At 42.3% G+C, this 72,089-nt stretch overlaps 2 protein-coding genes across 4 annotated transcripts; one reads left to right on the top strand and one right to left on the bottom strand.

Annotated features, from left to right (window-relative positions):
• Positions 1-31,221: 31,221 nt before the first annotated feature.
• On the bottom strand, positions 31,222-46,981 carry LOC127294016 (serine carboxypeptidase-like 19). 3 transcript variants are annotated; one of them, XM_051323749.2, is made up of 13 exons: positions 46,659-46,981; positions 34,854-34,999; positions 34,556-34,761; positions 34,311-34,413; positions 34,139-34,176; positions 33,939-34,040; positions 33,749-33,832; positions 33,399-33,551; positions 32,318-32,389; positions 32,098-32,219; positions 31,780-31,893; positions 31,615-31,660; positions 31,222-31,399 (listed from the first exon to the last, which is right to left on the bottom strand). In XM_051323749.2, the coding sequence occupies exons 1-13, from the start codon at positions 46,796-46,798 to the stop codon at positions 31,316-31,318; spliced, it is 1,410 nt and encodes a 469-aa protein (XP_051179709.1). In that variant the 5' UTR covers positions 46,799-46,981; the 3' UTR covers positions 31,222-31,315. The 3 variants fall into 3 exon arrangements, with proteins under 3 accessions (XP_051179709.1, XP_051179707.1, XP_051179708.1); XM_051323747.2 differs by lacking the exon at positions 46,659-46,981 and adding an exon at positions 35,101-35,378; XM_051323748.2 differs by lacking the exons at positions 31,222-31,399; positions 31,615-31,660; positions 31,780-31,893; ... (7 more) ...; positions 34,556-34,761; positions 34,854-34,999 and adding exons at positions 41,928-42,215; positions 42,425-42,470; positions 42,589-42,702; ... (7 more) ...; positions 46,109-46,314; positions 46,422-46,567 and having other exon boundaries at positions 46,659-46,921.
• Positions 46,982-68,557: 21,576 nt separating this feature from the next.
• Positions 68,558-69,112, top strand: LOC127348654 (uncharacterized). The gene has a single exon (XM_051374602.2). The coding sequence runs from the start codon at positions 68,558-68,560 to the stop codon at positions 69,029-69,031; it is 474 nt and encodes a 157-aa protein (XP_051230562.2). The 3' UTR covers positions 69,032-69,112.
• Positions 69,113-72,089: the final 2,977 nt, after the last annotated feature.

The following is a 72,089-nucleotide window of genomic DNA, read 5'->3' as shown; positions in this document are numbered from 1 at the left end:
AGTTTATTTACTTGTGTGCATAGAGTAGTTTGTGTGTTCTATGTGATGTATGGAATAGCCATTGAATTAGTGAGTAATTATACTCGTATTCAAATTTAGACGGTAGCACCGGAGAGTACGCCGAAGAAGAAGGTTGCTACCAAGAGGAGGAGGAGGAACAGTTTGAGAACTACCAAGGCAAGCTAATATTCTTGCAAAGTGCAAAGCCCCTTGGGGCAAGGCACCATGTTTCTTATCTTTTCTTATATGAACCCATCCCAAGTTTTTACTTTACAAGTTTTTTACTTGTTTTCTAAATGAGTTACTTTTATAGTTAACTTTGGTCCAAGTACAAGTTGATTACTAGAGTAGTGAGTTAGTCTTCTCCAAGAAAAGCAAGTTAGCACCCCTCATGAATTAGAGCTAGTGCTAATGAATTAAAACTTGACTACTCTAGATGGGAACAATGTGATTTTGAAATGATTTTGAAACCTTGGAATGATGATGCATTCCATTGAATGATTTATGAAGGTGAATGTGAACAAGAGAAGAGGGTGATTTTTGATAAAACAATGATGTTGGTTTGAATGCGATACCTTTCCAATTATTAAGTACCCCCACAATACCTGATTATGGGTAGGGCTTAACTGGAAGTTTATGCGTCTTAGTATGGGTTCCCTCTAAACAAGCGTCATCGGGGTTATGCCGAAAGCTGCCTCTACAACAAAAGAAACGATATGATATGATGCGAAATGAGGTGAATGTCCGGCCCAAGCCCTGTGCAGTTCCCAGGCTGACTGTCTGTCTTCACTGGGAGGCCAAGCTCATGGGGAGAGGTGCTCATACTAGGATTCGTAAGTGAAAGGTTATGGTTGATGATCCGCGTACTGGGTTACGATGATTCGGGGAAATCCCGACGGATGAAATCAAATGTTGTGGCACAAGTGTGCAACCTCTGCAGAGTGTAAACCTATTCGAATAGCCGCGTCCACGGTTACGGACGGTTGGAAAGGCCATACAGTTTCCGATGTCATATCTTTGAAAATGATGTTGAAAAGGATGATGGTGAAATGACTTGTGGTGGATTGAATTGAAATCACCACTTGAATGGTGGGAATGACACTAATGTTCCCACTTGAGTTAGTTAGCACTTGAATAAGCTTTTCTCAAACTTTGTGAACTAAAACTAGCTTTATGCAAATAAACTAGAGCTTAGCAAATCATACTAGAATGTCTAGCACTTACATTAGTATTAGTTTGCGAGTACTCAATGTACTCACGGCTTTGTCCCTGGCTATTCAAATGGCCAGAGTATGAAGATGACCAAGGAGATGACCAGCAGGATGCCTACGACAACTAAGCGCCTTCCGACGTCAAGCGTTGGCCTGTGGACTAGAGAGTCCTTGTATCTTACGCTTCCGCTATGTTGAACTATGAACTTGTGTTTGTTCGTTGATCACTAGATCAACTATTCGTGTAATATGGATCATGTGATTCCAATTTGTAAGACTTATGGTTTGTAATGAATGATGACTGTGATACTTAACTATTATGCCTCGCAACAACAATATTCCTGGGATTGCGATGTATGACATAATAGGCATTCGGACTTAAAAATCCGGGTGTTGACAGCGCAACACCAGGGATTCCGGCGCCAACGTGGAACCTGCACAACACAAACCAAGTACTTTGCCCCAACGAAACAGCGAGGTTGTCAATCTCACCGGCTTGCTGTAACAAAGGATTAGATGTATAGTGTGGATGATGATTGTTTGCAGAAAACAGTAGAACAGTATTGCAGTAGATTGTATTTCAGTGTAGAGAATTGGACCGGGGTCCATAGTTCACTAGAGGTGTCTCTCCCATAAGATAAACAGCATGTTGGGTGAACAAATTACAGTTGGGCAATTGACAAATAAAGAGGGCATGACCATGCACATACATATTATGATGAGTATAGTGAGATTTAATTGGGCATTACGACAAAGTACATAGACCGCTATCCAACATGCATCTATGCCTAAAAAGTCCACCTTCAGATTATCATCCGAACCCCTTCCAGTATTAAGTTGCTAACAACAGACAATTGCTTTAAGTATTGCGCGTAATGTAATCATTAACTACATCCTCGAACATAGCACCAATGTTTTATCCCTAGTGGCAACAGCACATCCATAATCTTAGAGATTTCTGTCACTTCCCCAGATTCACGGAGACATGAACCCACTATCGAGCATAAATACTCCCTCTTGGAGTTACAAGCATCTACTTGGCCAGAGCATCTACTAGTAACGGAGAGCATGCAAGATCATAAACAACACATAGATATAAATTGATAATCAACATAACATAGTATTCTCTATTCATCGGATCCCAACAAACGCAACATATAGAATTACAGATAGATGATCTTGATCATGTTCGGCAGCTCACAAGACCCGACAATTAAGCACAATGGGGAGAAGACAACCATCTAGCTACTGCTATGGACCCATAGTCCAGGGGTAGACTACTCACTCATCACTCCGGAGGCGACCATGGCGGCGTAGAGTCCTCCGGGAGATGATTCCCCTCTCCGGCAGGGTGCCGAAGGCGATCTCCTGAATCCCCCGAGATGGGATTGGCGGCGGCGGCGTCTCTGGAAGGTTTTCCGTATCGTGGCTCTCGGTACTGGGGGTTTCACGACGAAGGCTATTTGTAGGCGGAAGGGCAGGTCAGGGGGCCAGACGAGGGGCCCACACTACAGGTCGGCGCGGCCAGGGCTTGGGCCGCGCCGCCCTATGGTGTGGCCACCTCGTGGCCCCACTTCGTCTCCTCTTCGGTCTTCTGGAAGCTTCGTGGCAAAATAGGACCCTGGGCGTTGATTTCGTCCAATTCCGAGAATATTTCTTTACTAGGATTTCTGAAACCAAAAACAGCAGAAAATAGCAACTGGCACTTCGGCATCTTGTTAATAGGTTAGTTCCAGAAAATGCACGAATATGACATAAAGTGTGCATAAAACATGTAGATATCATCAATAATGTGGCATGGAACATAAGAAATTATCGATACGTCGGAGACGTATCAGCATCCCCAAGCTTAGTTCCTGCTCGTCCCGAGCAGGTAAATGATAAACAAAGATAATTTCTGGAGTGACATGCCTTCATAATCTTGATCATACTATTTGTAAAGCATATGTAGTGAATGCAGCGATCAAAACAATGTATATGACATGAGTAAACAAGTGAATCATATAGCAAAGACTTTTCATGAATAGTACTTCAAGACAAGCATCAATAAGTCTTGCATAAGAGTTAAGTCATAAAGCAATAATTCATAGTAAAAGCATTGAAGCAACACAAAGGAAGATTAAGTTTCAGCGGTTGCTTTCAACTTGTAACATGTATATCTCATGGATATTGTCAACATAGAATAATATAATAAGTGCAATATGCAAGTATGTAGGAATCAATGCACAGTTCACACAAGTGTTTGCTTCTTGAGGTGGAGAGAAATAGGTGAACTGACTCAACAATAAAAGTAGAAGAATGGTCCTTCAAAGAGGAAAGCATCGATTGCTATATTTGTGCTAGAGCTTTGATTTTGAAAACAAGAAACAATTTTGTCAACGGTAGTAATAAAGCATATGTATCATGTAAATTATATCTTACAAGTTGCAAGCCTCATGCATAGTATACTAATAGTGCCCGCACCTTGTCCTAATTAGCTTAGACTACCGGGATCATCGCAATGCACATGTTTTAACCAAGTGTCACAAAGGGCTACCTCTATGCCGCCTGTACAAAGGTCTAAGGAGAAAGCTCGCATCGGATTTCTCGCTATTGATTATTCTCAACTTAGACATCCATACCGGGACAACATAGACAACAGATAATGGACTCCTCTTTTATGCATAAGCATGTAACAACAATTAATTTTCTCATATGAGATTGAGGATGTTGTCCAAAACTGAAACTTCCACCATGGATCATGGCTTTAGTTAGCGGCCCAATGTTCTTCTCTAACAATATGCATGCTCTAACCATAAGGTGGTAGATCGCTCTTACTTCAGACAAGACGAACATGCATAGCAACTCACATGAAATTCAACAAAGAGTAGTTGATGGCGTCCCCAGTGAACATGGTTATCGCACAACGAGCAACTTAATAAGAGATAAAGTGCATAAGTACATATTCAATACCACAATAGTTTTTAGGCTATTTGTCCCATGAGCTATATATTGTAAAGGTGGAGAATGGAAATTTAAAGGTAGCACTCAAGAAATTTACTTTGGAATGGCGGAGAAATACCATGTAGTAGGTAGGTATGGTGGACACAAATGGCATAGTGGTTGGCTCAAGTATTTTGGATGCATGAGAGGTATTCCCTCTCGATACAAGGTTTAGGCTAGCAAGGCTATTTGAAACAAACACAAGGATGAACCGGTGCAGCAAGACTCACATAAAAGACACATTGAAAACATTATAAGACTCTACACCGTCTTCCTTGTTGTTCAAACTCAATACTAGAAATTATCTAGACCTTAGAGAAACCAAATATGCAAACCAAATTTTAGCATGCTCTATGTATTTCTTCATTAATAGGTGCAAAGCATATGATGCAAGAGCTTAAACATGAGCACAACAATTTCCAAGTATCACATTATCCAAGACATTTTAGCAATTACTACATGTATCATTTTCCAATTCCAACCATATAACAATTTAACGAAGAAGAAACTTCACCATGAATACTATGAGTAGAGCCTAAGGACATACTTGTCCATATACTACAGCGGAGCGTGTCTCTCCCCCACAAAGTGAATGCTAGGATCCATTTTATTCAAACAAAACAAAAACAAAAACAAACTGACGCTCAAAGCAAAGCACATAAGCTGTGATGGAATAAAAATATAGTTTCAGGGGAGGAACCTGATAATGTTGTCGATGAAGAAGGGGATGCCTTGGGCATCCCCAAGCTTAGACGCTTGAGTCTTCTTGTTATGTGCAGGGGTGAACCACCGGGGCATCCCCAAGCTTAGAGCTTTCACTCTCCTTGATCTTGTTGTATCATCTCCCTCTCTTGATCCTTGAAAACTTCCTCCACACCAAACTTAGAACAACTCATTAGAGGGTTAGTGCACAATCAAAATATACATGTTCAGAGGTGACATAATCTTTCTTAACACTTCTGGACATTGCACAAAGCTACTGAAAGTCAATGGAATCGAAATATCCATCGAACATAACAAAACTGGCAATGCGAAATAAAAGGCAGAATCTGTCAAAACAGAACAGTTCGTATTGACGAATTTTATCGAGGCACCAGACTTGCTCAAATGAAAATGCTCAAATTGAATGAAAGTTGCGTACATATCTGAGGATCACTCACGTAAATTGGCATAATTTTCTGAGTTACCTACAGAGAAAACAGCCCAGATTCGTGACAGCAAAGAAATCTGTTTCTGCGCAGTAATCCAAATCTAGTATGAACTTTACTATCAACGACTTTACTTGGCACAACAAAACACTAAACTAAGATAAGGAGAGGTTTCTACAGTAGTAAACAACTTCCAAGACACAAAATAACAGCAAAGTACTGTAGTAAAAACCATGGGTTGTCTCCCATAAGCATTTTTCTTTAACGTCTTTCAGCTAGGCGCAGAAAGTGTGTATCAAGTATTATCAAGAGACGAAGTGTCAACATTATAATTTGTTCTAATAATAGAATCAAAAGGTAACTTCATTCTCTTTCTAGGGAAGTGTTCCATACCTTTCTTGAGAGGAAATTGATATTTTATATTACCTTCCTTCATATCAATGATAGCACCAACAGTTCGAAGAAAAGGTCTTCCCAATATAATGGGACAAGATGCATTGCATTCAATATCCAAGACAACAAAATCAACGGGGACAAGGTTATTGTTAACGGTAATGCGAACATTATCAACTTTCCCCAAAGGTTTCTTTGTAGAATGATCAGCAAGATTAACATCCAAATAACAATTTTTCAGCGGTGGCAAGTCAAGCATATTATAAATTTTCTTAGGCATAACAGAAATACTTGCACCAAGATCACATAAGGCATTACAATCAAAATCTTAACCTTCATCTTAATGACGGGCTCCCAACCATCCTCTAGCTTTCTATGAATAGAGGCTTCGCGCTCTAATTTCTCTTCTCTAGCTTTTATGAGAGCATTTGTAATATGTTGCGTGAAAGCCAAATTTATAGCACTAGCATTAGGACTTTTAGCAAGTTTTTGTAAGAACTTTATAACTTCAGAGATGTGGCAATCATCAAAATTCAAACCATTATAATCTAAAGCAATGGGATCATCATCCCCAATGTCAGAAAAAATTTCAGCAGTTTTATCACAGGCAGTTTCAGCAGTTTTAGCAGTTTCAGGCAGTTTCTCGCGCTTTGCATTAGAAGTGGAAACATTGCTAACACCAATTATTTTATTAGTAATAGTAGGAGGTGCAGGAACTTGTGTAGCATTAGCATTACTAGTGGTGGTAATAGTCCAAACTTTAGCTATATTATCTTCTTTTTCATTTTCTTCTCTTTCCCACCTAGCACGCAATTCGGCCATCAATCTTATATTCTCATTAATTCTAACTTGGATGGCATTTGCTGTAGTAAAATTTTTATTATGATGATTTTCATTAGGCATAACTTTCGATTTCAAAAGATCAACATCAGCAACAAGACTATCGACTTTAGAAGCAAGTATATCAATTTTCCCAAGCTTTTCTTCAACAGATTTATTAAAAGCGGTTTGTGTACTAATAAATTCTTTAAGAATGGCTTCAAGTCCAGGGGGGTGAATTCCTCTTATTGTTGTAAGGATTCCCATAAGAATTACCATAGCCGTTGCCATTATTATAAGGATATGGCCTATAGTTGTTACTAGAATTGTTCCGGTAAGCATTGTTGTTGAAATTATTATTTTTAATGAAGTTCACATCAACATGTTCTTCTTGTGCAACCAATGAAGCTAACGGAACATTATTAGGATCAACATTTATCCTATCATTCACAAGCATAGACATAATAGCATCAATCTTATCACTCAAGGAAGAGGTTTCTTCGACAGAATTTACCTTCTTACCTTGTGGAGCTCTTTCCGTGTGCCATTCAGAGTAATTGATCATCATATTATCAAGAAGCTTTGTTGCTTCACCAAGAGTGATGGACATAAAGGTACCTCCAGCAGCTGAATCCAATAGGTTCCGCGAAGAAAAATTCAGTCCTGCATAAAAGGTTTGGATGATCATCCAAGTAGTCAGTCCATGGGTTGGGCAATTTTTAACCAAAGATTTCATTCTTTCCCATGCTTGTGCAACATGTTCAGTATCTAATTGTTTAAAATTCATTATGCTACTCCTCAAAGATATAATTTTAGCAGGGGGATAATATCTACCAATAAAGCATCCTTGCATTTAGTCCATGAATCAATACTATTCTTAGGCAGAGATAGCAACCAGTCTTTAGCTCTTCCTCTTAATGAGAAAGGGAACAATTTTAATTTTATAATGTCACCATCTACATCTTTATACTTTTGCATTTCACATAGTTCAACAAAATTATTGAGATGGGTAGCAGCATCATCAGAACTAACACCAGAAAATTGCTCTTGCATAACAAGATTTAGTAAAGCAGGTTTAATTTCAAAGAATTCTGCTGTAGTAGCAGGTGGAGCAATAGGTGTGCATAAGAAATCATTATTATTTGGGGTTGTGAAGTCACACAACTTAGTATTTTCAGGAGTACCCATTTTAGCAGTAGTAAATAAAGCAAACTAGATAAAGTAAATGCAAGTAACTAATTTTTTTTTTGTGTTTTTGATATAGCAAACAAGATAGCAAATAAAGTAAAACTAGCAACTAATTTTTTTGTATTTTTATTTAGTGCAGCAAACAAAGTAGTAAATAAAACTAAGCAAGACAAAAACAAAGTAAAGAGATTGGGATGTGGAGACTCCCCTTGCAGCGTGTCTTGATCTCCCCGGCAACGGCGCCAGAAATTTAGCTTGACACGCGTACAGCACGCGACCGTTGGGAACCCGAAGTGGAAGGTGTGATGCGTACAGCGGTAAGTTTCCCTCAGTTAGAAACCAAGGTTTATCGAACCAGTAGGAGTCAAGAAGCACGTTGAAGGTTGATGGCGGCGAGATGTAGTGCGGCGCAACACCAGGGATTCCGGCGCCAACGTGGAACCTGCACAACACAAACCAAGTACTTTGCCCCAACGAAACAGCGAGGTTGTCAATCTCACCGGCTTGCTGTAACAAAGGATTAGATGTATAGTGTGGATGATGATTGTTTGCAGAAAACAGTAGAACAGTATTGCAGTAGATTGTATTTCAGTGTAGAGAATTGGACCGGGGTCCACAGTTCACTAGAGGTATCTCTCCCATAAGATAAACAGCATGTTGGGTGAACAAATTACAGTTGGGCAATTGACAAATAAAGAGGGCATGACCATGCACATACATATTATGATGAGTATAGTGAGATTTAATTGGGCATTACGACAAAGTACATAGACCGCTACCCAGCATGCATCTATGCCTAAAAAGTCCACCTTCAGGTTATCATCCGAACCCCTTCCAGTATTAAGTTGCTAACAACAGACAATTGCATTAAGTATTGCGCGTAATGTAATCAGTAACTACATCCTCGAACATAGCACCAATGTTTTATCCCTAGTGGCAACAGCACATCCATAATCTTAGAGATTTCTGTCACTTTCCCAGATTCACGGAGACATGAACCCACTATCGAGCATAAATACTCCCTCTTGGAGTTACAAGCATCTACTTGGCCAGAGCATCTACTAGTAACGGAGAGCATGCAAGATCAGAAACAACACATAGATATAAATTGATAATCAACATAACATAGTATTCTCTATTCATCGGATCCCAACAAACGCAACATATAGAATTACAGATAGATGATCTTGATCATGTTCGGCAGCTCACAAGACCCGACAATTAAGCACAATGGGGAGAAGACAACCATCTAGCTACTGCTATGGACCCATAGTCCAGGGGTAGACTACTCACTCATCACTCCGGAGGCGACCATGGCGGCGTAGAGTCCTCCGGGAGATGATTCCCCTCTCCGGCAGGGTGCCGGAGGCGATCTCCTGAATCCCCCGAGATGGGATTGGCGGCGGCGGCGTCTCTGGAAGGTTTTCCGTATCGTGGCTCTCAGTACTGGGGGTTTCGTGACGAAGGCTATTTGTAGGCGGAAGGGCAGGTCAGGGGGCCACACGAGGGGCCCACACTACAGGTCGGCGCGGCCAGGGCTTGGGCCGCGCCGCCCTATGGTGTGGCCACCTCGTGGCCCCACTTCGTCTCCTCTTCGGTCTTCTGGAAGCTTCGTGGCAAAATAGGACCCTGGGCGTTGATTTCGTCCAATTCCGAGAATATTTCTTTACTAGGATTTCTGAAACCAAAAACAGCAAGAAAACAGAATCGGCACTTCGGCATCTTGTTAATAGGTTAGTTCCAGAAAATGCACGAATATGACATAAAGTGTGCATAAAACATGTAGATATCATCAATAATGTGGCATGGAACATAAGAAATTATCGATACGTCGGAGACGTATCAGTGTCACCCTACGGTTCGCGAATTATGTGGACATGGGTGAGAGCTCTCTCTGACCAATAACCAATAGCGGGATCTGGAGATCCATAATGGCTCCCACATATTCAACGATGACTTAGTGATCGAATGAACCATTCATATACGATACCAATTCCCTTTGTCACGCGATATTTTACTTGTCCGAGGTTTGATCATTGGTATCACTCTATACCTTGTTCAACCTCGTCTCCTGACAAGTACTCTTTACTCGTACCGTGGTATGTGGTCTCTTATGAACTTATTCATATGCTTGCAAGACATTAGACGACATTCCACCGAGAGGGCCCAGAGTATATCTATCCGTCATCGGGATGGACAAATCCCACTGTTGATCCATATGCCTCAACTCATACTTTCCGGATACTTAATCCCACCTTTATAACCACCCATTTATGCAGTGGCGTTTGATGTAATCAAAGTGCCTTTCCGGTATAAGTGATTTATATGATCTCATGGTCGAAAGGACTAGGTAACTATGTATCGAAAGCTTATAGCAAATAACTTAATGACGTGATCTTATGCTACGCTTAATTGGGTGTGTCTATTACATCATTCATACAATGATATAACCTTGTTATTAATCTATACCTAATAATAAAAGCAAAAGGGTTTCTCCCTCGGTCGTCGTCCAACTTAAAAGTACCCTAACAATTGAAGAAAATTACCCACCATGCCACCCATAAGTGAAAAAAACGTTTAGACTATTTTTTCTGCCCGGATCCGTTCCGTCCCGACTGCCACACGTTCCTCCTATTCCCCGATTTTTCTTAGCCCTGATTTTTGTTCAAATTACATGGACTTACCACCGCTTAGTCAAAAGAACGGTTCGTTCTGATTCTATCGTAGTTCTATGTGGTTTCTAATTGTTGCCTTCCCTGGAGCTGGCCGACTTGCATCGCTCCCCATCCTTACCGGATCCATCATGAAGTCAATCCCCGATTCTCCAACGATTCCATAAAATCGTGTGGACTCACGTTCCTCTCGCCTCCGCCATGGCGCTCCTCCGCTTGATTTCTCGCGATACGTCCACTGCCACCGCCAAGGGGAAAAACAGACCCACACACGATTCAAAATTCCTCACGGTCCAACCGGTTGACCCACGCACACACCGGCTCGCGGCGTAGATGGTGTTGAAATATTGGGCCCACTTTTAGTGGCCCAAATTAGATTTCAGTTTTTCCTATAAATCTCAAAGCCCACATAGTGGCAGCCTTGTGAGTTTGAGCCCGAGTTGGTGGCAGCTCACTAGGGAGTGGCAAGAGGTGGGAAGTTTAGTCCCACATGGAAAGTTGGGAGGAAGTTAGACCACCTTATAAGGTGGGTTGTTCCACCACTAGTAAGTGAGTGAGAATAGGAGTGCTACACGCGCGCTCCTCCTCCTCCTCGCTCGTCTCGTCTCGACTCGACTCGACTCGACTCGACTCGACACGACACGTCACGTCACGACGCGCGCCGCGCTCGTGGTGAGTGGATTGAGCCTCGAGCCGAGACTTTCCTTACTTTTTGCAGCTCAGGAAAACGAACAGAGTCCTAGACGGACGCGTCGCAGTTAGTCGGTTCGGGTCGCTCCCGGATCGTGGGCTATCTGTAACCGACTCGAAACGTTCGTGCGCCGTGGGCGTGGCCCACGTTGCCTAGGGTTTCCCGAGCCTATATAATCTCCTGCCCGGCTACCGCAGAAACATCATCCAATACACGAGTTAGGGTTTCCACCTCTCTCTGCTTGCGCCGCCATCGTAACCTACTCCATCCCGCGAGCCGACGTGCATCGGCGAACGGGAGAGCAGGTCTCCGGAACCACTCGTCCTTGCGATCCTGTACGGGAGAGGGCGAATTAGGTTTTTGGGAAGCGCTCTGCGCGACTGCTCAAGTTCTTCATCACGGGTCGCCTTCCGTCCAAGTCGGGCGGTGCTGCCTACCGTCGTCTTCAACGCCATCTACTTCGACCCGTCTTCCCCGTCGTCAACAACGTTGTCATCAACAACGTTACTGCAGCGACATCATCTGCTACACCTCCACCGCCACCTCCACCAGATCGGTACGTGCGACATATCTCGATCTGTTTAGCGATGGATGTTGTACTGTTTGCTATGCTACTGTTCATGTTGATCACTACATCTAGTATGTTCGAGTTTCACATGTTAGTAGTTACTGTCGTCATGCTTAATATTCTGGAATTAATCATGGAAATTGTGCCTAATTATCCAACAATCCAAAAACCTAATTGTAGGCAATTTCCTGAGTTAACAATGGCTGGTTTTTCCGATGCACTGAGGCCGGATAAGTTTACCGGTGTGCACTTTAAGAGGTGGCAGTATAAGGCCATGCTCTGGCTTACTCATCTGAAAGTGTTCGAAGTTACTGATGGTTTACCTGAAGGAACTATATCTGATCAAGATCAGAACAAGTTCAAGGAAAACAATACTCTCTTTGTCGGATGCGTTCTGAGTATTCTTGCTGATCGTCTGTGTGATGTGTACATGCACATAACAGATGGTAAAGAGCTCTGGGAGGCACTGAATGCTAAGTTCGGTGCAACCGATGCAGGCAGTGAACTGTACATCATGGAGAACTTCCATGACATCAGGATGGTTAACAACCGTTCTGTAGTCGAACAAGCTCATGAGATACAGTGCATTGCGAAAGAGCTTGAACTCCTTAAGTGTGCCTTACCTGACAAGTTTGTGGCTGGATGCATCATCGCTAAGTTGCCCCCTTCATGGAGGAACTTTGCCACAACTCTCAAACACAAGAGACAGGAGATATCAGTTGAAAATCTGATAGCATCTCTTGATGTTGAGGAGAAAGCTCGGGCTAAGGATAATACTGAGAAAGGAGAGGGTCAGTCTAGCGCCAACATGGTGCAGAAGAAACCCTACAGCAAGAACAAAGGGAATAACAAGCCCTCCTTCAATAAGCCTATGAAGACTACAACCTTCAAGAAGAAGAAGATGATAAACAAAGCAGATCTGAGCTGCTTTACATGTGGAGAGACTGGCCACTTTTCTAAGGACTGTCCAGAGAGGGCAGACCGCAAGAAAAAGGCGAGGCAAGTCAACACGGTGACCGCTAGCAATGCTGATGGGTACGGTAATCTCTTTACTGTTCTTTCGGTATTTCAATCTCCATGTTGGTGGATTGATACAGGTGCTAATGTTCATGTGTGTGCTGACATATCCATGTTCACTTCTTACCAGGTCGCCCGGGATTCTTCCGTCTTGATGGGGAATGGGTCACATGCTTCTGTTCGTGGTGTTGGCACGGTAGATCTGAAGTTCACTTCGGGGAAGATCGTGCAGCTGAGGAACGTGCAGCATGTCCCTACTATGAACAAGAATCTCGTTAGCGGCTCCCTTCTATGCAGAGATGGGTTTAAGGTTGTTTTAGAGTCGAATAAAGTAGTTGTTTCCAAGTTTGGACAATTTATTGGTAAAGGCTATGAGTGCGGAGGCTTGTTCCGCTTTTCGCTTTCTGATTTCAGTAATAAGTCTGTGAACCATATATGTGGCAATGTTAGTGATGATACCAGTGTTTGGCATTCTCGCTTATGTCACATTAATTTTGGTTTAATGTCTCGGCTATCCAGTTTAAGTTTAATTCCGAATTTCACCATTGCCAAAGGTTCTAAGTGCCATAGTTGTGTGCAATCAAAGCAACCTCGGAAGCCTCACAAGGCGGCCGAGGAGAGAAACTGCACCTCTAGAACTCATACATTCTGATCTTTGCGAGATGAATGGTGTGTTGACAAAAGGTGGAAAGAGATATTTCATGACATTGATTGATGATGCGACTAGATTTTGCTATGTTTATTTGTTGCGAACTAAAGATGAAGCTTTAGACTACTTTAAAATTTATAAGGCTGAAGTTGAAAATCAACTAGAGAGAAAGATCAAGCGTCTTAGGTCGGATCGTGGTGGCGAATATTTTCCTAAAATCTTTGATGAATTCTGTGAGGAACATGGCATTATTCATGAGAGGACGCCTCCCTATTCACCCCAATCAAACGGGGTTGCCGAGAGGAAAAATCGCACGCTGACTGACTTGGTGAATTCCATGTTAGCCACTGCTGGTTTATCAAAGGCATGGTGGGGGGAGGCTTTGTTGACTTCATGTCATGTCCTGAATAGAGTTCCTAACAAGAATAAAGATAAAACCCCTTACGAGGAGTGGACTGGGAGAAAACCATCACTTTCGTATTTGCGCACATGGGGATGTTTGGCGAAAGTCAATATTCCAATTACTAAGAAGCGCAAACTTGGACCAAAGACAGTGGATTGTATCTTTCTAGGTTATGCTCCGCGGAGTGTAGGATATAGATTTTTAGTAGTTCAATCCGAGGTACCTGATATGCATGTTGATACTATTATGGAATCTCGTGATGCAACATTCTTTGAGAATATGTTTCCTATGAAAGATATGCATAGCATTGCTAGAATTTCTACTGAGATAGTTCCTGAATCTAGTACATCTAATGAGTATTTTGAACAATCACATGAGATTGTCATTGAGAAGGATGACAATGAAGCTCCTAAACGGAGCAAGAGACGGAGGATTGAAAAATCCTTTGGTGATGATTTCATTGTGTACCTTGTGGATGATACTCCCACGTCCATTGCAGAGGCATATGCATCTCCAGATGCAGATGACTGGAAAGAAGCTGTCCATAATGAGATGGACTCGATTCTTTCTAATGGAACTTGGGAGTTGTCAGAACGACCCCATGGATGCAAGCCTGTGGGCTGCAAATGGGTGTTCAAGAAGAAGCTAAGACCTGATGGTACTATTGAAAAGTACAAGGCGCGGCTTGTAGCGAAAGGCTACACACAGAGAGAAGGCGAAGATTACTTCGACACCTATTCACACAATAAGCTAGACTTACCACCATTCGAGTACTACTATCCATGGCTGCTTCCTATGGTCTTATCGTTCATCAAATGGATGTAAAGACAGCTTTCCTTAATGGAGAGTTGGAAGAGGAAATCTATATGGATCAGCCTGATGGGTTTGTAGTAAAAGGTGAAGAAACAAAGGTGTGCAAGTTGCTGAAATCCTTATATGGCCTGAAACAAGCACCTAAGCAATGGCATGAGAAGTTTGACAGAACTTTAACTTCTGTAGGCTTTGTTGTCAATGAGGCTGACAAGTGTGTTTACTATCGCTATGGTGGGGGCGAAGGTGTTATACTATGTTTGTATGTGGATGATATTCTGATCTTTGGTACAAACATGAGAGTAATACACGAGGTCAAGTCTTTCTTGTCAAAGAGTTTTGATATGAAAGATCTGGGAGAAGCTGATGTGATTCTGAATATCAAGCTGATTAAGAACGAGAGTGGGATTACTCTAACGCAATCCCATTATGTTGAGAAGATCTTGAGCCGGTTCGGCTATATTGATAGCAAGCCTTCTTCAACACCTTATGATCCCAGTGTGACACTACGCAAGAACCGGAGGATTGCCATAGATCAATTGAGATATTCTCAGATCGTTGGCTCACTCATGTACTTAGCGAGCGCGACTAGACCCGACATCTCTTTTGCTGTTAGCAAGTTGAGTAGGTTCATGCCAAACCCGGGTACTGATCATTGGCATGCACTTGATAGGGTCATGCGCTACCTATGTGGTACAATGAGTTATGGGATTCACTATTCAGGACACCCAGCTGTGCTTGAAGGATATAGTGATTCGAATTGGATCTCAGATGTAGCTGATCTGTACGCCACAAGTGGGTATGTATTTACCTTTGGAGGTGGGGCAGTATCATGGAGATCTTGCAAGCAAACCATATTGACGAGGTCAACTATGGAAGCAGAACTTACTGCTTTAGACACAACCACTGTTGAATCAGAATGGTTGCGTGAGCTCTTGATGGACTTGCCCGTGGTTGAAAAACCTGTTCCGGCAATCCTTTTGAATTGTGACAATCAAACTGTAATTGTCAAAGTGAACAATTCTAAGGATAACGCGAAGTCATCAAGACACGTCAAGAGACGTTTGAAGTCTGTCAGGAAATTGCGAAACTCCGGAGTAATAACTGTTACATATATTCAAACAGACAAAAACACTGCAGATCCCTTTACAAAGGGACTATCACGTAATGTGATAGAAAGTGCATCGAGGAGATGGGTTTGAGACCCGTTGATGTTACGCCATAGTGGTAACCCAACCTTTGTGATCGGAGATCCCGTGAATTAGGACACAGGAAGAACAAACTAGTGGTTTAATTGAGGAGAGTATTATGTAACCCTCTCTATGTGAAGATGCACAACTCTCAGTTGCTGTAAGGCAGGTTGGCAACAAGCCTTAATGTGTTTATGTTGGCTATTTTAGCAAAGATGTTGTCCTACAGAGCATTCTTGAAATAACACACCTATATGAGTCCGATTGTTAAACGTCGCAATCTATGAGATTTGGGTGATCTCTAGTAAACTCATGAAGAGACCACGAAGTATGACGCATATGCTTCACCCGCGGGGTAGGCTACTGGCAGCCATGTACTGGTCATGACTTTGAGTGAAACCCTGTTCACGCAAAACTTGTAATTCAAGGCTTAGTCCATTGTTCAAGTGTGAGTGGATGTAGCTTAAAGTTCTAGGCGGAAGTTCAACTTAACAGTCTCCGCTGAAACACTGGTATATAAACAAGCAGCGAGTATTGGTAAATCTCTAAATGGGGATTTGAGATCTGGTGGGGGATTGTTGAAATATTGGGCCCACTTTTAGTGGCCCAAATTAGATTTCAGTTTTTCCTATAAATCTCAAAGCCCACATAGTGGCAGCCTTGTGAGTTTGAGCCCAAGTTGGTGGCAGCTCACTAGGGAGTGGCAAGAGGTGGGAAGTTTAGTCCCACATGGAAAGTTGGGAGGAAGTTAGACCACCTTATAAGGTGGGTTGTTCCACCACTAGTAAGTGAGTGAGAATAGGAGTGCTACACGCGCGCTCCTCCTCCTCCTCGCTCGTCTCGTCTCGACTCGACTCGACTCGACACGTCACGACGCGCGCCGCGCTCGTGGTGAGTGGATTGAGCCTCGAGCCGAGACTTTCCTTACTTTTTGCAGCTCAGGAAAACGAACAGAGTCCTAGACGGACGCGTCGCAGTTAGTCGGTTCGGGTCGCTCCCGGATCGTGGGCTATCTGTAACCGACTCGAAACGTTCGTGCGCCGTGGGCGTGGCCCACGTTGCCTAGGGTTTCCCGAGCCTATATAATCTCCTGCCCGGCTACCGCAGAAACATCATCCAATACACGAGTTAGGGTTTCCACCTCTCTCTGCTTGCGCCGCCATCGTAACCTACTCCATCCCGCGAGCCGACGTGCATCGGCGAACGGGAGAGCAGGTCTCCGGAACCACTCGTCCTTGCGATCCTGTACGGGAGAGGGCGAATTAGGTTTTTGGGAAGCGCTCTGCGCGACTGCTCAAGTTCTTCATCACGGGTCGCCTTCCGTCCAAGTCGGGCGGTGCTGCCTACCGTCGTCTTCAACGCCATCTACTTCGACCCGTCTTCCCCGTCGTCAACAACGTTGTCATCAACAACGTTACTGCAGCGACATCATCTGCTACACCTCCACCGCCACCTCCACCAGATCGGTACGTGCGACATATCTCGATCTGTTTAGCGATGGATGTTGTACTGTTTGCTATGCTACTGTTCATGTTGATCACTACATCTAGTATGTTCGAGTTTCACATGTTAGTAGTTACTGTCGTCATGCTTAATATTCTGGAATTAATCATGGAAATTGTGCCTAATTATCCAACAGATGGCCGCCAGAAGGAGGATTTCCATCTATTCAAACGAGAGAGGACTTCTTAAGGATTCAGATCGATTTGCCTACATATAAGCAGCAGCAGCAACGCGTAAGGTGAGGACGACGATCTTGCCCAGGAGCAATGTGCGAGACGCTACAGCAGCGGCAACGAATCGACACCACCGCCGTCCGTAGGCACGCCGATGGCTCTGGATCCAACGAAATTGAGATGTTGATTCAGTTTCTTCGGGAGAAGTAGGGATTTGAAGAAGCAATTGGGAATTTTTTCAGAGCAACATCGCGCGATGGAAGATTGGATAGGTCGAGGGAAAAATCCGACGAACTTTTCTTCCTACGGACATCTCCGTCCATGTTATTCTTCCTACAACGTCCACTGCGGCGAGCCATCTAGCGATCTGACAAACAATTTCCGCAAAAATCTGGTTCGTATTTTAGCGATTGCTGCTGCTGGAAGGAAGGCCACAACAGAGTTGGTTGTATTGCCATTGACCTGTGGCTTCCTCCGGAGGCGATGGATGCTCAAGCCTCCGGCGTCAAGGCCCGCGTGTAGGCGGTGGTAGCGGCCCTGAGGCGCTCAAGGTTGAGGCTGGCGCAGCCGCGAGCAATCGGCTGTGAACCGTCGGGTACGGTGGGCGGCAGGCGAGGTGAACACTTTCGAGCCTACGCTGTTCTACATAACGCGGCGTCCCCGGCAAGTACGACAACGGGCCGCTTGGGTGCGCGGTAAGTCTAGCCAGTCCTGAGTCTAGCATCATTGCGGTTCAGCCGTTCAGCACTCCTTGGTTCAACATTGCGGTTACCCTTTGTTCAGTTTAGACTCAGGACTCCCGCTCAGATGGGCTAGCTTGCTGTTTGTAGTGTTTGCTGGACTTCTGGCAATGCAACCTTTTGCATAGCTCATATATATTCTTAACTTGGAGGATTTCTTAATAGAGCCCTAGGCAATTATGCGGAACTTATTCAATCAAATTCGGCCTGATGGTTATTTCTTGTTTTCCATATTTGGAAACGCATGGAAGCACTGCAAACAACTTGCGAGTGCTGTACAGAATAAATAATGCTTACCAATTACCAATATGGTTAAAACCTCAGGTGGAAATTTTGTCCTGAATTATTCAGGGTTAAAGAAATTTTGTGTTTCAGATGTGGGCTACAGCTACTACAGCTGTCCATAGTGATTATACTTTACAACTGATCAGCGGGCAGTTGCTATGGAGCTTAACCTACCTGTGCCACTCGTAATGAAAAAGAAAACTCAGTTTGGTTTCCAGCTGTTTTGGTTTTGTTCCGTGCGCGTTCCGGACTCGATCGTCCAGCCTACATATACACACGTATGTGGATCATTTGCGACTGCACTTTTTAATGGAGTGGACTGTGATCTGGTTTTAATCTCTTCAGTTTACATTGTCAACCACGCTGCATTGCAGCATCATTTTTCATGTCAATTCGTGAATCGACCTCACCATTGCTGCTCTCGATTGGAAGGGGTTTCCGCGTCAGGGGGAGGATTGCAGCGTCCATTCTCTTATGTTAAATCCATGAACTAGGTTACCATCTTGATCCGATCCATGTCCCTTAATCAAGAATATATGGGCACTATACAAATGTACAAATGTGTATCTCTAACTCGATTATCTATTTTAGAGAGAGGGAGAAGGCAAGCCAGTTGCGGTGGTCCGCAATATTTTGGACAAAACAAGGTTTTGGATCAAGAGCCGGATTTCAATTCATTAAAATGCAACCACCCAGTGCAACGCACGGGCATTTTTCCTAGTAACATCCAATGTTCATGATTATGAAACTAATCATCCATTAATCAACAAGCTAGTTAAGAGGCATACTAGGGACTCATTGTTGTTTACATATCACACATGTATTAATGTTTCGGTTAATACAATTATAGCATGGTATATAAACATTTATCATAAACACAAAGATATATAATAACCACTTTTATTATTGCCTCTTGGGCATATCTCCAACAAGTTATAGAGGCACTTTCCATATTGTCTCAAAACTGTCACTACGGGCGGTGTCTCTACGTGGTAAGGACAATAGTAATAATGTCTCTACATTTTAGAAGACATAAAAGAGGCATTATATTTTGTCTCTAGAGTAAATAAATGAAAAGAAACCATGTGAAAAGTGACACTTGAACTCATGACCTTAGTGATTAAGACTTATTCCATTAACCATCTCACCCTTTCACAAGTATATGTTGATACTTGGAACAAATTTCTAATTAGTATTATCAACCATGACCCAAACATAGAACAAATGTCTCTAGAGAACAAGCAAAATGCTTCAAACATTGACTCTAGATAAAAAATTAAAGACATAGAACGAAGTGTCTCACGGGTTGCCTCTTGATAACTTATTTGTGACACTTTGGAGTGTCTCATTAGTTGTCTACAGAATGAAAAATGCAACCCCTTACAGAAATGTCTCAACTAACGTCTCTACATATCTGGAGTGTCTCAAAAAGTGCCACTACAACATGTAAAGTGTCTTAATGCGATTTTTAAAGAGGCAAAGTAGGAAGTGTCTCTAGTAAAATGTCTCTATGGAAGGTTTTTCTTGTAGTGCTAGCAGCATCCCATAGTGTGGTTCTTCCTTGTACAGTGCCTTGAATGGTGAACATCCAATTGTTGTGTTGTGAGAGGTGTTATACCAAAACTCCGCAAGAGCTAACCAATTGAACCATTTGGTTGGCTGCCCATTCGCAGCACATCTGAGATACATTTCTAAGGACTGGTTGACGCGCTCGGTCGAGCCATCTGGCTGAGGGTGATACGCACTGCTCATCTGTAGCTTGGTGTCGAACATAGCAAATAGATCTTTCCAGAAATGACTTGTGAAAACAGGATCTCTGTCCGAGACAATTGATATGGGCATGCTATGCAGTTTCACGACATTATTGAAGACAGCCTTTGCAATCGAGTGAGCAGAATATGGATGTTTCAGAGGTACAAAATGAGCATATTTCGTGTACCTGTCCACAATGACCAATATGACATCATACCTAGCCGACTTTGGAAGCCCTTCAACAAAATCCATAGATATTTCTTGCCAAGCTCCCTGTGGAATCCTTAATGGCTGTAAGAGACCTGGAGGCTTGCAGTATTCATGTTTTGCCTGTTGACAAATAGTGCATTGCTGAACAAATTCTTGCACTGCGGCTTTCATGCCAGCCAAGGCAAACAGTTTGTTTACCCTCTGGTAAGTTGCCTGGATGCCAGAATGTCCTCCTGTTGCACTCGCATGAAAATCCTGGATCAACTTAGTTTGTAATCCTGTGTTGGCCCCAATCCAAATCTTCCCATGGAGTTTGATTAACCCATGTTGTATCTCATATCCATCACTGTTAGTGCCTGTAACAGCTAGCTCCTGAAGTAGAGCCTGTGCCTTGTTATCCACTGCATAGGAATTTACTACTTCTTGAATCCATACTGGAACACGAGCTGATACTGCATACAGGGAAAAAGCATGGCCAACTCTTGACAGTGCATCTGCCACTTTGTTCTCCTCACCTTTCTTGTACTGGAAAGAAAAATTTAAACCTACTAATCTTGTCATTCCTTTCTTTTTTAAATCAGTATGTAGTACTTGATCCTCCAAGTTGCAGAGACTTTTGTGGTCTGTTTTGATGACTAAAGGCCCACGACACAAGTATTGTCTCCACCTGTCCACTGCCATCATGATGGCCAGCAACTCTTTCTCATATATAGACAGTTTCTTGTTGTTGACACTGAGCGCCTTGTTGTAGTAAGTGACATGATGGCCTTCTTGTACCACCACAGCACCAATCCCTGTATCGCATGCGTCCATTTCAATCTAGAAGGACTTGGTGAAATCTGGCAATGCCAATACAGGTGTATTGCTCATGGCCTGTTTGAGAAGATCAAACACTTGTTGTGCCTCCGCATTCCAGTGAAATCCTTGTTTCTGCAGTAGGACTGTTAACGGCTTGGCTAGCTATCCATATCCTTTTACACATTTTCTGTAATAACCAGTGAGGCCCAAGAAACCCCTTAACTCAGTGACATTAGGAGGCACATGCCAATGAAGCATAGCTTGGGTCTTGGAAGGGTCAGTTGCTACTCCTTTGTCTGAGATTATGTGCCCTAGATACTCCAGCTGAGCTTGTGCAAAGGAACACTTGCTCTTTTTTTGCATACAACTTGTTGTTTTGGAGTACCTGAAACACTTGGTGCAGCTGTTTTAGGTGCTCCTCGAGAGACTTGATGTACACAAGAATATCGTCCATGAAAACTAGCACAAACTTGCGAACAAATGGTGCAAACAGAGAGTTCATAACACATTGAAATGTAGCCAGTGTATTTGTGAGCCCAAACGGCATAACCCTGAATTTGTATTGGCCATTATGGGTTTTGAACGCAGTCTTCAACTCGTCAACCGGTAGCATTCTGATGTGATGGTACCCTGACCTCAAGTCCAACTTTGAAAAGATTTTTGTTCCAGCGAATTCATCCAATAACTCATCCACGATGGGTATGGGAAACTTGCTTTTTATGGTGGCTGCATTTAACCGGCGATAATCAATGCAAAACCTCCAAGTGCCATCTTTCTTTTTCACCAATAGGACAGGAGAGGCATAAGGGCTAATGGTAGGAGTGATGGTGCCATCTAGCAACATTTGTTTGACTTTCCTCTCAATCTCGTCCTTCTGAAGGGGAGAGTACCTGTATGGCCGACAATTGACTGATGATGTGCCTGGTAACAGGTGAATGGAGTGATCAAATTCTTTGTGTGGAGGTAATTCATGATGCTCCTGAAATACATCAGAGAATTGCTGCAAAAATGCTTGCACTTTGTGTTGGAACATTTGTGGCAACTTGTGCTTCACAATCTACCCAAATTACTTCAGCAATTTCCCAACAATCATTTCCCTTCACAGCCTTATACAATTGTTCCACTGTGAGGGCTTGAAGCTCTTGTGAAGACACTGATGGAAGTCCTGTGAGTTTCACCTTTTTGTTTTGATGATCAAATTCAATCCATTTGTGTTCCCAGTTGACATTCATTAATCCTTGTTTCTCCAGCCAATCCATGCCAAGAATATCGTCATAACCACCCAGAGGTAATAGTCTCATGTCAGTCTCAAAAGTGTGTCCCTGTAGCATCCATTGCATTTTAGGCACCATTTTATTGCAGTACATATAGTCACCGCTGGCCACCTTGACTCTAAGTGTCTGAATGTCTACCACCAGACATCTAAGCTTATCAATCAATGAATGATCCACAAAACTATGCGAGCTTCCTGAGTCCAACAACAACATCATCACTTGATCGCCCAACAATGTTTTAAACTATATTGTACCAGACTTAGAAGTGCCTGACGTAGCATTAAGGGAGACATGACAGTCATAATCCTCTCCATGAGTTACCAGCATATCTAGAATTTCATCCGAAAGAATTTCATTTTCTTGCATAGTTTTCAACTGGCCTGCCGTTGGTACTGCACACACATGGCCAGGAGCAAAATTTTCTCCACATTTGAAGCACAAGTTATTTGCTCTGCGATAATCCTTCAATTGTTTAGCCTTCCTGATTTCCCCCTTTTCGAATTTGTGAGCAGGTGTATAACTTTGGTATCCTTCTTCCTTGTACGTCTTCTTGTGATATGACCGTGCAAATCCAGACTTCGATCTTGCCAACACTGACTCCTGGATCTGCGCAAACATAGCAGCTTCAGCTACTGTATTTGGCAACTGAACTTCCACTGCAGCTCTCAACTCCTATTTGAGTCCCAAAATGAATTGCTGAACTAACATTAGTCCACCAATGTTTGGGTCATATAGTTTGATCTGATATACCACACCTTGTACCACAATTTCACACATATCATAAGTCCACATGCAAGATTTGGTGGGGTTCCGGTGCTCCGGCGGTCGTTCTCCCCCTCCTCCCCCCCAAAACAGCGGAACGTGTGCCCCGGCGGGTCTACCCCCTAGATTTCTCCGCGCGAGGGTGCACCAATGTACCTTTTTATTCTTTTAGGTTTGTTTAGGACATATACACATGGAGAACCAAGATTGGGACCCTTTGGCACATACACCCGCAACTAGATCCATTATCACACGATCGAGGGTGTGCCTGATCTACTGGTTAGGGTTAGGTGTAAGGTTAGGGCTAGGGTTTAGGGTTTAGGGGAGCAACTTTTGCAGCATTACACCTTGCACCACACTTTCACACATATCATATGTCCATATGCAAGATTTGGTGGGGTTCCGGTGCTCCGGCGGTCGTTCTCCCCCTCCTCCCCCCCAAAACAACGGAATGTGTGCCCCGGCGGGTCTACCCACCTAGATTTCTCCGCGCGGGGGTGCACCAATGTACTTTTTCATTCTTTTAGGTTTATTTAGGACATATACACATGGAGAACCAAGATTGGGACCCTTTGGCACATACACCCGTGATACGTCCATTTTGCATCACTATTTTATATCATAATTTACTATTATTCATTGATATATTTCATATTTAGAGATGATACTTATGTTATTTCACCTATTTTGCATGTTTCGTGATTATTGGAGAATTACTCACCGGAGTCAGGATTCTGCTGGAAAAAGCACCGTCAGGATACAATATTTCTGAAGATCAACAATTGACGGAAAATATACCGAAGTTCTTATTTTTCCAGAAGAGGGAGCCAGCCAAAAGGGGAGGCCGAGGAGGGCCACCGTGGGCCCTCCCCATAGGCCGGCGTGGCCACCAGGCAAGGCGCGCCGCCACGTGGGTAGGGGGCCCACGACCCCCCTCGGCCATCTCCCTTTCGCGTACTTCATCTACCCGAAACCCTGAGGTGCAGGGGACGATCGAGAATAGACACAGCCGCCTCTGCAGGGCGGAAAACACCAGAGAGAAAAGAGCTCTCCGGCAGGCTGAAATCCGCTGGGGAAATTCCCTCCCGGAGGGGGAAATCGTCGCCATCGTCACCTAAATCGAGCTGGACTTCATTGGGATCATCATCATCTCCACCACCGACACCGTCATCTCCACCGCTGCACCTCGTCTCCGCTGTAACATCTAGGTTGAATCTTGATTATTTCATAGGGGAAACTCTCCCGGTGTTGATTACTCCTTGTTATTGATGCTATTGAGTGAAACCATTGAATCAAGGTTTATGTTCAGATTGTTATTCTTCATCATATCATCTCTGATCATGTTCCATATGATGTCTTGTGAGTAGTTCATTTAGTTCTTGAGGACATGGGTGAAGTCTAAATGTTAGTAGTGAACTATGTTGAGTAATATTTAATGGTTTGATATTTAAGTTGTGGTGTTATTCTTCTAGTGGTGTCATGTGAACGTCGACTACATGATACTTCACCTTTATGGGCCTAGGAGAATGCATCTTGTATTCGTTTGCTAATTGTGGGGTTGCTGGAGTGACAGCAACCTGAACCCCCGTTGGTATATCGATGCATGAGGGATAGCAGGATCTCAGAGTTTAAGGATGTGGTTAGATTTATCTTAATTACTTTCTTGTATTTGCGGATGCTTGCAAGGGGTTTAATCACAAGTATGTATTAGTCCTAGGAAGGGGAGTGCATTAGCATAGGTTCACCCACACAACACTTATCAAAACAATGAAGATTAATCAACTATATGAAGCGAAAGCACTAGACTAAATTCACGTGTGTCCTCAAGAACGTTTGGTCATCATAAGTAAACAAACCGGCTTGTCCTTTGTGCTAAAAAGGATTGGGCCACTCGCTGCAATTATTACTCTCGCATTTTACTTACTTGTATTTTATTTATCTGCTATATCGAAACCCCCTGAATACTTGTCTGTGAGCATTTACAGTGAATCATTCATCGAAACTGCTTGTCAACACCTTCTGCTCCTCGTTGGGTTCGACACTCTAATTTATCGAAAGTACTACGATATACCCCCTATACTTGTGGGTCATCAAGCACTATCTCTCATATACATTGTGGCAGCAGAGACTTTGAACCCCCCCCCCCCCCCCCCGCAATGTTATATAACAGGAAAAAAGTGTTGCATGTATCAATCTAAATTCTGACATCAGTACCATCGAATTTCGGAAAATCCATTTTGGGCAACCTCGAGTGTCGTCCCTCATCACCTCTACTGGATCCTACACCATTTGCCTCCTCATATACATACGCAGTGTGGGTTGGGGGAATTATTACCCTTGGGGCCGCGCCGCTAGCTGGAAGAGTTAGTTGTCGTGGATGAACACGCTCCGACGGTGCTGGAGGTGGTATGTCCTATGGCATTCCCAGCTGGCGTGCTGGTGGTGCCCCGAGGATGGTGTTGACGTCCCACTCTGGTATGACCAACGGCGTCACACCTGTTGCGCTCAGCGAACTGGTGACGCGATTCTTATCCTCCTGGACCTTGCCAAGCGTCTCCATGGTCAAATTAACCTTGACATACATCTGCTCCACGGTCTGTGCATGCTTGCCCATCTTCAGATCCATCTCCGCGAGTTGAGTCTGCAACCTTCCCACAGCCTTGAACTTGGAGTCCATGTAGTTGAAGAGCTACTTCATCATCTCCTTGAGCTCCTTCATCTTCTCGAGCAAAAAGCGAGTCTGCGCCGCCGGCTTTGAGACCTGAGGCGTCGTCGCAGCTTCCTCTGCTTGTTCCAAACGCTAATCTCGGATTTACAGCAGATCCCGAAGGAGATCAACAACCGATTGGTCGATGTTACTGGATCAAGTCGAGTTGTGAAGCGCGCCCAGGCGTCGTTGGCTCTGATACCAAGGTGTTATGTCCTGCCCCGCGGTATGATGGCCACCGGTAGGGTTCTGGTGAGAGAAGGGGATTTGGGGAGAAAAAGAACTTGGGGAGGAAGGAAAGACACGGTTCACTAATTCAATTCATCGATAACCAGATCCTTAAAGCACGTAGGATTATAACACGCCTGGACCAACACACGCACCCAGCGACACCCTGACTTCATCCTAGCCACAACTACACTTCACCTGAACCGTCCGAAAGCTGAATCATTATCTCTCCAACACTTGAGCCTGACCCCAGTACACCCAGGTGATCACACCGGTGCCTCCTCAGCAGTTGTTACATTCGCCGCGCCGCTGGCCTTCGGCCGAGGCTGGCGCGGGGTGCTGGCCGATCTAGGCCTAGGGGCCTAGGTCAAGGCCAAGCATGCCTGACCAGGATCTGCAAGATCCTCCTTGGTTATTATGTTGGTGTGGTTCGCTGCTCCCGCTACTGGACCCCCGACACCACCGTGCCGCCATCCATCCCTGCGATCGATCTCAATCTGGGCTTGGTAGGCTTGAATCTAGCATCTTGTCTTTTCAGGGGGCTTAGGACACTCCGACGTTGTAGTGGACGATGTCCTGGCCAGCTCTCCGGAATTATGTCCCTGGGTTGGTGTGGGGGGTTGCTTTACACCGATCTGGTCGGTGGCGAGCGAGGAGCCGCACACCCCCCCCCCCCCCCCGGCGTTGTTGGGCCCGGCCCACCATCCTGACCAGCTGTTTTCAGTTCCGCTGGTTCGACGTGGCTTGCTGGGCCCGGCCCAACATCATCAGATAAACATTTTTCTTTTTTCGTTTCTTTTCTTTTTGTTAATTTTTTTATAATTTGAATATTTTTAAATATTGAAAATTATCAAAATCTAAACTTTTAAATTTGAAAATCGAGCATTTCTGATAAAAAAAAATTATTAAGTTTTTATCTTTTCTAAAAAAATCGAACAATTTTCAAATTTAAACAAATTTTAAATTTGAACAATTATAAGTTTGAACAAATTTCTAATCTGGACTATTTTTAAGTTTAAATAATTTTCAAATTTGAATTTTTTAAATTTTGAACAATTTTCAAATTTGAACATTTTTTCAAATTTGAACATTTTTCAAATTTGAACATTTTTCAAATTTGAACATTTTTAAAATTTAAACAATTTTTTAATTTAAATTTTCAGAATTTGGAAAAATAAAGAAAAGAAAAATAAACAAAAACAGAAATGAAAAGGAAAAAAAGAAAAAAAATAAACAAAAAAGAAAGAAAACGAATAAACAGAAAACGAAAATGGGTCGGGCCCTATACCCGACCAGGGTGTGCGGTGCTTGGTAAGCACCGACCTGGTCGGTGTATAGGATTCATTGTTGGTGTGTGCTCACCGCGTAGGCAGCATGCTTCGTTCGGGTGTCTCCATGGCCCATGGGCTGGAGAGCTAGATCTCCCCGAGCGTGCATGTTCTCTGTGTGCATTGGGCTGGTGTGCCTAGCTATGGTCGGCACACTGCGTGTTAGTCTCGGGTTGGGATCAATAGTTTATAGTCTCCATCTCTACGTCATTGTGGCACCGTCTATCTCCTGGTGGATGGTGCCTCGGCTAAAGCTAGGGCTGGCTCGCAGCCGCTCAGTGATGGTGTTGCTAGTCCCTCCTCTATCTAGGGGTATTCTAGTTTGAATAAACTCAAATACTCTACAGGTGATAAAGGTGATGACTGGAGATTTTTGTGTAAAGCTACACATAAAATGTAAGAGGGATGATTTTGAATGGATTCTGGTGCCGGTCTATGGGGCTGCCCAAGACATACACAAAGCAGAATTTTCGGCAGAATTAGTGCAAACATGTGAGTCTGAAACATTACCTATGTTGGTAGGTGGTGATTTCAATATTATTAGAAAGAGATAAGAAAATAATAATAATAATTTTAAGGCTCAGTGGCCTTTTGTCTTTAATGCAATTATTGAACATTTGAATCTAAGATAAATTGCCTTTCGGGGAGACACTTTACGTGGGCGAGTCGTCGAGATGAACCTACTTATGAGAAACTAGATAGAGTCCTAGCATCCATCTCTTGGGAACTCAAATTTCCCTTAGTGATTGTCCGTGCATTAACAAGAGCCGACTGTGAGCATTCACCGATTCTCATTGACTCAGTGGTGAAGGCACATATGGGTAATAAATCAAAATTCTATTTTGAGCTACATTGATTGAGACAAGAGGGTTTCTTTGAGATGATAGAGAAGGAGTGGAAATCGTTGGTGGCACCGATAAATCCCATGGATGTTTGGTTAAATAAATTAAGGCATATTAGAAAGTTTCTCAAAGGTTGGGCAAAAAACCAAAGTGGGAAATATAAAAACGAGAAAGAGAGATTACTATCCATTATTGAAAATTTTGATTTAAAGGTGGAAATAACTCCATTGAGTTTGAATGAAAGAGAAGAGTTAAAAAAAAGCTAATGAGAGTTTGAATAAATTGAGAAGGGAGCAGGAGTCTAAGTGGGCCCAAAGAGCGAAAGTTAAACATATCCAAGAAGGGGGGGATAATACGAGATATTTCCATTTGATTGCAAATGGTAAACATCGGAAAAAAGAGAAAATTTCAATTGGAACAGCAAGAAGAAACAATTGTTGGGGAGGATAATCTTAAGGTTTATATCACCAAATTTTATAAAAAATTATTTGGGGCACTGGTTCCAAGTAATATTTCTTTAGTGGAAGAGGAGGTGCATGACATTCCGCAGATTTCATCGGATGAAAATAAGATTTTAACAACTCCATTTACTGAAGAGGAGGTCTTTGAGGCAATCTCACAGATGGAACATAATAAAATCCAGGACCTGATGGATTTCCGGCGGAGTTTTACCAAGAAAAAATGGAAGTAATAAAGTTTGACTTAATGGCGCTTTTTAATCAGTTGAGTGGAGGGGATTTGCCTCTTTACAAACTTAATTTTAGCATAATTACTTTATTACCAAAGAAAGAGGATGTGATACAAATACAACAATACATACCTATTTGCCTCCTAAATGTATGGTTCAAAATATTTATGAAGGCAGGAACAAATCGAATAACGGAGATTGCCCCAAACGTTATTAAACCAACACAAACAGCCTTTATGCCGGGTCGCAATATATTAGAAGGTGTAGTCATTCTTCATAAAACTATTCATGAGCTAAAAAGTAAGAAGTTATATGGGGTATTGTTTAAGAGTGATTTCAAAAAAGTGTAGGTGGTCCTTTTTACAACAAACTTTGAAGATGAAAGGTTTTACCACAGAATGGTGTAAATTAGTCCAGCAATTCGTGCAAGGGGGAGTGTTGGAGTGAAGGTAAATGATGATATTAGTCATTATTTTAAAACAAAGAAAAGGTTGCGGCAAGGGGGCCCTTTGTCCCCAATGCTTTTCAATATTGTAGTTGATATGATTGCCATCTTAATTGAACGAGCAAAAGATGATGGTCAAATTGGGGGGCTGCAAAGGAAAATAAATTGGTACCCAGTTGAGACACGGTTTGAAAATAAATTGGGTTGCTGGAAAGTAAAATTACTATCTTATGGAGATAGGCTTGTCCTTATTAATTCAGTTTTAACCAGCTTACCTATGTTCATGTTATCCTTTCTAGAGATACCTGTTGGGGTAAGGAAACAATTGGATTTCTATAGATCTAGGTTTTTCTAGCAGTCTGATGAAAATAAGAGGAAATATAGGCTCACAAAATGGAATATTGTTTGTTGGCCCAAAGATCAAGGAGGCTTAGGTATTGAGGTACTCGAACTCAAGAACAAATGTTTTTTGAGCAAATGGCTCTTTAAGCTGCTTAATGAGGACGGAGTGTGGCAGGAGCAGCTACATAATAAATACTTAAGACAGAAGACCTTATGTATGGAAAGTCAAAGGTTCCTTTAAAAATAAAAATCTTCATGTGGTTTCTAAGTAATAAGGTTTTTTTTAACTAAAGATAATTTAGCTGAACGAAATTGGAATGGATATACGAAATGTGTTTTCTGTGGAGAGCAGGAAACCATTGAACATCTGTTTATTGAGTGTCCTTTAGCTAAACTTCTTTGGCGCACGGTTAATTTCACTTTTGATCTTCCACCTCCAGCCAATATTACAAATATGTTTGGTAATTGGTTAAATGGAGTAGATAGACAATCTAAGGCATTCATCCGAATTGGGGTATCTGCTTTATGTTGGTCTATTTAGAGGGTAAGAAATGATATCATCGTTAATAAAAAAACAATCTTTTCATTTCCTATAGTTTGTCCATATGATGTCACATTGGGTTCAGCTATGGGCCCTTCTTTCGCCGGAGGGACTGCGGGATGCTATGGCTTTTGGATGCACACGGATCCAGACAGTCGCTCAGGATATCTTGTTCCAGACTGGCTGGCGTCATACTAGGAGACTACAGTGATGAGTAGTGATACTATGTTTTATTTATTTCGCTGGTTGATTCTTGTATCTACCGTAGGTGATTATTGAGTTGTAAAACCAAATTCTTGAGACTTTTTAATATAACGTTGTGTGTATCATCATGATGCAGAAGCCGTGGTTTTTATCCCTATTTCAAAAAAAAGGTTACCCGTGGCGCAGCAAAATGTGATGCGCAACTAGTATGGGTGGTCAAATCAAACACCCCGCACCACACATACTTGAGGCGCACCGCGTTTAGGTGCGCCACGAGTAACTTAATACTGGTGGCGCAAGACATTTTGTTGCGCCGCTAGTAGGTGTGGTTTAAATTTGGCAACTGGGACCGGACATACTAGTGCTAGAGGGCATTATGTTGCATCACGGGTATTAGGTTACGTGTGGCACACTCAATTAGGTTGCGCCACTAGTTTGTGGGTGCATCGTGGCTACCAGGCACATGAAGTTAACTAGTATGCCACGGGTAAGTCCACACTAATGGTCCAGCCGTCTTTGGTGCGCCATGGGTAATAGCAATAGCGCACAAAAGGTGTACCACACGCACATCATCAGCTAGCTATAGCCGTATTCCTAGTAGTATAATAGCAAGAAAAATAAGCATAAAAAATTGTCAATACAAATCAAGTAGGCAAAAGACGAAAAGAAGTTCTCCATGAAATAGAACCCACATCCTCACATTATATTTCTTTCCATCCAAACATTATGCATGTCAAGATCACACACATTAATCAAAGGGGTCCACCATAAATCCAACGGCTGAACATAGAGAGGCATCTCTCTGGTTGGTACTCCGGCGCAGTATGTCCACCACCCTATATTTCAATTTAGCAATATATATGTTAGGATTAATATGGAATCTACTCAGAATTATGAAGTCCATTAGATATACAACTTTTATGCTTTCAATTGTTTAATGTGAAGTGCCCAATTGAATGGTCCGATGCTTGTGAATGTAATCATGATAGATTTTTTGTATTTCAAATCACAACGGTGTCACAAAGGAGGGCCGAGATAGATATCATATTACCTTTATGGTAGCAAACGTCAGGTTATTTGTGTATGTCACCGTGAATCTGCAAATAGATTATATTTCAAAAGATAAGAGAAATTGTACAAAGCACTGTATGAGTAATACAGAAACCAGTAATGACACTAGTTAATCAACATTTTTTGTGGAAACTTTTTTTTTTACCCCGCGGACTGTCCATCAAGATGCCAGGCTCGCCATTCATCCACGATGGGGAAGTTGAGTGATCTCACCCAAGACTGTGTACCCAGAAATGGTATAACAGCATCATGGTCTCCACTGTACAAGGAATATAGTTGAGAGGTTGGCAAAATAAAAATAGTACAACTTTATATTTCAATATGGACATTGAAGCATTCTCCATTGTATTGTTGCATTTAGTATAACCAATTTTAAATAATTGTTTCTTGAATAGTTGACATAGCATCCTTCCAACCATAAATTTAAAATTAGACATATTGTTTGAATATTACTAGTATTTACCTATATACCAAGGCACGATAACCTCTTGTCGTCATATTACGGTGGTACTTTATGCTGCTCATGATGTCTGAAGAATACGGTAGATCTCCATCGTGGCACCTGACCCATTCGTCCTTGGTCCCCTAAGTGATTAGAGTATAGACAAATATATGGGTTAACATAGGGTATATATATATAGGAGGATTAATTTTCTCCTTTGGGCAGAAAACTACCATTTTACCTTCCTTATCCCAAGTGTTTCCCTAGTGATGTTGTTGTTTGCCCAGAAATACGACAGGTAATTACCGTAGTTCTGTAGATAAAGAAAAGTTTGAACATGATTCAAAAACACTTTTCAAAGTGAAGAAACGTCTTAATGAGCTTCCTTTTGTATTTTGGATTTCTATAAGCGAAAATATTTAGATATTTTGAATAACAATAAACATGGTAGAAAAAAATGCTAGGAACTCTCAGAAAGCATTGCACACCAAGCTTAGGTGGGATCTCTTTGTGTTAGTGAACAACAATTGGTAGACCTTCAAAATTAAACCTAAACATAATGAACAATTAAATATCGTGTTTTGGTTACTGATTGTTCGACCTAAGTTCATATCTTGTAATCTATTTTGTGTAAAATATCTATTGTTCATCTCGATCTTGACAAAAACTTACATAGAGTACTCATCAATCTAGGGCGAGGAGAGGGAATTTTTTGGTAGTCAAAAGTGCTCATCTCTAGAAGCTTTCCTAATATATGCTACCTAAATTTTATTTTTGGTCTATAACTATTAAATCTAAAATTACTTCATGCCTCTAAATAATCCTAACATTTCGATTCCAACCACGACTAGGATAACAATATCACTGAATGCAAATGTGGGCATATTTCTTTCTGAACATCCTTTTCTATATCTTTATCATCTTCAGCATCTATGCATGTGCATTTATATTGTGTTCATGGAGCATAGTAGACTCTTTTTTCACTATTCATTATACTCATACTCATATGGTGTAGCTGAGAAAACCAAGTACTTCAAATTTAGAATCTGTAACTTTGTAGCATACATCTCTAGATATTCATTTTAAAAAACTTGGGAACATGGTTTTGACTTATTAAAAATAAAGGGATCACTCGAACTCAGGAGCGAGAAATCCCTACTCCTTCTTTTTCTTGGTTTTACTTGACCGGTTCCTTTATCATAAGATGACATTAGTTTTTTCGATAAAGACGGTTTTTATTAGCTCAATAGTACGCATCGAGGAAAGATACAACCAAACAAAGATGCACAGAGCTCAATCGAGTAAATCAAAGGTGAACTTACTTGGCAATCCATTGGAGGACGAGGTGGTGGACTTTTTAGTACTCCGGCTTCCTCCTTCAGGATCTTTCTTTCTATGGTAGCACTGTTTGGGCGGGGAGAAACATAAAAGCACTTCTTATACAAAACGTGTGGATGAGAGATTTCATCATACAGCTGCAGGGAAGCATCAATTAGTTTTATCAAGAATAGCTAGAAGACAAATTAAGTAAGATGTGGGACAGAACAGCATTATAAGTTTATCATGCAAGTGAAAAACTGGTGAATCTCATGGCCGAGATAGGAAACATTCATTTTTCGCTGAATTGATACACAAATGGAGAGAGCGGAAGTCAAAGAAGTTTTATCCTTACTATGTCGAATTTTGCCATAGCTTGAGCGCAAAGCATGTTCTTGGGGGTGAGATATTTTCCTGCCTGGCAGTGCTCGTTTATCGTCTTAGGATCGATCATATGCAAGCACGTGGACATGGAATTAAACAACCTCATAGTGGGGAATCTTTAGTACAGTAGTTAGCTGCAGGTCATGTATATAATTAAATACCTCATACAGCTGGTCTGAAATGATTCCCATTCCATGAAGAAATGGCACTCTCGATTCACCATCAATGCTTTCTCCTGTAGCCGGGTTGCCTACCAGATAGCCCTGACCATGTCACAAAGTTTTGTGAAATTTAGATCATGGCAGCTGAAGTTGCTGCCTATCAGTATAACTGAATGGACGTTGTGTGGATGTTAAATTACCTTAAGATTAATTACTGGGCTCGAGCCAGCTTCAATATCTGAAACAAAACATCAGTATTGAGGTATGAATAGAGATTATCCACCCCTTCAAAGCACCTAACAGCTAACACGAGTCGCCTTCATGATGTACTTCTACCGTTTCGAAATATAAGCATATTTAGAAAGCTAGTACCTTCTGAGATCTTCTGTGCGAGGAAGGGAACAAGCTTTCCACCGAGCGAGTCTCCTCCGACGTAGAAAGGATTTGCGAGGTAATCGGGATGCTCAGTGAACCACTGATCGAAAAGATGAACACAAAAATGGTAACTACTAGCGAACAAATCAAAACTATTTGCTTCGCTCTTTCAGAAGATTGCAGCAGCCGCAGGCAAGCTTGATGGACTTCCATGGGAAGCTCATTTTCCTTAATTTGCATACCTTGGTGATAAACGTTTTTAGCTGCAGCGAAGAAGAGACATCTCCAACGTCATAGCCCTTGGGGTTCCGGGAGAAGGAAAACCCGGCGCCGACGGGCGAGTCAACGAAGAGGATGCTGGCGACCTTGGTCCATGAGTAGGGGTGGTATTGCAGGCGTGGCACGGTCCCGTTCTGCTCGTATGGCTCTATGATGAATTTCAACGGACCTGCAACAGCAATTACGGATAGTGAGCCCCCAACAGTAGGAAACTGATCGTAGGGCTCTATGCTGTGATCGGACGTGGAGTTGCTGACCCACCTATCTCGAAGAAGAGCCCGCTGAGCACGGAGCAGCGGTCGCCGCCGGTGAGCCAGAGGACGACGGGGTCGCGCCGCGGGTCGCCGTCGGACTCGATGAAGTAGTAGAAGAGCTCGGCGCCATTCTCCTCGTCCACGGTCACGTACCTGCCAAAACAGGGGGGGTACAGCAAGGAGGTAGCTGATAAGCGAATACAGTTGCGATCGACGTATGCAAGGCTAGAACGTGCGTGTGTGGGATACCATACCCGGTCTCAAGGCGGAACGGGAGGTCGCCGTCGAAGCCCGGAAGGGTGGTGACCAGCGTCGGAGCCGCCTCGGCGGGGAAGAAAGGTATGAGAGCGGGGAAGAAGAAGAGTAGGAGGAAGACGAGCCGCAGGGTCGCCCCTGGCACTAGCGCCTCCATGCTTAGTTTCCCGATGAGAATAGCCTCGCCTCTCCCCTGTTGGGATTTAACTTGCTCAGCTCCGCTACATCACATCACGCAGATAAACAAGTGAGGCGCTGTCAGTTGGAGCTTGGGCTCTCGTGTAGCATGTGCGTTCATCTCGGACAAACTAAAAATAGCTAGCCTCGATCGCCAGCGCAAAGTCAGCGCCCGCGCGCGAACCGCAAATGGGTCTTTTTCCAGTGTTTGCCGTTCCCGCGTGGGGCACGCGCGCTAACGTGTGAACTTGTATGACTCCAAATAAGGACAGATCACAAACTTGTCCTGACAAAACAAATGCGGAGCAACACCACGCACCTTCTTCTACCTCCAAGGCTCCAACACGCCCGGCTTGTTCCACTGCGTGTGTGTATCTGTGCTGAAATTTGGCCATGTCCGTTGATTCAAGCTGAATATCGGACGACATATTTCCGGCAAAAGAAAATGTACTACTATAAAAAAAGTGTTATTCTGTTTGATGACAAGAGGGATAAGAGTAGAAGCTAGCATAACAAAGCAAGATAAATTGCAACACCCAATTACCCAATAAGAAACAAATTTATGCCCAATTGTACGGTTAAGAATATATATGCAAAGTAACACGGTGAAAAATCATACCACAGCACAATGTATTTTCCATGAGAGCAAATATTAAAAAACAAAGAGTAAAACGCCTCGAAGGTCATGAATTTGTCGCAAATGAGCGCATTGGTCATCAACTGAGAAAATGCTAACTATCGGTCACTAAGTTGTACGTTAGTGACACATTGGTCACTCCGTCAAGAGCGGACGTTAAGTTGCTAATGTGGCTGTTACTTCTTTAACAAAATAGCCCCCACATTTTTGTCTTTTATTTTCTATTATTACCTATTCTCTGCCTCGACCTGGCGAGGTTGACGTCCTCCTTGCGGCGATGGGACCATGTGAGTCGGGCTGGGAGGCTGGCTACGGGTGGCAGTGGTGGCAATGGGCAGCAAGGTCAGGAGTGGCGTTGGTAGACAGAAATCGATGGCGTGTGGCGAGAAACGGCACAGCTCAACGTGTTCAGGCGTGCTCGACGTAGCTGCGTGCACCGACATACGCAAGCGCCGACGAGCATGCCGGCCATGCCATCATGTTCCCCAAGCACGCCCATGCCTCTATCGTCGGGAAAGGTCATAGCCGGAAGGGGAGGAAGGAGAAGTAAGGGCATCTCCAACGGGGCAACGCATCGTCCGTTTGCGACGCGCGATCGAAAAATGCGCCTGCACCCCAGCCCAGTGGCCCGACGTACAGTGATCGGGTTGTACGCGAAGACGCAAATGTGACCCAAATATACGCATCTGATACGTCTGGGTGGATGCTGCACGGACATGACGGGTGACCGTTTGGTTCTCAAATGGGCATGCACGGTCAATTTTTACCATTTAAACCGACGCAAACGGAAGCGCAGTCAATTTGGAACCTTCGTTTTGGGTCGCCCCGTTGAAGATGACCTAAGGCTAGGAGAAAGGGGAAGGACGAACTTGTCGAACGCTTTTCACCTATACATATTACATAGCATGCTCCTTAAGCCAGCCACGTGTATGAAGAAAAGAGGATTAGTAATTAAAAGAACTATAAGATTTAGGAGTATTTTGCAAAAAAGACAGACCGCTAGGTCAGCGGATTTGACGCCCACTTGACGGCGTGACCAATGTGGCACTTACGTGCAATTTGGTGACCGATAGTTAGCATATTTTCAGTTGATGACCAATACGCTCATTCGTGGCAAGTTCATGACCTCCTAAGCGTTTTACTCAAAAATAAATAAAGCACAAATGTTGAGACTAGGGTTTCATAGAACCACAACTAACGGTACCATTTACCAGAAAACAATAACTATTGGGGGCAGACGGTGTTTTGGTTCATGGGAATAGCTGCTCTGATTACAGAGAATGTATTTTAGAATGGCTAAAATATTTTCATTCTTTGATAATTGTACATGTTTGTATCTTTTGCATTTTGTACATTTTATAAAGAAACATATGTAATTTCGACAAAAAAATAATTTCCAACGAAAAGTCATCTGGGAAACCGAAAATTTTATGTGCGCACAGAATATGTAAAGTGTGTTTTCTCACAATTGGAACAAAGTGGATTTTTGTTACCAGGCTAATTCAGTTGTTTCATAAATATTTTTTTTGAGAGCACAGTACAACGCAGACGCTCACAAACACGCACGTACAAACACCCCTATGAACGCACGCACGCACACCCTACCCCTATGAGCACCTCCGAGGGACTGAGCCGGCATATCTTGAGGTTGACGAAGTCACCACTGGCGCCTCGCTGTTGACGGGCACGTCACCTACCACTGAAAGCATAGCGCCGGTTAAATCCTGGAATAAATCCAGGTAAATGCAAACACCCATGCCAAGTCTAGGACTTGAACCTGGGTGGGCTGGTTCCACCATAAGGGACCTAACCACCAGAGCCAAGCTAAAATGGAAAATTTCGTCAAAATTGAAGTTTTCAAAAATGGAAAATTTTAAACAACTTAGTGCAAGTTCATCGTCGGAGAGATCAACAGGAATATTTTTAAATTTTCTAAAAATATTTAAATTTCAACAATTATTGGCAAATATTTCAGAATCTTAAAGAAGAGAAAATGAAGGGCTAAAACAGTTATTAATTTTCATATTTACTCACTCCATTAATTACATATTATAATGAACTTTTATATAATTTTGGGTGAAAGTTATTTTTTAAAATTTTCCAAATTATTTGGTTCAAGTCCGGTTTGCAAGAAATATATCAATGGTGAAGTAGCCACTCTGCCAGGTGGTAACGCACTAGTAGTTTGGACAGTCAGAAATTTCCACCCAAGTTTAGTTTGAAAAGCAACCATATAGAATTTAATAAGTCCACAAAAGGAATTTGTAGGGTTTACTAAATCTGTATTTTATTTTTGAAAATCCTAAATAGGCATGTGATACATATAAACCAATTTGATATGACGCCCTGGTCTCCTCTTCTTTCTTAGACATAAATTAAATATATTAAAATCCACAAAATGTACCTAAGCTTGAAATATAATATTTCCTGCACAAATCTATTATGTTAAATAAGTTTGTAAAATATTTAAATGACACTCAAATCCAATTTTCTTAAGTTAAATCTAACAAAACTGTTGGACTTGTCCAAAATTTCCCAACCAAGATTTATGGTTTGTGATATTCATTTTAATCCACTCTTGTGTAATATGTTAAGATCGAGAAAAGTTTAAACAAGTCCTATTTTTTGTTTTTAAGGAATTTCACAATGTCAAAGAAATTCGATAAATTTATTTAATTAATTTACATTCCCAAGATCGCCAAGCCAATGACTGATCTTCTTAAGAAAGATAATAAGTTCGCCAAGTCAATGAATGATCTTCTAAAGAAAGATATTAAGTTCGAGTGATCAGGAAAGACTCTAGAAAGCTTCCAGGTTTTGAAAACCAAGTTGACTACTGCTCTTATACTGCTTATTCCAGAAACAACCAAGGACTTCGTTATCTTCTATGATGCTTTCCTCCAAGGGCTGAGATGTGTGTTAATGCAAGATGGCCATGTGGTGGCTTACGCCTCTCGACAATGGAAACAACATGAGCTTAATTATCCTACTCATGATCCTGAGCTTGCAGTTGTGGTACATGATCGTTGTTGACCTAACTTGTTCGATAATCGTTGCGAGTTGTACTCGGATCATCAAAGTCCGAAGTATCTCTTTACCTAGCCATATCTGAATCTAAGACAGAGGTGATGGTTGGAACTCATCAAAGATTATGACCTGGGTATAAACTATCAAACCGACAGAGCCAATATCGTTGTTGATGTGCTAGGTTGTAAGTCCTATTGCAGCAATCTAATGATTGAGCAAGCTCAACCTTTTCTCTACGAGGAATTTGCATGACCTAATCTTCAAATTGTTCCTCGTGGTTTGCTTGCTAATTTAGAGGTAAAGACCTCTCTTGAAGACTATTTCAATGCAGCTTAGAAGCAAGATTCTCGCATTACCGAGATCACGCAGAACCTTGCTACGGAGTTGCTAAATATTTCTCTATTGATGATCAAGGTACTATTTATTTAGTTAAGCTTCTAGTTATACCGTAGAAACCGGATCTGAAAGAGATAATCCTTAAAGAAGCTCATGAATTGGCTCTTTCCATCCATCCTGGTAGTACCAAAATATATAGGGATCTTCTTTAAAGGTTCTCGTGGTCAGTGATGAAGCAAGAAATTGCTAAGTTATTGATGAATGCGACGTTTTTCATTGCGTAAAAGCTTAACATCAAAGACATGTTGGTACTCTTAACCACCATCTATTCCTCAGTAGAAGTGGGATGAACTTGGTGGATTTCATTACCGATCTTCTTAACACTAAAAATGGAAAAGATGCTATATGGGTAATTGTTGATCGTCTATCCAAGGTTGATCATTTCCTTCCTATTCGGGAGAATATTCATGCTAACTAATTGGCAGATCTATACATATCCCAAGTAGTCACTCGCCATTGTTTTCCTAAGAAGATTATCTTTTCTTGTGGGAGTCTTTTACCGCCAGATTTTGGGAGAGTCTTCATCAAGCTACGAGGACACTTCTTTCTTTTAGTACAACCTATCATCCTTAAATCGGTGGACAAACTGAAAGAGTGAATCAAATTATTGGACAAATTCTCAGAGCTTCTGTTATATCCTTCAGTAAATATTTGGAAAACTGTCTTCCATTTGACAAGTTCACTTGTAACAATAGCTTCCAACCTAGCTTGGGTATGACACCTTTTGAAGCTTTGTATGTGATGTATGTAAAATGCATACATGAACTTTATCCTTTATCATATTGAATTCCCAAATATTTGCAATATATATGATGATAATACCATGTTTTACATTAATTTATGGGAATTTACCAATGATCCCCTTTATTTGGGTTATAACTCTGTAGAACAGGAAAACCCTGTTTTGCGTATTTTTCACTTTCAGAGACCTATATGGAGTCAAATTGACGTGGGATTTTTGGAGCATCATTTTTTCATCGGGAGAAGCACCCTGGGCCTTGGAAGCTCACCTGGAGAGGCGCCTGATGGCCGAAAGAGGCCAGCTGAAGGAGGGCGCGCCACCCAGGCTCTTTTAGTCGTCGATCGTCTGTTTGCCATGATTTTTTTGCCAACCGACGTAATTTACCCTAAAAATCACTATATATATATGGCCTCGAATAGTTCTCGGGAAGGGAGCGTCGCACAAACACACAAACACGAAAACGGAGGCTGCTGCAGAGAAGATTGGAGGGGGAAACTCCATCAGGATCACCGTCGGAGGGATCTCCACCTTCTCCAACGTCTTCATCATTATCACCATGATCAAGGGAGAGTAGTCCTCCTCTGGACTACGGGTTTTTGACAGTAGCTTGATTCATTTCTATTATGTTCTTCATAGTTCTTAGTGCCATATCAGCTGCCTAACATGATTATGGCCATATTTGTAATACCTATGTGGTGGATCCTTATTCTATGATCTTATGCTATGATATCTGATCATATTATGTGTAGGATGTATTGGTAGATGCATATTATGTACCCCGTTCTTAAATATTTGTTCTGATCCAACATCTATGCAAGGGCGTGTGTGGGGTGATGTGTGTATTAGATGGAGTAGCTTGGTTTTATTGATTGGATAGTGACAATATGTTCAAGATCTATTATGGCTTTGCCTTTTCTTTTGCTACCTCACTAGGGATAAAGTGAATGCATGTGCTATGTTCGTCACATGATAGTAGTAATGATCTTGTTTGTTCAAGGTAGCATATTTGATATTCAAACTTCTTATCAAAGTAATTATGGCTATACTCTATTAATTCTTAATACAAGATTGATGACGTTTCTTTCTTGTGAAGTATAAGAGAGATGTGTTGCATCATCTTTATCTTAGGACGCGATGCCCATATTAATTCTGATCTTACACATACTATTATTTGCACCTTCATATCCATTGATGAATTATTGTTTGTCCATCACAACTTAAAGAGAGAACAGTCAAGTGAACCAATGAACTCCGGTCCACTTTTTATTATAAGAAACACCTTTATATTGCTTTTACTTGTTTTCTATTTTCTGCACTATTTTAATGCGAAAATACAAAAAATTTACTTTTCTTATTTGCATCCAAAACACAAAAAACAATCAACCTCTTTACAGTTTTTACTTAGTTATTTTATCTAGTCTACTTTTATTTGATTTATTTCTACTTGTGTTTATTTACATACGTGAAACCTTGTGCTTGATAACCCGAGGAGTTGGGAACACAAGGCATTTATTTTATTTGCAGGATTGCTAGAAGAAGGGAGAAGAGTATACTCTTTGTCCAGTTCCCCGAGAGTTCAATATAAACCCTCGAGTCACCCTTGTGGAGAAAATGATATGTTGATAAAATACTCTGCACTTGGAGTCTCAACGTATCAAGATATTTTGGTGTTCCTAATAGCCATCATATCAGTATGGCAGAAAGTGTCGAACTCCATTGAATTGGTCCGAAACCGGTGAAAGAAAGTTCTTTTGAGCGTATATAATCAATGAAGCAAAAGATCAAGTTCATACCGAAGCTTTTCACTAACACTATTTTTGACATGCCACCAACAGGCTACTCCGCACTAGTGAAAACACCCTTTATAAGAAAAGGTTCAAAAGCTAGTAGTAATAGCAAGTGAAATAAACATAAAAATTAGTAAATACAAATCTAGTATACAAAACATGAAAATAAGTTCTCCATGAAATAGACCCACATCCTAACATAATATTTCTTTCCATCCAAACATTATGTATTTCTAGATCACACACATTAATCAAAAACATTAATCAAAGGGGTCCACCATAAATCCAACGGCTGAACATAGAGAGGCATCTCTCTGGTTGGAACTCCGGCGCAGTGTGTCCACCACCCTATTTTTCAGAAATATACAATATGATTAATACATAATCTACTCAAAATTATGAAGTCCGTTAGATATGCAACTCTTAAGTTTTCGACTATGCAATGTCAATTGCCCAATTGAATGGTCCGATCATAGTGAATGTAATAAGAAGACAATTTTTTGTATTTCGAATCTCAGCGGTGCCATATAGGAGGGTGGATATAGATAGCATATTACCTTTATGGTAGCGAACGTCAGGTTATTCGTGTATGTTATCGTGAATCTGCAAATATATTATATTTGAAAACATAAGGGACGCCGTAAAAAAAACAGCTTATGAGTAATATAGAAGCGAGTAATGATAATATTTAATGAACATGTTTTGTGGTTTCTTCTATTACCCAGCGGATTGTCCATCAAGATGCCAAGCTCTCCATTCATCCACGATGGGGAAATTGAGTGATCTCACCCAAGACTGTGTACCCAGAAATGGTACAACAGCATCATGGTCTCCACTGTACAAGGAAGAGAGTTGAGAGGTTGGCAAAATGAAAATATGACAAAGTCATATTTGCATATGGATATTAAAGTATCTCCTATTGTATGGTTGTATGTAGGATAATCAACTTTAAAAAATTATCTCTTGAACAGTTGATATAGCATCCTTCCAACCATAAAATTGAAAATTCGACATATTGTTTTAATATTATTACTAGTATTTACCTGTAAACCAAGGCACGATAACCTTTTGTCGTTATATTACGGTGGTACTTTATGCTGCTCTTGATGTCTGAATAATACGGCAGATCTCCATCATGGCATCTCACCCATTCGTCCTTGCTCCCCTAAGTGATTGGTGTAGAGACAGCTATAAGGGTTAATTTAGGGTATATATATAGTAGGATTAATATTCTCCTTTGGGCAGAAATCTACTATTTTACCTTCCTAATCCCAAGAGTTTCCCTAGTGATGTTGTTGTTGGCCCAGAAATACGACAAGTAGTTACCATAATTCTGTAGATAATGAAAAGTTTTAACATTATTCAAAAACAGGTTTAAAAGTGAAGAAACATATTAATGGGCTACCTTTTGTATTTGGGATTTCTCGAAGCAAAAAATATTTAGATATGTTGGAAAAAAATAGAATGGTAGAAGAAAGAGAAATGCTAGGAATTCTCCGAAAGCATAACACACCAAGCTTAGGTGGGTTGTCTTTGTGTTAGTGAAAAACAACTGATAGACCTTCGAAACTAAACCTAAATACAATGAAAAATTAAATATTGTGTTTTGATCACCGATTCTTTGACCTAAGATCATTCCTGGTAATCTATTTTGTGTAAAATATCTATTGTTCATCTCAATCTTAAGAAAGACTTGCATAGCATACTCACCAATCTAGAGCGAGGAGAGGGAATTAACTAGATGTCAAAAGTGCTCGTCCCTAGAAGATTTCCTAATATATGCTCCCAAAACTTTATTTGTGGTCTACAACTATACAATAGAAAATTATTGCATGCCTACAAATAATTCTAGCATTTCGATTCCAACCACGACTAGGATAAGAATATCACCGAATGCATATTTTAGGCATATTTCCTTCTCAGGAGCATTTTTTTATCTTTATCATCTTCAGCATCTATGGATGGGCATTTATGTTGTGTTCATGGAGCATACTATATAATTTTTTCACTATTCATTATACCCATATTCATACTTTTTATTATTATCGTGTAGCTTAGAATACAATGTACTTCGAATTTAGACTCTTCAAGTTTGTAGCATACATCTCTAGTTATATTTTTTAAAATTGTGAACATGATTTTGACTTATTAAAATTAAAGGGATCAATCGTGCTCGGGAGCCAGAAATCCCTACTCCTTTTTTCTTGGTTTTGCTTGATCAGGTCCTAATCATAAGATGAATTTAATTTTTTCGATAAAGATAGTTTTTTGTTAACTCAATAGTATGCATCGAGGCGATACGACGGAAAGAGTTATACCCGGCCTCTGCATAATAAAGATGCACACAACCCAATGGAGTAAATCACGGTGAGCTTACTTGGCAATCCATTGGAGGACGTGGTGGTGGAGTTTTTAGTACTCTGACTTCCTCCTTCAAGATCTTTCTTTCTATGGTAGGGTCGTTCGGGCGGGGAGACACATAAAAGCACTTCTTATACAAAACGTGTGAATGGGAGATTTCATCATACAACTGCAGGGGAAACATCAATTAGTTTTTGCAAGAATAGCTAGATGAAAAATTAAGGTGTGAAACGAAATCACATAATAAGTTTATCATGCAAGTGAAAAACTGGTAGTAGAAAACAGGGCTATGGTTTTGTGCTCCAAAGAGCATTAACACTGGTTGTGCTACAAACTAAGACTAAAGGTTGCATTAGCACCGGGTTGTGTGGCCAGGGCGTCGCAGGGGACCAGCAGAGCTTTAGCACCGGTTTGTACGGGACGAACCGGTGCTAAATGTTTCTTGCCAACATTTAGCACCGGTTCGTGTCACGAACCGGTGCTAAAGGTAAACATTAGCACCGGTTCGTGACATGAACCGGTGCTAAAGCCCCCCTTTGCCTATAAATTCAGCTCACTCCAACCAGCGCTTTGTCTATTTTTTCTTGGTGAAAGGTGTGAGGGTTGTGTGCTTGTTTCCTTTTCTTTCCCATGCACATGAGGTGCTCGATGACATGTTTGAGAGACTGATGCCGGTTGGTTTCGCAGAAAACAAAAATGATATGAGGTGTCGGAGCGACACTTAGGCTTTCTCCTCTTTCTTTTCTCCTCGATCAAGGTAAGCAACTTTACAGCCGGAAACATTAATTAGTTTTTGCAAGAATAGCTAGATGAAAAGCTAAGGTGTGAAACAAAATCACATACTCCCTCCGATTCATATTAATTGACTTCAATATGGATGTATCTAGAACTAAAATATGTCTACATACATCCATATTAGAGTCAATTAATATGAACCGGAGGGAGTAATAAGTTTATCATGCAAGTAAAAAACTGGTGAATGTCATGGTCGGGATAGGAAACAAAGTATCCCTCATTTTTCACTGAATTTATACACAAACCAAGATGGGGGGTGTCAAAGAAGTTTTATCCTTACTGTGTTGAATCTGTCCATAGCTTGAGCGCAAAGCATATTCTTGGGGGTGAGATAATCTCCTGGTTGGCAGTGCTCCTTTATTGTCTGAAGATCGATCATACGCAAGCAATGTAAGAACATGGACATGGAATTAAGCAACCTCATAGTGAGGAATCTTTAGTACAGTAGTTAGCTGCAGGTCAATAGGTGATTGAGCAAGATGAGTTGGAAGGTTGTGTATAATTGATCACCTCGTACAGCTGGTCTGAAATGATCCCCATTCCGTGAAGAAATGGCACTCTTGATTCACTATCAATGCTTTCGCCTGTACCCGGGTTGCCTACCAGATACCCCTAACCATAGCACAAATAAGTGTTGTCAGCCAGTCGAAGTTGCTGCCTGTAGGTACAGCTGGAATGGATACTGTGTGATTGTTCGAGTACCTTAAGATTAATTATCGGGCTCAATCCAGCTTCAATATCTGAAACAAAACATCATAGTGTTGAAGTATGCAACGAGCCAGTATTTCACTATATTTACCTTTCCAAAGAACCATAAACGAGTCACAAAAGTAATGTACTACCTTCTGAGATCTTCTGTGCGAGGAATGGAACGAACAACCCACCGCGCGAGTCTCCTCCGAGGTAGAAAGGATTTTCGAGGTAATCCGGGTGCTCAGTGAACCACTGATCGAAAAGATGTACACAAAAAAGTAGTAACTACTAGCGAACAAATCAAAACTATTTGCTCTTGCAGAAGAATTGCAGCAGCGGCAGCATAGGGAAGCTTGATGGACTTCCATGAGAAACTTTTTTCCTTTACATACCTTGGTGAGAAACGTTTTGAGCTGCAGCGAAGAAGAGACATCTCCAACGTCATAGCCCTTGGAGTTCCGGGAGAAGGAAAAGCCGGCGCCGACCGGCGAGTCAATGAACAAGACACTCGCGACCTTGGTCCAAGAGTAGGGATGGTACCTCAGGCGTGGGACGGTTCCATTCTGATTGTATGGCTCTATGATGAATTTCAACGGGCCTGCATAAGCAATTGCGTTAGTACTGCATACTGAACCCGAGAGAAGGAAACAGAGGTTTTCAGTGGCGTCTGAATGTCTGATCAGAGCCAGAGGTGAAGTTGCTGACCTATCTCGAAGAAAAGCGCGCTGAGCACGGAGCAGCGGTCGCCGCCGGTGAGCCAGAGGAGGACGGGGTCGCGCCGCGGGTCGCGCTCGGACTCGATGAAGTAGTAGAAGAGCTCGGCGCCGTTTTCCTCATCCACGGTCACATACCTGCAAAAGGGAGCTGGTAAGCAAATGCACTTGCCAACGACGTATCACTCACTGGTTCAGAGTTCAGACAGCCTTGAGGAATAATGGCTACCCGGTCTCGAGGCGGAACGGGAGGGCGCCGTCGAAGCCCGGAAGGCTGGTGACAAGCGTCGGAGCCGCCTCGGCGGAGCAGAAAGGATGGAGAGCGGGGAAGAAGCAGAGTAGGAGGAAGAAGACACGCTGGGGCTCCATGATTTCCCTGTGAAAATTCACACGGTGGCCTGCTGGGAGCCTGGGACTTTGGCACCTAACTTGATCCTTTCCTCGACCTGATCCTTAATTAGCCTCGGACAATTTTGCGTGTCTACATCACACACGTCAGATTTGGATGAGATAAGGAAGTGAGGCGCTGTGGTTAGAATATGCTATGTCGTGGAGCTAAAATAGCATGGAGTCAGCGTCCGCGAACACCAAATATGGGTCTTTTTGCAGTGTTTTTCGTTCCCGCGTCCGCGTGCCTCAGCGGTGACCTTGTATATGACTCCAAATACGGACAAAGCTTTCCTGTCAAAACAAAAGCCTTCTTCTACCGTCGACCCTCGGCGGTGCCCGGCTTGTTCCACCGGCTCGGCAGCAGGTTTATTTCCCGCAAAAAAGTAATTACCTCCCTTCCGAATTAGTTGTAACAGATTTGGTCTAAAATCGGCAAAGCATATCTGCCTTTCAGGTGTGTAGTTGTTGGATGTAGATGGATTGTTGTCCTATAGCCTATAATTTTATAAATCTAAGCCTGCCCGCTATTCTACACCGGAGGCAGACGATAAGAGTTTTGGGAAGTGTCTCGCTGTGACTACCTAGCTCGAGTTCTTCATCGCCGGCTTACTTTGACCTAGCCGGCTTGCTGCTTCCTCGCCAACCTCCATGGAGTCGGTGACCCCGACAAAACTATGGGCGACATCGACAATGATGATGGTGTGGCAACCTTACCGATCAGCATGTGCATGCTCTTCCCCTCTTACTTTGCACTAGTTCTAGTTCATATGCAGCTCTGCTACATGTAATCGGTCTCATGCATGTGGTTAAGACGGCTAGTGCTTGTGTGATGATGCTTTCAAAAATTAAACTCACACAGAAATTTGCTAACAATCTAATAATCCAAAAACCATATACATTTAGGAAAATTTCACTATTGTTTTGATGGTGTGCTTAAACCTAGCCCATTTACGGGTTCTCATTTCAAACAATGGACGACAATAACCTACTTGTGCCTCACTGCTATAGGTGTGCACCGGATTGTGGATGTCACCATTCTCTTTATGGGTGCCATCTTGAGTGCTTGGAGACAATTTGGTGAATGCTTATGTGCACGTCCGAGATGGGAAGGAACCACGGGATGCGTTGGTGCTAAGTTCGGTCCTGCCGATGCTGGAGGTGAACTATATGCTACTAAGCACTTTTGTGACTACAGAATGATTGAGAACCGATATGTACTTGAATAAGCTCGTGAGATGTACAACATGGCAAATGAATTTGAGCTCTTCAGGTATATGCTACAGAAAAGTTTATCGCAGGATGCATTGACACTAAGCTTCCCCTTCGTGGGTGACCTTTGCCACTTCCCAAAATCATCAGAGGCGTGAGTTCTCCATCGAGAACATCATAGGGCTCTAGATGTTGAAGAGAATGAAAGGGGCAAAGAAAAACACATTAGTGGAGTCGAGGGATGTTCTGCTGCCAACTTGTACATAAAAAACACCCACAAGTCCAAAGGAAAACAACAAAATATCCCATACTACCAACTTTAAGAAGAAGAGGAAACAAAGAAGGAAGAACCTTGTTGGGTTAACGACGAGAAGGGTCATTCGGCTCATTGTCCTTAACGCAAGGGGAAGAAGAGTCGAGCAGGGCATAATTTCAATTCTGTCAACATGATCATTGGCAACACAGAGGAAAGAACTTTAGGGTATGGTGCCTATTGGTCTTTGGGTGTTTCGGCCCAAAGAATGGCGGGTTGATACATGTGCTAATGTTCATGTGTGTGCTGACATCTACATGTTTACCTCTTAACAAGCCAGAGGTTCAGCTGTCATGATGTGTAACGAGTTGCATGCTATTGTTCTTGGTGTTGACACGACAGACCTGAAGTTCACTTAGGAAATATCATGTAGTTGAAGAACATTAAGCATGCCCCTTCTATCAAGAAGAACCTAGTTAGCGGTTCCCACCTTATGAAAGACGGGCTTAAGTTGGTGTTTGAGTCCAATGAAATTATACTTTCTAAGTATGGAACCTTTGATGGAAGACTATGAATGTTGAGGCATGTTTCGTTTCTCTTTGCATAATTTGATAATTTTGTTAACCATGTATACACTAGTGCTTTGATGAAACTAATGTTTGGCATGCACGAGCTTGTCACGACAGATGGCCTTCCTTGTTGCAGTTCACATATCACAGATTAGATGCACACTCATCTTACACATGGCCAGGTTGCCCACATTTGTAATATATTATTCGGGCCGCCTCTTGAGAAATGTCCTCTGCCGTCCCCTCTGTAGCCACCACCGGCGTCGAGGAGGATGGGGCCACCCTTGGAGGCTTTGGCATGCGTGGCCCTACACCCTGACCACATTTGCGCTGTCACGTGTTCTGGTGCGGGCGGGGGGGGGGGGGGGGGGGCGGGAAGGAGCTCGATGTCCGGCCTAGTGTCCTCCAGCCGCCACTTCGAGGAGTTGGCCTTGTCCCACTATTGTTGTTGTGCTCTTACTGCTCATGGCTGAGGCGTTGACACAGATACTGCTTGTGGTGCCGCATATCACCGCCCGAGACCTCCTCATAGGGTCGCTTCAATTCCCTTAGTTGGCCTCATGCTAGTCTCGCTCCATGCTCACCAGACGTGCATAGAGAGCATTGTAGCTTGGGTCGCTCTCCTGTATCAGTCACTTCACCTTTGATCTGTGCTTGTGGCCTTCTCGCGAAAGATCTAGTGTTCCTGGAGGCAGCCACACCCACTTCTTAAGTACCATCGGCGGCTGCCCACCGCGAGACACTCCGAGGGTACGACCATCACACCTCAACACGGAAGACTAAGAAGTGATCTCGTCCACAGAAAAATATCCCTAGACACGTGGACAACATCTGGCTCCACGAATGGATAGGTACGTGAACTGGGCCCTCCAGACACTAGCCCACATGCCCCAACCAGCCCGCAAACCACTAGACCCACACCAGCCACCGAAGGGATCTCCCTTACCCTAGCTGCCTCACCCCACTCCCATCCAGCGGCGTATGAAGTAAGATCAACATAACTACGACCAAGATCACGGATATCGAGGCCTCCCAGCCATTGACAATACGGGTACGAGCCACCGCACCCGCATCCGCTTCGCACAGCCGGAGCCAGACGCACCGGCGTCACATTAGAGGGAAGGCAAGGCGAGGCAACCAATGACGGCCCCCACCGGCCACCATTGCATGGCTCATCGGCGCGACAGTCCTAGATCCAAACACCTACGCCATGAAGCATCCTAGCTTCACCGACTTTGGACCCGGAGACATCACCACTTCCAACTTTGAGCAGGAGTCATCCTTGTCACAGCTATCCAGGTCAAGAACCTCAAACATCTTCCTCCGGTAGGCGCGATGCGTGCGATGACGCTTCGGCCCTGATGACGTGCGACGACGGAGATGGACGGCGGCAACCCTAGCACCGCGTCCTTCTCCCCCCATGGAGTGGGAGCGCCACTCGACGAGAGGCTTCAGACACATCTCCTTCCTCCGATTACGCCTCTCGTCGCTTTTTCGTTAGTTGTGGCAAACAGGTTCAAAAATAGTTGTAATCATGATTCTAGGAAATCAATAAATAATCATGATTCTAGGAAATCCACAAATACTACATCCATACCGGTTTACATGGCAACTACGTATTTCGAGAATAAAATTGACCACAAATTTGGTCAATTAAATATAAGATATATGACACACAAAAAATATACCATTGGATTCCTATTCAAAAGAAGTTTTCAATAGTATAATTTTTGTGATATATATTTTATATTTTACTGATCAAATTAGTAGTTAAAGTTCTTTCTTGAAATGCGTAATTGCCCTATAAACAGGTATGGAGGGAGTATATTAATGATTTTAACTATTATTTAGACAACAAATGGTTACATGTATCTTTTATTTTTCCTATTAGTCATGTACATATCTTTCTCCTTGGATCAAGCGAGGCATTGCCAAAGGAGTTTCTAACGGGGCTCAAGGTTTTCAAAACATAACGAGTCAATATATGATGTGTCCAAAGTAGTCCTAGGAGCAAATCATTTCTACCTCAATTATTACAAATTTCTTCCAAAAAGTCGTACTAATATAAATATAAAAATTCACTTTGTGCATGTGATTTGGATAATAAATGACCATATATATCAAGCGTATATCCAGTTTGCAAGAAAACATAATCTAGTAGATTTCCTAAATATTCTGATTTATTGTACTCCAAAGATTTTCTTGATCTATCATCTCACTATATATTGTGTGCTCACGAATATTGGGAGTGCATACACAAACTTTGCGGTGGTGTCCAATTCACTTACCTCAATAGCCCAAAAACCCACCAACAATGGCGAAGCATCTGCTGATCCTTTGGGATTGCTTTGCTCCTATGCCACCAGTCAGTGCATGTACTTTCATTGTAGTAGTATGAACCACTGGTCAAAAAATTAGCCAAGATATCAATTTATTAGCGGATTTATCGTGAATCGGGTGACAACCAATAAGATATCCGTGCATCGCTTGATTTATCGTCGGCACTGATATTTTTGCCGATTTTCAGTCCGATGGGCGATATTTCGCAGATTTTCAGCCTGATAGACGATATTACGGCTAATTTTCAGTGAAATTTTGTCCTATAGTCTTGTAGAACTACGAGAATTAGCCATTTTTATTGATTCGAATTCAAGGAATCAAGGTAATATTTATGTTCAATGCTCTAATATTATTTTTACATAGCATATTATATAAAATTTAGTGCCAAAAATTAGGATTTACAAAAAATAAGCCACAACCGATAAAATCGATTAATCAGCCGATAAGCAATTAACCTGTAATTTAGGGCTTACCGATAAGTTACTGATGTCTACTCACGCTTCTTTTCATGTAGACAGTGTTGGGCCTCCAAGAGCAGAGGTTGTAGAACAGCAGCAAGTTTTCCCTTAAGTGGATCACCCAAGGTTTATCGAACCCTGGGAGGAAGAGGTCAAAGATATCGCAACCCTGCAATCATGATACAAGAAGTCTCTTGTATCCCCAACACACCTAATACACTTGTCAGATGTATAGATGCACTAGTTCGGCGAAGAGATAGTGAAATACAAGTGGTATGAATGAATATGAGCAGTAGTAACGGCGCTAGAAAATAGCTTGCTGGCGTGCATGCGCATGGTAGTAATATTGCAGGAAGTAAAGATGCAGTAAAACAGTAAATAAGCGATGATTGCAGTATTTGGAAACAAGGCCTAGGGATCATACTTTCACTAGTGGACACTCTCAACATTGCAATCATAAAGGAATATAAATACGCACTTCACTATGCTATTCTGAATTACTCTCTGGCAAGATAACGAACACTAATTCATCATGTAGGCAAGCCTTAAAGATGTATTCCCAAGTACTAATAAACACCCCACGCTGTCACTGTGAGCATTCATAGGAGGTACTAACACACCACAATTTCATAGAGACATCCAACTCAAATCATAATTCAGTGAACAAGTATTATGTGAAATATAGCCTAAGAGACCCACACGGTGCACACACTGTCACCTTTACACACGTGGGACAAGGAGTCTCCGGAGATCACATAAGTAAAATCCACTTGAATAGCATAACGACATCTAGATTACAAAGCTCATCATATGGATCTCAATCATGTAAAGCAGCTCATGAGATCATTGTATTGAAGTACATGGGAGAGAGATTAACCACATAGCTACCGGTACAGCCCTTAGCCTCGATGGAGAACTACTCCCTCCTCATGGGAGACAGCAGCGGTGATGAAGATGGCGATGGTGTCGATGGAGATGCCTTCCGGGGGCATTTCCCCGTCCCGGCGGCGTGCCGGAACAGAGACTTCTGTCCCCCAGATCTTGGCTTCGCGATGGCGGAGGCTCTGGAAGGTTTCTCGTACCGTGGCTTATTCCCCCGAAGTTTTTAGGTCAGGAGGCTTTTATAGGCGGAGAGTCGGAGTCGGAGGGGCCACGGGGCCTCCTCACACTAGGGGGGTGATGTCTACTCACGCTTCTTTTCCTGTAGACAGTGTTGGGCCTCCAAGAGCAGAGGTTTGTAGAACAGCAGCAAGTTTTCTCTTAAGTGGATCACCCAAGGTTTATCGAACTCAGGGAGGAAGAGGTCAAAAATATCCCTCTCAAGCAACCCTGCAACCACAAAGCAAGAAGTCTCTTGTGTCCCCAACACACCTAATACACTTGTCAGATGTATAGGTGCACTAGTTCGGCGAAGAGATAGTGAAATACAGGTGGTATGAATGTATATGAGCAGTAGTAACGGCACCAGAAAATAGCTTGCTGCTACAACTGGCGTGTGGTTGATGGTGATAATATTGCAGGGAGTACAGATGCAGTAGAACAGTAAACAAGCGGTGATTGCAGTATTTGGAAACAAGGCCTAGGGATCATACTTTCACTAGTGGACACTCTCAACATTGATCACATAACAGAATAAATAAATGCTATACTCTACACTCTCTTGTTAGATGATGAACACCACTAATTGTGTAGGGCTACAAGAACCCTCAATGCCGGAGTTAACAAGCTCCACAATATTCGATATTCATATTTAAATAACCTTAGAGTGCATGATAGATCAACACAACTATACCAAGTACTAACATAGCATGCACACTGTCACCTTCATACTATGAAAGGAGGAATAGATCACATTAATACCATCATAGTAATAGTTAACTTCATAATCTACAAGAGATCATAATCATAAACTACGCCAAGTACTACATGATGCACACACTGTCACCATTACATCATGAAGGAGGAATAGAGTACTTTAATAACATCACTAGAGTAGCACATAGATTAATAGTGATACAAAACACATTGTAATCATAAAGGGATATAAATAAGCACTTCACTATGCTATTCATAACAGTGAATAAGTATTCTGTGAAATATAGCCTAAGAGACCCACACGGTGCACACACTGTCACCTTTACACACGTGGGACAAGGAGTCTCCGGAGATCACATAAGTAAAATCCACTTGAATAGCATAACGACATCTAGATTACAAGCTCATCATATGAATCTCAATCATGTAAGGCAGCTCATGAGATTATTGTATTGAAGTACATAGGGAGAGAGATTAACCACATAGCTACCGGTACAGCCCCTTAGCCTCGATGGAGAACTACTCCCTCCTCATGGGAGACAGCAGCGGTGATGAAGAAGGTGGTGTCGATGGAGATGCCTTCCGGGGGCACTTCCCCGTCCCGGCGGCGTGCCGGAACAGAGACTCCTGTCTCCCAGATCTTGGCTTCGCGATGGCGGCGGCTCTGGAAGGTTTCTCGTACCGTGGCTTTTCCGTATCGAAGATTTAGGTCAGGGACCTTTAAATAGGCGAAGAGGCGGAGTCGGAGGCCTGACGAGGTGGTGACACCATAGGGGGGCGTGGCCCCCCCTCTGGCCGCGCCAGGCTGGTGTGTGGGGCCCCCAGGGCTCCCCTCTGGTGGCTCTCGGGTGTTCTGGAAGCTTCGTGCAATTATAAGATGTTGGGCGTTGATTTCGTCCAATTCCGAGAATATTTCCTTACTAGGATTTCTGAAACCAAAAACAGCAGAAAACAGGAACTGGCACTTCGGCATCTCATCAATAGGTTAGTTCCGGAAAACGCATAAAATCATCATAAAGTGTGAACAAAACATGTAGGTATTGTCATAAAACAAGCATGAAACATAAGAAATTATCGATACGTTGGAGACGTATCAGCATCCCCAAGCTTAGTTCCTACTCGTCCTCGAGTAGGTAAACGATAACAAAGATAATTTCTGAAGTGACATGCTACCAAAATGATCTTAATCATACTATTGTAAAGCATATGAGATGAATGCAGTGATTCAAAGCAATGATAAAGATAATGATTAAACAATTGAATCATATAGCAAAGACTTTTCATGAATAGTACTTTCAAGACAAAGCATCAACAAGTCTTGCATAAGAGTTAACTCATAAAGCAATAAATTCAAAGTAAAGGCATTGAAGCAACACAAAGGAAGATTAAGTTTCAGCGGTTGCTTTCAACTTGTAACATGTATATCTCATGGATAGTTGTCAATGCAAAGTAATATAACAAGTGCAATATGCAAGTATGTAAGAATCAATGCACAGTTAACACAAGTGTTTGCTTCTAAGGTGGAAGGAAGTAGGTAAACTGACTCAACATAAAAGTAGAAGAAAGGCCCTTCGAAGAGGGAAGCATGGATTGCTATATTTGTGCTAGAGCTTTTATTTTGAAAACAATAAGAGAGCATAAAAGTAAAGTTTTGAGAGGTGTTTGTTGTTGTCAACGAATGGTAGTGGGCACTCTAACCCCCTTGCCAGACAAACCTTCAAATAGCGGCTCCCATGAAACATTTTTATTTTTGGGTGGCACTCCTTCCAACCTTTACTTTCACAAACCATGGCTAACCGAATCCTCGGGTGCCTGCCAACAATCTCATACCATGAAGGAGTGCCTTTTTATTTTAGTTTTATTTAGATGACACTCATCCCCACCTTTGCTTTCTCAAGCCATGGCTAACCGAATGCTCGGGTGCCGTCCAACAATCACATACCATGGAGGAGTGTCTATTTTTTTAAATCATGTAGGTTAATTAATTTGGGACTGGGAACCCCATTGCCAGCTCTTTTTGCAAAATTATTGGATAAGCGGATGAAGCCACTATTCCATTGGTGAAAGTTGCCCAACAAGATTGAAAGATAAACACCACATACTTCCTCATGAGCTATAAAACATTGACACAAATCAGAGATGATAAATTTTGAATTGTTTAAAGGTACCACTCAAGCAATTTACTTTGGAATGGCAGAGAAATACCATGTAGTAGGTAGGTATGGTGGACACAAGTGGCATAGTTTTTGGCTCAAGGATTTATATGCATGAGAAGTAATCCCTCTCAATACAAGGCTTAGGCTAGCAAGGTTGTTTGAAGCAAACACAAGTATGAACTAGTACAACAAAACTTACATAAGAACATATTGCAAGCATTATAAGACTCTACATTGTCTTCCTTGTTGTTCAAACACTTTACTAGAAAATATCTAGACCTTAGAGAGACCAATCATGCAAACCAAATTTTAACAAGCTCTATGTATTTCTTCACTAATAGGTGCAAATATATGATGCAAGAGCTTAATCATGAGCACAACAATTGCCAAGTATCAAACTATTCAAGACATCATACCAATTACTACATGTACTATTTTCTGTTTCCAACCATATAACAATTAACGAAGCAGTTTCAACCTTCGCCATGATTATTAAAAGCTAAGAACACATGTGTTCATATGAACCAGCGGAGCGTGTCTCTCTCCCACACAAGCATTTATTCAAACAAAAAAAAATAGAAACAAACTGACGCTCCAAGTAAAATACATAAGATGTGATGGAATAAAAATATAGTTTCACTAGAGGTGACCTGATAATTTGTCGATGAAGAAGGGGATGCCTTGGGCATACCCAAGCTTAGATGCTTGAGTCTTCTTGAAATATGCAGGGATGAACCACCGGGGCATCCCCAAGCTTAGAGCTTTCACTCTTCTTGATCATATTGTATCATCCTCCTCTCTTGACCCTTGAAAACTTCATCCACACCAAACTCGAAACAAACTCATTAGAGGGTTAGTGCATAATCAAAAATTTCACATGTTCAGAGGTGACATAATCATTCTTAACACTTCTGGACATTGCACAAAGCTACTGAAAGTTAATGGAATAAAGAAATCCATCAAGCATAGCAAAACAGGCAATGCGAAATAAAAGGCAGAATCTGTCAAAACAGAACAGTCCGTAAAGACGAATTTTTAAGAGGCACCAGACTTGCTCAGATGAAAATGCTCAAATAGAATGATAGTTGCGTACATATCTGAGGATCACTCACGTAAATTGGCAGAATTTTCTGAGTTACCTACAGAGAATTCAACCCAAATTCGTGACAGCAAGAAATCTGTTTCTGCGCAGTAATCCAAATCTAGTATCAACCTTACTATCAAAGACTTTACTTGGCACAACAAATGCAATAAAATAAAGATAAGTAGAGGTTGCTACAGTAGTAACAACTTCCAAGACACAAATATAAAACAAAATTGCTGTAGCAAAATAAACACATGGATTATCTCCCAAGAAGTTCTTTCTTTATAGCCATTAAGATGGGCTCAGCAGTTTTAATGATGCACTCGCAAGAAATAGTAGTTGAAGCAAAAGAGAGCATCAAGAGGCAAATTCAAAACAAATTTAAGCCTAACATGCTTCCTATGAAAAGGAATCTTGTAAATAAATAAGTCATGTAGGCATAATGCAATAAGCATAGGAAAACTAGACAAGCTCAACTTCAAAAATTTCAGCACATAGAGAGGTGTTTTAGTAACATGAAAATTTTTACAACCATATTTTCCTCTCTCATAATAATATCCAGTAGCATCATGAGCAAACTCAACAATATAAATATCACATAAAGCATTCTTATCATGAGTCTCATGCATAAAATTATTCCTCTCCACATAAGCATAATCAATTTTAGTAGTTGTAGTGGGAGCAAATTCAACAAAGTAGCTATCATTATTATTCTCATCATCAAATATAGGAGGCATGTTGTAATCATAATCAAATTTATCCTCCATAACAGGCGGCACCAACAGACTACTATCATTATAATCATCATAAATAGGAGGCAAAGTATCATCAAAGTAAATTTTCTCCTCAATGCTTGGGGGACTAAAAATATCATGCTCATCAAAACCAGCTTCCCCAAGCTTAGAATTTTCCATATCATTAGCAACAATGGTGTTCAAAGTGTTCATACTAATATGTTCCATGGGTTTTTTAATTTTCGCATCAAACCATCCATGTCTTAACTCAGGAAATAATTTTAAAAGCTCACTGTTGCTTTCCATTATGCCAAACTTGTGTAAAACAAGAAACAAAAAGATGCAATTGCAAGATCTAAAGGGAATAGCTTCGAGCACTTACAACGGCGCCGGAAAATAGCTTAGTAGCCGAGATCCGGAGTGTGAGTACCTTTTACCTTTCCTCCCCGGCAACGGCGCCAGAAAATAGCTTGATGTCTACTCACGCTTCTTTTCCTGTAGACAGTGTTGGGCCTCCAAGAGCAGAGGTTTGTAGAACAGCAGCAAGTTTTCCCTTAAGTGGATCACCCAAGGTTTATCGAACTCAGGGAGGAAGAGGTCAAAGATATCCCTCTCAAGCAACCCTGCAACCACAAAGCAAGAAGTCTCTTGTGTCCCCAACACACCTAATACACTTGTCAGATGTATAGGTGCACTAGTTCGGCGAAGAGATAGTGAAATACATGTGGTATGGATGTATATGAGCAGTAGTAACGGCACCAGAAAATAGCTTGCTGCTACAACTGGCGTGTGGTTGATGGTGGTAATATTGCAGGCAGTACAGATGCAGTAGAACAGTAAACAAGCGGTGACTGCAGTATTTGGAAACAAGGCCTAGGGATCATACTTTCACTAGTGGACACTCTCAACATTGATCACATAACAGAATAAATAAATGCTATACTCTACACTCTCTTGTTGGATGATGAACACCACTAATTGTGTAGGGCTACAAGAACCCTCAATGCCGGAGTTAACAAGCTCCACAATATTCGATATTCATATTTAAATAACCTTAGAGTGCATGCTAGATCAACACAACTATACCAAGTACTAACATAGCATGCACACTGTCACCTTTATACTACGAAAGGAGGAATAGATCACATTAATACCATCATAGTAATAGTTAACTTCATAATCTACAAGAGATCATAAACATAAACTACGCCAAGTACTACATGATGCACACACTGTCACCATTACATCATGAAGGAGGAATAGAGTACTTTAATAACATCACTAGAGTAGCACATAGATTAATAGTGATACAAAACACATTGTAATCATAAAGGGATATAAATAAGCACTTCACTATGCTATTCATAACAGTGAATAAGTATTCTGTGAAATATAGCCTAAGAGATCCACACGGTGCACACACTGTCACCTTTACACACGTGGGACAAGGAGTCTCCGGAGATCACATAAGTAAAATCCACTTGAATAGCATAACGACATCTAGATTACAAGCTCATTATATGAATCTCAATCATGTAAGGCAGCTCATGAGATTATTGTATTGAAGTACATAGGGAGAGAGATTAACCACATAGCTACCGGTACAGCCCCTGAGCCTCGATGGAGAACTACTCCCTCCTCATGGGAGACAGCAGCGGTGATGAAGATGGCGGTGGTGTCGATGGAGATGCCTTCCGGGGGCACTTCCCCGTCCCGGCGGCGTGCCGGAACAGAGACTCCTGTCCCCCAAATCTTGGCTTCGCGATGGCGGCGGCTCTAGAAGGTTTCTCGTACCGTGGCTGACGAGGTGGTGACACCATAGGGGGGCGCGGCCCCCCTTCTGGCCGCGCCAGGCTGGTGTGTGGGCCCCCCAGGGCTCCCCTATGGTGGCTCTCGGGTGTTCTGGAAGCTTCGTGCAATTATAAGATGCTGGGCGTTGATTTCGTCCAATTCCGAGAATATTTCCTTACTAGGATTTCTGAAACCAAAAACAGCAGAAAACGGGAACTGGCACTTTGGCATCTCGTCAATAGGTTAGTTCCGGAAAACGCATAAAATCATCATAAAGTGTGAACAAAACATGTAGGTATTGCCATAAAACAAGCATGGAACATAAGAAAATATCGATACGTTGGAGACGTATCAGGGGGCGCGCCCCCCTTGGGCCGTGTCGCCACCATGTGTGGGGCCCCCAGGGCTCCCCTCTGGTCCCACTCTGGCTCTCTGGAAGCTTCCTGGAAAAATAAGGTTCTGGGCGTTGATTTCGTCCAATTCCGAGAATATTTCCTTACTAGGATTTCTGAAACCAAAAACAGCAGAAAACAGAAACTGGCACTTCGGCATCTCGTCAATAGGTTAGTTCCGTAAACGCATAAAAACGATATAAAGTGTGAACAAAACATGTAGGTATTGTCATAAAACAAGCATGGAACATCAGAAATTATAGATACGTTGGAGACGTATCAGCATCCCCAAGCTTAGTTCCTACTCGTCCTCGAGTAGGTAAACGATAACAAAGATAATTTCTGAAGTGACATGCTACCAACATGATCTTAATCATACTATTGTAAAGCATATGAGATGAATTCAGCGATTCAAAGGAATGATAAAGATAATGATTAAGCAACTGAATCATATAGCAAAGACTTTTCATGAATAGTACTTTCAAGACAAGCATCAATAAGTCTTGCATAAGAGTTAACTCATAAAGCAATAAATTCAAAGTAAAGGAATGGGAGCAACACAAAGGAAGATTAAGTTTCAGCAATTGCTTTCAACTTCAACATGCATATCTCATGGATAATTGTCAACATAAAGTAAAATAATAAGTGCAATAAGCAAGCATGTAAGAATCAATGCACAGTTGACACAAGTGTTTGCTTCTAAGATAGAAGGAAGTAGGTAAACTGACTCAACATAAAAGTAGAAGAATGGTCCTTCGAAGAGGGAAGCATGGATTGCTATATTTGTGCTAGAGCTTTTGTTTTGAAAACAAGAAACAATTTTGTCAACGGTAGTAATAAAGCATATGTGTTATGTATAAGATATCCTACAAGTTGCAAGCCTCATGCATAGATTACCAATAGTGCCCGCACCTTGTCCTAATTGGCTCGGATTTACATGGATTATCATCGCATAACACATGTTTTAACCAAGTATCACAAAGGGGTACCTCTATGCCGTCTGTACAAAGGTCTAAGGAGAAAGCTCGCATTGAATTTCTCGCTTTTGATTATTCTCAACTTAGACATCCATACCGGGACAACATAGACAACAGATAATGGACTCCTCTTTAATGCAGAAGCATTCAACAACAAATAATATTCTCATAAGAGATTGAGGATTGTTGTCCAAAACTGAAACTTCCACCATGGATCATGGCTTTAGTTAGCGGCCCAATGTTCTTCTCTAACAATATGCATGCTCAAACCATTCAACTCATGATAAATCACCCTTACTTCAGACAAGACGAACATGCATAGCAACTCACATGATATTCAACAAGGTGTTGATGGCATCCCCAGGAACATGGTTATCGCTCAACAAGCAACTTAATAAGAAATAAGATACATAAGTACATATTCAATACCACAATAGTTTTTAGGCTATTTTTCCCATGAGCTATATATTGCAAAGACAAAGAATGGAATTTTAAAGGTACCACTCAAGCAATTTACTTTGGAATGGCAGAGAAATACCATGTAGTAGGTAGGTATGGTGGACACAAATGGCATAGTTTTTGGCTCAAGGATTTCGGATGCATAAGAAGTAATCCCTCTCAATACAAGGCTTAGGCTAGCAAGGTTGTTTGAAGCAAACACAAGTATGAACCGGTACAGAAAAACTTACATAAGAACATACTGCAAGCATTATAAGACTCTACATTGTCTTCCTTGTTGTTCAAACACCTCACCAGAAAATATCTAGACTCTAGAGAGACCAATCATGCAAACCAAATGTCAACAAGCTCTACAGTATTTCTTCACTAATAGGTGCAAAGTACATGATGCAAGAGCTTAAACATGATCTATATGAGCACAACAATTGCCAAGTATCACATTATTCAAGACATTATACCAATCTACCACATGTAGCATTTTCTGTTTCCAAACACATAACAATTAACGAAGCAGTTTCAACCTTCGCCATGAACATTAAAAGCTAAGAACACATGTGTTCATATGAACCAGCGGAGCGTGTCTCTCTCCCACACAAGCATGAATTTATTCAAACAAAACAAAAATAAAAACAAATAGACGCTCCAAGTAAAGTACATAAGATGTGACCGAATAAAAATATAGTTTCAAGAGAAGTGACCTGATAAGTTGTTGATGAAGAAGGGGATGCCTTGGGTATCCCCAAGCTTAGACGCTTGAGTCTTCTTGAAATATGCAGGAATGAACCACGGGAGCATCCCCAAGCTTAGACTTTTCACTCTTAATCATATATCATCCTCCTCTCTTGACCCTTGAAAACTTCCTCCACACCAAACTCGAAACAAACTCATTAGAGGGTTAGTGCATAATCAAAAATTCACATGTTCAGAGGTGACACAATAATTTTTAACACTTCTAGACATTGCCCAAGGCTACTGGAAGTTAATGGAACAAAGAAATCCACCCAACATAGCAAAAGAGGCAATGCGACATAAAAGGCAGAATCTGTCAAAACAGAACAGTCTGTAAAGACGAATTTTTTAGAGGCACTGGACTTGCTCAGATAAAATGCTCAAATTGAATGAAAGTTGCGTACATATCTGAGGATCACACACAAAAATTGGAAGATTTTTCTGAGTTACCTACAGAGAACCCTGCCCAAATTCGTGACAGCAAGAAATCTATTTCTGCGCAGTAATCCAAATCTAGTATGAACTTTACTATCAAAGACTTTACTTAGCACAACAGTGCAATGAAATAAAGATAAGGAGAGGTTGCTACAGTAGTAACAACTTCCAAGACTCAAATATAAAACAAAATTACTGTTGTAAAATAAAAACATGGGTTATCTCCTAAGAAGTGCTTTCTTTATAGCCATTAAGATGGGCTCAGCAATTTTAATGAAGCACTCCCAAGAAATAAGAGTTGAAGCAAAAGAGAGCATCAAAAAGAAAATTCAAAACACATTTAAGCCTAACCCACTTCCTATGAAAAGGAATCTTGTAAATAAACAAATTCATGAAGCATAATGCAACAAGCATAGAAAGATAAAACAAGCGCAGCTTCAAGATTTTCAGCAAAAAGAGAGGTGTTTTAGTAACATGAAAATTTCTACAACCATATTTTCCTCTCTCATAATAATATCCAGTAGCATCATGAGCAAACTCAACAATATAACTATCAAGTGAAACATTCTTATCATGAGTCTCATGCATAAAATTATTACTACTCCCAACATAAGCATAGTCATTCTTATTAATTGTAGTGGGAGCAAATTCAACAAAGCAGCTATCATTATTATTCTCATCAAGTGTAGAAGGCATAGTATAATCATAATAAAATTTACTCTCCATAGTAGGCGGCACCAAAAGACTACTATCATTATAATCATCGTAAATGGGAGGCAAAGTATCATCAAAGAAAATTTTCTCCTCCATGCTTGGGGGACTAAAAATATCAGGCTCATCAAAACCAGCTTCCCCAAGCTTAGAATTTTCCATATCATTAGCAACAATGGTGTTCAAAGCGTTCATACTAATATCATTGTTACTAGCATGCAAATAAGGTTCCATAGGTTTTTTAATTTTCGCATCAAACAATCCATGTCTTAACTCAGGAAATAGATTAAAAAGCTCCATGTTGCTTTCCATTATGCCTAACTAGTGAAATAAAAACAAGAAACAAAAAGATGCAATTGCAGGATCTAAAGAAAATAGCTTCGAGCACTTACAACGGCACCAGAAAATAACTTAGTTACCTGGGACCGGAGTGTGAATGCCTTTTACCTTTCCTCCCCGGCAACAGCGCCAGAAAATAACTTAATATCTACTCACGCTTCTTTTTCTGTAGACAGTGTTGGGCCTCCAAAAGCAGAGGTTTGTAGAACAGTAGCAAGTTTTCCCTTAAGTGGATCACCCAAGGTTTATCGAACTCAGGGAGGAAGAGGTCAAAGATATCCCTCTCAAGCAACCCTGCAATCACGATACAAGAAGTCTCTTGTGTCCCCAACACACCTAATACACTTGTCAGATGTATAGGTGCACTAGTTCGGCGAAGAGATAGTGAAATACAGGTGGTATGAATGAATATGAGCAGTAGTAACGGCGCCGTAAAAATAGCTTTGTCAAGCGTGCAGTTGATGGTAGTAATATTGCAGGAAGTAAAGATGCAGTAAAACAGTAAATAAGCGATGATTGCAGTATTTGGAAACAAGGCCTAGGGATCATACTTTCACTAGTGGACACTCTCAACATTGCAATCATAAAGAAATATAAATAAGCACTTCACTATGCTATTCTGAATTAATCTCTGGCAAGATAACGAACACTAATTCATCATGTAGGCAAGCCTTAAAGATGTATTCCCAAGTACTAATAAACACCCCACGCTGTCACTGTGAGCATTCATAGGAGGTACTAACACACCACAATTTCATAGAGACATCCAACTCAAATCATAATTCAGTGAACAAGTATTCTGTGAAATATAGCCTAAGAGACCCACACGGTGCACACACTGTCACCTTTACACACGTGGGACAAGGAGTCTCCGGAGATCACATAAGTAAAATCCACTTGAATAGCATAACGACATCTAGATTACAAAGCTCATCATATGGATCTCAATCATGTAAAGCAGCTAATGAGATCATTGTATTGAAGTACATGGGAGAGAGATTAACCACATAGCTACCGGTACAGCCCTTAGCCTCGATGGAGAACTACTCCCTCCTCGTGGGAGACAACAGCGGTGATGAAGATGGCGATGGTGTCGATGGAGATGCCTTCCGGGGGCACTTCCCCGTCCTGGCGGCGTGCCGGAACAGAGACTTCTGTCCCCCAGATCTTGGCTTCGCGATGGCGGCGGTTCTGGAAGGTTTCTCGTACCGTGGTTTATTCCCCCGAAGTTTTTAGGTCAGGAGGCTTTTATAGGCGGAGAGTCGGAGTCGGAGGGGCCACGGGGCCTCCTCACAATAGGGGGCGCGCCCCCCTTGGGCCGCGCCGCCACCATGTGTGGGGCCCCCAGGGCTCCCCTCTGGTCCCACTCTGGCTCTCTGGAAGCTTCCTAGAAAAATAAGGTTCTGGGCGTTGATTTTGTCCAATTCCGAGAATATTTCCTTACTAGGATTTCTGAAACCAAAAACAGCAGAAAACAAAAACTAGCACTTCGGCATCTCGTCAATAGGTTAGTTTCATAAAACGCATAAAAACGATATAAAGTGTGAACAAAACATGTAGGTATTATCATAAAATAAGCATGGAACATCAGAAATTATAGATACGTTGGAGACGTATCAGTTACTATTAACGATTTCTTGAACATTGGTATGAACGGAGATTAAATACTATATCAGAAAAATAATTCCATTAGATTGCAAAATTCATTTTGGAGATTAAAAGTAAATACATGCTTTCAAAGAGCGTGGACGATGAATTTGTTGTGTGATGGAGAAATATATAATACTACCTCCATCCCAAAGTTTAAGCCTTATAAATTTTTTTAAAATCAAATAAAGTAAAATTTGATCAAAATTTTAGAATAATCTATCAACAAGTATAATATTTGGTAGATACCATACGAAAATATATTCATTATCTATTTAATGATATTAATTTTGTATTTTGCATGTTAATGATTTTTGGTAAAAGCTAAGTCAAATTTAACGTAGTTTGACTTTCAAAAAATAATATAAACCTTAAACTTTGGGATGGAGGTAGTAGTACTGTTTTTTAGAAAAGAAATATCTCTTTGCTCTCAACATAATCTTGATATAAAATAAAGATGTACAAATAAATTATGAAATAATTAACGTGTAAAAGTTTTGTGTCATAATGTTGTATTATATCTCTTGACGTTAATTATCAGTCAATTTTACAACTAGAGAAATACTTTTGTACTTACATGTATGGATGTATGGATGTGGATGTTTCCTTCACGTTTATTGTGCTTTCAGATTCGGATAAAAATAAAACAGAGAAATTAATTTTTTTCAACTACCATGGTGAGCATGAATCTCAAAAAAACAATGGACAGTGACGAAAACACTCACACCGATGCGTGTAAGTACAAAATCCACTCTCATTTATAATACTCCATCTATTTCAGTTTACTAGTCACACATGTATTCCTAGATCGCCAATTTGACTAACTTAATATAAGATATATACCAAATATATACCATTATAAACTTTAGTTTTTATAATTTTTATTAGTAATTTTTTGTGGTTTATAATTTATATTATATAAATCAAATTGACAACCTAGATACACGTGCAGAAATAGTAAACTGAAATGGAGGTCCGGATATGAAAATTTAGGCACTAAAAAGAGAATTTGAGGTTAGTTAGTTCTATAAAAAATTACAGACAAATATTCAATCTATACCTAATAATAAAGGAGCTAAGGTTTCTGCCAAAAATTTCGTCAACGCTTTTTTTTGGACCGTTTTACCCTCCCACCAAAGCGCATAATACAAACAGATGCCACATACCGGTTCGATTCTTTTTTTTTCCTTCCTTTTCCTCGAGAGCAAAGAACTGCCGACACAAGCCGCACGGAGCGCGTACCGCGAACAGGGCCAGCACTGGGCTTTTTTTTTGGTCAAAATACCGTAGCGCTGGGTCACACAGAAAATCAATAGTCCCACCTCGCTCGCATATAAGAAAATCCACCGGTTTATATGCCTAAATTTTCTGGTTTATAACAAGCTGATTTGGGATAACAAGTATCAGCAAAGCTAGACCGCACGAATTGAACCGGATTGGATTAAAGGACGGGATTGAACGAAGGAAAGGATCAGGTCCACATAATTTGGGAACGGACGACAATTATTAAAGGAGGAAATCAAAGAAACAGATTAAAGGAGGAAGAAATTGCACGGAAGAATGGGTGAGGAGAGAACTAGGCATCGGGGAGGCAGCTTGGTGCTTCCGGCTTCAATCTTGGCGGGAGGGCGGGGGATAGATCTTGGAATGGCGCGGCTTGGCGGGCGGGCGATCAATCCTGGAATGGAGTCTGGTCGCCGGTTCTTCTGCGTGCTGGTGTGCATGTCTGGCGGCGGAGTGAGGGGAAACTGGGGGAGAATAGAGGAGACGAGGATGGAGGAGTCGGCTGGGCCTTGGAACTAACTTGGCTTGCCGGTTGGATTTCTCTGGGCCTTCTTTTGCTCAGCATAAGGCGTCATCCCGTTAGTCATGTACAAAGCAAATAAACTTCAGTTCATTCTCCTGTTTAATATCAGGTTTGTTGTTGTTGTTAATTTAAGTGAACCCAAAGTTTCTTTCTGTAATTAACCAAAGTTGCTTAAATCCATCTTTTTTAATCTATTTACATGCATGATAGGTGATCTTTACATACATCCTTTTTAAATGTAACTATGTTGTACGAAAACAGTGCTTGCCACGCGAGCGCTCCTGCCAGTTTCATGCTACGGCCGCAGGCTGTAATAGCCGATGCTTGCGGCCTCATTATCTCATACCAGCCACTGACGACATTATCCTCATCTTCCTTCTCCTACACCGTCTCCTTATCAACATGCCTCGCAAGCTGCAGACGACACAGGCGAAGCTCACGCTGGCTGCTCGTGAGCGGTTCCCGCTGACCGCCAAGCGACGTGCAGCAGAGGAGCGCGAGGCCAAGGAGTGCATGGAGGCAGAGGGGGATCGGCGGCGACAGAGGGCGCGAAGCAAGCGGAGATGGACCCGGACATCGATGAGGAGGAGGAGGACGACGGGTGGCATGATGCCATCGAGGATGCACCACCGCCTGGCCATTAAGCCGCGTTGCTGGCCTCGTTAGAGATCTCGCCGCTGGATGTGGTCCTTGAGCGCGACCTTGCGGCGGTGAAAGCCACCATCGAGGAGCGCATGGCCAAGCTGTCATGCGTGAACACAGAGGGTGGAAGCGCGTGGCGAGCCAAGCGCCGGGCCATCGACGACCTACTCACATGGAGGGCGGAGATCTTCGCCGTCGCGCATGCCCTGCGCCTGCTCTAGATGCCCTTGCCCTAGCCCGATCGGCAGACACACTACAAGGAGGCAAAACACGACGTCATTTGTGGAGTGCGAGTGCCGGATTGGCGCGCGACATACCGGCTCGGGAACAGACAGGCGGCTATTGACGGTGCAACATGTCTTCGAGCACTCCAGGACGCCAAGAGTAGCGCACGCGATGAAGCACACGAAGATGGTGGAGGCGGAGAGGAGAGGGACGCAAAGAGCATCCAGGAAGACGGAGTGTGCGTGTGCACGCGTGGTGCGCGCGTGAAAAGCCACCCAGGAGAGGGCCAACGATGGTGCTAGGCCACCAAGCTGAAGCTGGAGTGGAATCATCACGCCGGCGGGTAGCGATGGGCCATCCAGTTTAACTAGAGGAAAATCCTCACGCCGACAACCTACCACTTCGAGTAAAATCCTCAGCCCAGCGGTGGTGAGGAAGACCCACTTATCTGGCAGCACCTCATCATAATGTCATTCCTTTCTCCCGGTGCAACGCATGGGCACTTTTGCTAGTCTTATTAAAAGTTGTCATCGCGTTACACTAAGAAATATGACCCTGAAAGTACTAATGGGCCTTAAGGCCTTGGGGCATACGGGCTAATTTTTTTTTCTAACATCATAGATGCTAATTTGGGACATATCCGCGTATATCGATAGTCTCATCATTACAATAATTTAAAAAAAAACCTGAGTTGGATAAGTAATGACCATGTATATTTCTATTTTTTCAACTTTATATAGAACTAAAATTTGGATTATTTAGTGCTATTTTCCTTGTTTCCGAAATAATTTCCTACCAACTTTGTATGTACGAATTAATTGTACTCCAAAATATATTATTTTATGGCTCTAGCTCACAGTATATATATGGTATGCATCTACGAGAAAATATAGTAATATCTCCAGAGCTTGAGGCCATCCACAAAGTGTCCAACACTTGACATCCTACACCAAGCAAGCACCAGCAATGGCGAAGCATTTTCTCCCACTCATCATGGCGGTGGCGGTGGCGGTGGCAGCCATCCTTGTCACCGCCACGGCCGACGATCTCGCCCCTGCGCCCACGATGGACCCGGGGAACTCAACCGCCAAGCCGACGGCGTACGAAATGCTAGAGCGCTACGGCTTCCCGCCGGGCATCCTCCCGGCGGGCGCGGTGAGCTACGATCTGGGCCTGGACGGGTCCTTTCAGGTGAACTTCCCCAGCGACTGCAGCTTCCGCGTCTCCAAGCAGTACAAGGTGAACTACAGCAGCCGGGTGGCCGGGAACATCCAGAACGGGTCCATCAGCGGGCTGGAGGGCGTCAAGGTGAAGATCCTCTTCGCGTGGATCAACATCCGGGAAGTCGACCTCGACGGCGGCGAGCTCAGGATGCACGCCGGGTCGGTGTCCAAGTCCTTCTCTCTCGACCATTTCTCCACTAGCCCGCAGTGCAACTGACGAGGCTCCACTGCAAGATTTAATGCCGCTTGGCGCTTCCCATTTTTCTTCTTGTTATTCTTAGTTAGTCTGGTGATCAATGCACGCCAGGGGCGGACCTAGAGCAAAATCAACCCGGTGTCATTGTATGAAGCACACAGATTTTTCACATATAGCTGGGGGTGTCATACACTGAAAATCTACACAATACATCAAAGAAAATGAAATTTACCCGGTGTCATGTGACACCTGCTAGCTCAACGTGGGTACGCCCCTGATGCACGCAGCTGCTTTTTGTTTGCAATTGCTGTGATCCTTTACCAGGTCATCTATTATCATTGATTCATTGTATTATGGGCTGAGATTGAAGTACTATACTATAAAAGATTTTTTTCATGATCGAGTGTAAATTTCCTCTGGCTGAGTTAGAAGAACAGCGTTACGCCGTTACCCCGGACAAAGCGATGCATATATATATATATATATCGGTTTGTCCTTTGCTTGGGAAAACAGTGTTTCTTTTACTCCATGGCTTCCACACGATTACCATGAGAAGCAAGGCGATGGCCCTTCTCCCTCTATGACGTTTCCCCACTACAGTGCTCTTCCACCGTCCAACGTACCAAAGCATTGTTGGAGCTCAGTTTTTTTTCCTTCATTTATTCTTTAAGTCTTGATTGCGCTTTAATCGTTTTCGGACAAATCCGAGACCATGTCAATCCTTCGGCAAAGCGAAAGATCCGGCCGATGCGTTTTGTTGCAGACCTGTGCGATTCGTTGCATCGGCGGTGTCGGGAGCTCGTATAAGCCGCTTCAAGTGGCATCCGCAAATCGCCTCGTATGGGCCAACCCATTAGATGGCTTCGTCAATTTCTTCGTCGGTTCGCGTTAAGTTGTTTACTACACTGGTAGAAAAACAGGCTTCCGTCCAGCCCCATAAGTCGCGAAGCTATAGGAACCGCGACTAATGGGACCTTTAGTCGCGGTTCGGGAGGCGAACCGCGACCAAAGGCCTGGGCCCAGGGCGCTCGGTGGCCAGCTGGTGCACGTGGGGGGGGGGCCAACCGCGACTAAAGGTGCCCGAAGGCCTTTAGTCGCGGTTGGCCAGGCCAACCGGGACTAAAGCCCCTCCCCTATATATACCCATCCAACAGCCAACACTTAGCTATTTGGAGCCATTCTCTTCACAAACTTCACAAGTGGGTGTTAGGTTTGCTTTTGGTTCCTCTTATGCACATAAGGTGTTTGATGAAATGCCCCAAGAGCATGAAACAAACATGATATGAAGTGTTGGAGCCACACTTGAGCTTTCTCATTTATTTTTTCCTCCTCGATCGCGGTTAGCAACTTGAACCTTTGATGTGTCATTGATAAAATATGCATGTGTGTAGTTCATTGTTTAATTTATATTGTTTGTAGCTAGTTAGTTTAACAAATGCATGATGGTTAATTATATATTTTATATTATAATAATGCAGATGAATCGGCAATGGATGTACGGTAACCGACTCTCCGGCGAGTTCACTACGGGTTTGAAAGATTTCCTCGTAGTGGCTAATGCGAACAAGCAGGGGGGTTTTGTTATCTGTCCATGTGTTAACTGTAAGAATCAGAAGGGTTACTCTTCCTCAAGAGATGTTCACATGCACCTGCTTCGGCACGGTTTCATGCCAAGCTATAATTGTTGGACCAAGCATGGAGAAAGAGGGGTTATAATGGAAGAAGATGAAGAAGGGGATGATTTCATCGATGAAAGCTATCTTGCTCATTTCGGTGATACTTTCATGGAGGATGCTGAAGGTGAAGGGGAAGTTGAAGGGGAAGGTGAAGAAGAGGCACGTGATGATCCCGTTGATGATCTTGGTCGGACCATTGCTGATGCACGGAGACGCTGCGAAACTGAAAAGGAGAGGGAGAATTTGGATTGCATGTTAGAGGATCACAGGAAGGCGCTGTACCCCGGATGCGATGATGGTCTGAAAAAGCTGGGCTGCACACTGGATTTGCTGAAATGGAAGGCACAGGCAGGTGTAGCTGATTCGGCATTTGAAAACTTGCTGAAAATGTTGAACAATATGTTTCCAAAGAATAACGAGTTGCCCGCCAGTACGTACGAAGCAAAGAAGGTTGTCTGCCCTCTAGGTTTAGAGGTTCTGAAGATACATGCATGCATCAACGACTGCATCCTCTACCGCGGTGAATACGAGAATTTGAATGAATGCCCGGTATGCACTGCATTGCGTTATAAGATCAGAGGCGATGACCCTGGTGACGATGTTGAGGGCCAGAAACCCAGGAAGAGGGTTCCCGCCAAGGTGATGTGGTATGCTCCTATAATACCACGGTTGAAACGTCTGTTCAGGAACAAAGAGCATGCCAAGTTGTTGCGATGGCACAAAGAGGACCGTAAGTCGGACGGGGAGTTGAGACACCCCGCAGATGGAACGCAATGGAGAAAGATCGACAGAGAGTTCAAAGATTTTGCAGCTGACGCAAGGAACATAAGATTTGGTGTTGGGGGGATAACCCCCGGTATGCCAAAGGCATGCCAAACCGGATGGTTTGAGCCATCAAGATACCGGTTTAGTGTTCTTGCCGGAAGCCTAGTAGGAATCCGGGAGAGCAAGGCTAAGCCGGTATCCCCAAAGGGGTATGCCGGAACCCGGTATAAAAGATACCGGAAAGGAGAGCCTGTCGGCAGGACTGGTCAAAGATTCTCTTCAGAGCAAGAAGACAAGGATGAGCTAAGCAAAGTAACTTTATTCAGAGCCCTGGCGCCAAAGAGAGAGGTGACGGAGAAAGAAGCCGGAGGACGTTAGCTTCTATGATAAAAGAAGGCCCCGGTGTCACCTATGATTAAAGTAGCTTTGTACAGTAGCCTGGTAAGTAGTTTGTCCAGTCAAAGATGCCATTAGGGTTTCTTGCAGTGTAAGCCACCCTCTCCCCTATATAAGGAGAGGGGGCAGCCCTTCTTCACGGGCAAGTATGTACGCGCGTATGTAGGAAGGCAGAGCCTGTAACTTGTGTGAATCAATGAAAATGGTGATCTAGAGGGAGTTCTTCCTTGTGTCTTTCTTCT

This window comes from Lolium perenne, chromosome 4 (assembly GCF_019359855.2).
Source record: "Lolium perenne isolate Kyuss_39 chromosome 4, Kyuss_2.0, whole genome shotgun sequence".
Taxonomy (NCBI): domain Eukaryota; kingdom Viridiplantae; phylum Streptophyta; class Magnoliopsida; order Poales; family Poaceae; genus Lolium; species Lolium perenne.
The sequence above is the reverse complement of the archived record's forward strand: the minus strand, read 5'-3'. Positions and strand labels throughout refer to the sequence as shown.

Excerpts from the sequence above, each read along its gene's own strand:
- LOC127348654 (XM_051374602.2), top strand. The coding sequence starts at position 68,558 with ATGGCGAAGCATTTTCTCCCACTCATCATGGCGGTGGCGGTGGCGGTG.
- LOC127294016 (XM_051323747.2), bottom strand. The coding sequence starts at position 35,258 with ATGGAGGCGCTAGTGCCAGGGGCGACCCTGCGGCTCGTCTTCCTCCTA. Across the intron at positions 34,177-34,310 it reads CGCACAGAAGATCTCAGAAG|ATATTGAAGCTGGCTCGAGC; the intron begins GTACTAGCTTTC and ends GTTTTGTTTCAG. Across the intron at positions 32,220-32,317 it reads AAACACTTGGGATAAGGAAG|GGGACCAAGGACGAATGGGT; the intron begins GTAAAATGGTAG and ends CTAATCACTTAG.